Source organism: Lactuca sativa, chromosome 7 (assembly GCF_002870075.4).
Source record: "Lactuca sativa cultivar Salinas chromosome 7, Lsat_Salinas_v11, whole genome shotgun sequence".
NCBI lineage: Eukaryota > Viridiplantae > Streptophyta > Magnoliopsida > Asterales > Asteraceae > Lactuca > Lactuca sativa.
In genome coordinates, this window is record NC_056629.2 from 3,869,531 (window position 1) to 3,941,619 (window position 72,089).

General features: G+C 36.8%; 7 protein-coding genes across 9 annotated transcripts; 3 read left to right on the top strand and 4 right to left on the bottom strand.

Annotated features, from left to right (window-relative positions):
• The first annotated feature begins 25,354 nt into the window (after positions 1-25,354).
• LOC111894622 (delta(8)-fatty-acid desaturase) lies at positions 25,355-29,198 on the top strand. Its single transcript, XM_023890712.3, has 2 exons — positions 25,355-25,639; positions 27,673-29,198. Exons 1-2 carry the CDS (start codon positions 25,591-25,593, stop codon positions 29,025-29,027), a joined length of 1,404 nt encoding a protein of 467 aa, XP_023746480.1. The 5' UTR covers positions 25,355-25,590; the 3' UTR covers positions 29,028-29,198.
• Positions 29,199-31,359: 2,161 nt separating this feature from the next.
• On the top strand, positions 31,360-35,721 carry LOC111894597 (protein ABIL1). 2 transcript variants are annotated; one of them, XM_052765336.1, is made up of 9 exons: positions 31,360-31,760; positions 32,854-32,936; positions 33,029-33,179; positions 33,251-33,350; positions 34,285-34,377; positions 34,507-34,591; positions 34,693-34,751; positions 34,823-34,920; positions 35,315-35,721. In XM_052765336.1, the coding sequence occupies exons 1-9, from the start codon at positions 31,677-31,679 to the stop codon at positions 35,486-35,488; spliced, it is 927 nt and encodes a 308-aa protein (XP_052621296.1). In that variant the 5' UTR covers positions 31,360-31,676; the 3' UTR covers positions 35,489-35,721. The 2 variants fall into 2 exon arrangements, with proteins under 2 accessions (XP_052621296.1, XP_023746441.1); XM_023890673.3 differs by having other exon boundaries at positions 31,363-31,760; positions 34,510-34,591.
• Positions 35,722-36,367: 646 nt separating this feature from the next.
• On the top strand, positions 36,368-38,576 carry LOC111894555 (UDP-D-xylose:L-fucose alpha-1,3-D-xylosyltransferase MGP4). 2 transcript variants are annotated; one of them, XM_052765163.1, is made up of 4 exons: positions 36,368-37,154; positions 37,480-37,641; positions 37,742-37,957; positions 38,190-38,576. In XM_052765163.1, exons 1-4 carry the CDS (start codon positions 36,651-36,653, stop codon positions 38,403-38,405), a joined length of 1,098 nt encoding a protein of 365 aa, XP_052621123.1. In that variant the 5' UTR covers positions 36,368-36,650; the 3' UTR covers positions 38,406-38,576. The 2 variants fall into 2 exon arrangements, with proteins under 2 accessions (XP_052621123.1, XP_023746393.1); XM_023890625.3 differs by having other exon boundaries at positions 36,369-37,154; positions 38,193-38,533.
• Positions 38,577-39,437: 861 nt separating this feature from the next.
• Positions 39,438-41,402, bottom strand: LOC111894553 (probable methyltransferase At1g29790). Its single transcript, XM_023890624.3, has one exon. It carries the CDS (start codon positions 40,932-40,934, stop codon positions 39,564-39,566), a length of 1,371 nt encoding a protein of 456 aa, XP_023746392.1. The 5' UTR covers positions 40,935-41,402; the 3' UTR covers positions 39,438-39,563.
• Positions 41,403-41,677: 275 nt separating this feature from the next.
• On the bottom strand, positions 41,678-42,680 carry LOC111894556 (RING-H2 finger protein ATL67-like). The gene has a single exon (XM_023890626.3). It carries the CDS (start codon positions 42,391-42,393, stop codon positions 41,827-41,829), a length of 567 nt encoding a protein of 188 aa, XP_023746394.1. The 5' UTR covers positions 42,394-42,680; the 3' UTR covers positions 41,678-41,826.
• A 3,180-nt stretch (positions 42,681-45,860) lies between these two features.
• LOC111894583 (desiccation protectant protein Lea14 homolog) lies at positions 45,861-47,663 on the bottom strand. The gene is made up of 2 exons (XM_023890657.3): positions 47,029-47,663; positions 45,861-46,211 (listed from the first exon to the last, which is right to left on the bottom strand). Exons 1-2 carry the CDS (start codon positions 47,382-47,384, stop codon positions 45,959-45,961), a joined length of 609 nt encoding a protein of 202 aa, XP_023746425.3. The 5' UTR covers positions 47,385-47,663; the 3' UTR covers positions 45,861-45,958.
• Positions 47,664-48,498: 835 nt separating this feature from the next.
• Positions 48,499-49,510, bottom strand: LOC111894584 (desiccation-related protein PCC27-45). The gene is made up of 2 exons (XM_023890658.3): positions 49,228-49,510; positions 48,499-48,869 (listed from the first exon to the last, which is right to left on the bottom strand). Exons 1-2 carry the CDS (start codon positions 49,431-49,433, stop codon positions 48,614-48,616), a joined length of 462 nt encoding a protein of 153 aa, XP_023746426.1. The 5' UTR covers positions 49,434-49,510; the 3' UTR covers positions 48,499-48,613.
• Positions 49,511-72,089: the final 22,579 nt, after the last annotated feature.

Genomic DNA, 72,089 nt, shown 5'->3' on the forward strand with positions numbered 1-72,089 from the left:
ACAAAATTTATTGATTTATTATGATAAATAGTAATTATTATTTAAATTTAATTTAAGCATGTAATATTACTTGTTTTAAAATGAGGGGTTGAAATTGAAACACCCGACCCACGAAAAAATGAAAAAGAATCAATACTGCATACTTGGCTACAAAACTACTTGAGGGGCCACGACATTCACCCCTTCTTCTATAACCATTTGTTATTTCTTTTTCAATATAATAAATATAAATAAAATACCTATTAAACTGTTTTAAAATGACAAAAAAATATATGTTTTAAAATGACAAAAAAAATATAGATAAATAAGCAAAAAGTTGTTGCAGGTATGGTCATCAAACATGAAAAATCGTAAATGAAAAATCAACACGTGTTTATATTATTTGTATTTAATACGTTTGGTTTTCTTTCGTCGGATGCGGTGGAGCTTCTTAATAGAGTACAACGAATCATGCAAAACAATATTATATCCCGTAAATCTATGGATATAGTCTTCAAAAGAATTGACTTTATCATACAAAAAGGTTTCGCAGTACAGCTTTGTCATCTCACTTAATAATAAGTTTTATTTAATATTAATAAAAAGTTGTTGTCAAAAAAAAAAAATAATAAATAACAATCAAGGCTGATGGGTGCGAATTTGCTCTCATTTATTTGTTTTTGATTAACACCTAAGCGTTAGCGTTATATGTTATTTCTCTTCACTTTTCATTTTATCTACAAAATGGTCTAATCTTATCCTCGCCCATTAAGCAGTTGTAGTAGCCATTGTCCAGTGGAATAGTCTCAGACGCATACCCCTTAGTCTTATCGTGAACCTTTGTTATTCTCATGTAATAAAATTTAAACATAAAAAATGTGAAAACTAATGGGTCGGTATAACTTTATGTCATTCATTTTGATCCTTTGTATGCACGTAAGTTTATTCACTAACTTTAGTAATGAAATTTGTCACTATTATGAAAGGATATGGCTTCCACTTGGCACGACTCTATTCAAATATAATAACGAATAATGATCCGGCACATTTCTTATTTTAACTTCTATAAAGATTTAAATAGTATTTGTGCCAAAAAAAAAAAAAAAAAAAAAAAAAAAAAAAAAAAAGATTTACTGATGTTACAAAACGGTTACACAAACCGAACCCGTAGTTTGATATGATCTTTTTGTTTATAATTTTTTTGAACGATTATATGTACTGAAAAAAGCTAGCGATAAGCTAAAGGAAAAAAAAAAAAGACAATTAGTTTATAACGATAGACATGTTTCAAAAAAAAAAAAAAAAAAAAAACCTTGTTAGGACGTTAGATATCCGTCTTAATATTATTGCTTCTTTCCAAAAACTGTTGTATTACAAAATTTTAATTTACTAAACATACAATATAATATAAATGCTATAACATTATATATCCATCACATTACAGATATTTAATAATAATTAAATATATACATGACAAAAGTCATATTTTTTACTTTAAGATGTTTTACTAATACATATTATGATATTACCATGTTTCAATTACCAATAACTTATGAAACAATATTGCATGATTTTAAAAGATTGCTAACATGGTAGGGAAATGGGGTGGCATCAGGGTCCAGTGCTTTGGCTTTGAATATGTGGCCATGTGACTTAGCCATTAACAGTTTTAAGTGACACACTCACTTCATATTTATGTATTTTATTTTTCATCTTATTAGGGTAAATTGTAAAAATGGTCCTTATGGCTTGGGATAACTACAAGTTTGATCCATAAACCTTTTATTTAATTTAGCCCATCCTTGAAATTTATTTTTGTTTCAGATTTGGTCATTTGTCGACTTAAAATGACTAAATTAGCCTTACAAGATTTTTTCATTATTTTTAATAACATTTGTTTATATCTTTTATTAATATAAAATTAATAGGCAAAATGTACAACCCTTAAAGCACCAAACCCTTGTAGCAAACAAAAAAATGTTCACATGGTAGTTTTGGAGTTTATACAAATTAGACCATGACCTTCCTTCCTTCTTGTTCCTCTCCTCAACGTGAGTGAGGCATCCACCACCACTTCTGATTTGCTCCGCCAGTCACACCGACCATCATCAGCCAACATTCACCGTTTGTATTATGTAACATCCCGAAAATCATATGGTAAAATTTTCATTTTTAATATAATTAAACACTCAATAATCTTTTATTGAAACATTTAAAAGTATTTCAAAATAAAAACAATTATCATAGTTCATTCCCAAAATCACAAATTGTGGAAAACGTGGGTGTATGCGCTGCGATCAAGCCGGACCCTTCCCTTTTGAACCAGAGATACCTGAAACCATCAACCAAAAATTGTAAGCACAAAACTTAGTGAGTTCCCCAAATACCACATACCAAGCATAACATACGAGTCATACATATCAAGCATACAATAGAAGGTGCTATGTGCCAACCATAGTCTTGCCATTATGCCACGAGTCGTATCATGGTCATTCCTTGCCAAGTCGAGGACCAAAACTCTGGGTCTTACATATAAATGCCAGGAGCCACATCCTGGTCTTCCATGCAAGCATCACAAATACAACTAGCATATAATTTACATATACTTATCTACTTAACTGCCAGAGTCCAAACTCAAGTCTTGCATACATATCTTCTAGGAGCCACCTACTGGTCTTTCATGCAAATGTCAAGGGTACCCCCTTGTCTTCCTATAATACATATACCAAATGGGTCGGCATTGGTGCCTTCAACCCATAGTACAGTGAGGATACTCACCTCAACAGCTGAACCCACAAATAAATCTCTGACTACTGATCCGCTAGAATCCCCGCGCTATCAAACATATAACACCCAATTACCAATTAGGTTTCAAACCAAATCCAATAATCCATATATGGGGTAAAAAGACCATTTTACCCCTCACCTAGTTTGGCACAAAACTAAGGCCCAAACTCCCCATCATACAAGGTCCACAAACCATTAATGGTCCAAAGCCCACTTATGGCCCAATTTTCCAAGTTGGGCCCAAACCCTTACATGGACCTTACCCTAAAGTTCATCAACTTTTCCATAATCCAAACACTTGTTTACAAATGGCCCAACAAAGCCCCAAGCAATCCAAGCCCAAAAGATAGCCCAAACACACAAGGACCAATCAGACCGAGTACGCGGCGCGTACAAGCACGCACGCATAGCGTACTCGCTTGGAGGCTTGTACACTAAGCGTACATGCTTGTATGCCCAACGTACTCACCCTATTTAGCCTAAAACTTGAATTTTCACTGAACCCATTAAGACAAAGCTCTAAAACACAGATCTGACCTCCTTAAGCTGGATTATCACATAAAGTTGCTAACTTTATGTCCATACATGGCTAAATGAAGCTCTTAAGCTTAAAAGGGACTTAATGGTTGACTTAATGCATGCATGACACCATAATACACATAAAGCTTGCACTTTTATACTCAAGGGTACCAAAACAAACTCATATCTAAAAGAACAAACCCTTAAACGTCCTCACTCATCAAAAAACCCAAAAAGGAGACCAAAATCATAAAAACCAAGAAATGAAGAGATCTAATCATAAACAAGCCAACATGCAAACTTGATAAATCAAAAAGCTTCCTCAAAAGATGATGATTCTAGATCCAAAGCCTTTCCACCAAGCAAAACAACTTCAAGCTTCTCTTGTTTCCGTCCTAAGGGCAAAATATGCACCAAAAACCTTCTAAGACCTCAAGAACACCACTAAGAGGCTAAAAGGGTCGATCTATCGTTTTTAGGGTATGGAGGCTAGCTTAGAAATGAACCAAATGGACTAACATAAAGTTTAGATAGGGTACATGCCTAAAAATTAGGGTTTCATACTTTCCCTCGTACGCCCAGCATACGAGGTCTCGCACCCCATTCCCAGCTTTGCACTACACTAAGCGTACACTGCCTTACACACGACGTAGAACCCTTCACGTCAGTACACCATGCATACTCCCGTGGTACTCCCAGCGTACTAGTGTTTTCCCTCAAGCCCTAATTCATTCCGAAGGCCATAACTTCTTTGATACAACTTTGATCCCAGTGATAACATCTATTTTATGCATATATTTATGACGTTTTCTTATTATTTTATATTATGTTTTTATGCTATCTAGAACTAAAAGATACTTAATACACTTTGAAATGTTAAATTATAGTTAAAATGGGAGATGGAATGCAAAAGGATGAGTAAGGAGCTAAAAAGACGCAAAAAGGGTGTTGTTGGACAGCTTGACTCCTTGTTAGTGTTTTGGACATATCTCATGACTCATAACTTTGAATGACGAGATTCAAAATGTTCTAACAATTAGACACCATTTCGGACGACTTTCGCATTTTGAGAAAATGGTGATTCCCAACAAATTCGCCGAGTTAACACAAACTCGTTGTGTTGAGTAGAAGCTTCGTGATTCTTGACGCTGACTTGGGGAATACAGGATTTTAATGAAGAACTCACTGAGTTGGTGTCCAAACTCGTAGATTTGATGCTGAAAATTATAATTAAAGCAAAAAAATTAGCCATAATGAGAGATCGTACACCCTATATTGGTTCTTGCGATCATAAACCCCCAAGAAGCCGTTTTGAGGGTCTAGAAGGCGGCTAGAAGGCCGTTAAGTTGACAGGAGCGAAGATCTGAAGGATTGGAGAGCGGATTCATGCCAAAAATCATTTGGTTCGTTGTTCTGACCACGAGTAGTGTTCCAATGTGATTTTTTATGCATTTACTTTCTGATTTGAGTGTTAAAACCCTTTGCTTTGTGTTTATGATTAGAAGAACCCTTGATTTTGTGGATTAATTGTTATTTGGATTGTTTTATTCGTGTTTAATTAATATTGTTAACCTTGTTAAAATATCCTTATGTGTTAATGACAATTATTTTCTATTGATAACTAAGTATATTGAGTTATATGAACATCTGCTTGATTACTTGAATCTTATGGTTTTGTGAAAACAAGATTGTAAGCCTAGTGTTGTGAGCATAACCTAGGGTTAACTAGAAAATAAGTAAATTAACGTGTGGGCATGTCTGATGACCAAACACATATGAGTTAATTGAACCAACAAATTTGATTAACTATTATTACAAGTCTTTCCTGATTCGAACTGAACACTAGGAAACCTGTTAGTTTAATCAACTAATCACTGCTTGAATTGACTTGTTTGCTAAAGGATTAGTAATAGTGAACACGAACCTAATCATTTTAGAAATCGGTGAACATGAATAAACAAATCTGTTTGTGCAATTATCCATGATTTTAAGATGTAATTTGTCTAAACCAAAGTACCTAAAGAGATTTGTCTTCGGTCAGTTTATCGAGATTTATCATTTAATCAATTGTTTGAGATGTAAATCCATAAAACCTTTCGTTACTGCTTTCATGTGTTTTCTGTAACCTATAATCAAACATTCTAAATTAATTCACTATCGTTCCCCTTGAGTTCGACACCATTGCTTATCAAAACTATATTGTACTCGATCGGGTTCACTGCCTGTAAGGTGTGGCTTAGATGCGATAAACTAGGAATTATAAATAAAAAACTAGTGCATTAAATGTACACATCACTCGACCATCCTTATATCCGTGAAAAGGTATCGAGAAGCCCTATTTTATTATCAACTCATACTTGACATAAAGTTCCTAGAACACAAAATCTAATTTCCATAAAAGTCTGCTGCCAATTTACCAAAATATCCATTGGCACGAAAACCAAATCCGAATGCTTGGACCATCTACATTTTGTCACCCACACCCAAATGGGTAACGATTCGGAACATGGAATTACATATTACCCTCGTTTCTCTGCCTTATTGATCTTCACCTTCATCTCCTTCGTAGATCCTACCATTAATTTCTAGATGCGCTCACCGATTTCCAGATCCAGCTACCTAGTTCAACACCAATACACCACTGTCAAACTTTCCTCGTCAAAAACTTTCTTTTTCATGTCCTCTTTCCATGGATACCACCCAAGTGCTCTTCAGCTTTTGGTTTCTTATCTTACATGAAACCTCTTGACCGACTTCACCACCTGAAGCATGTTAGATTTGACCACCGAAGCTGTCATCGAACAATCACCCGAAACTATCATTGATGAATGCTATGATCTTGTTGATTTTCAGTTTACAAGTTTCTATTAAATGCTCTGATTTCGTTGTTTGTATTTAGGTTTGATTATGTAACATCCGGATCTCAAGGTATGAATTTTATTTATATATGAAAACTTGGTTGGCCATGATGTGGTGATGGCATGACCACGATGTGGCAATTTAGTTCGTGATGACGCATATTAAATGAGTGCCACATCGTGGCGCTAAGTGTCCATGTCGTGGTGACCATTTTGGGTCAAACCATAATTTACGGACTTTAAACCCTATTTAAAGGAAGTTAAGGCAACCTCCATCACCTTCAAACGATTCCTTGTCCAAAACCTAACCCATTTTGAAGCTTTGGTGATCATTTTGCAACGGGTTAACGGCCTATGAAGATTTGGTGAGTTTACGGTCGCAACGGGTTTACGGTCTATGAAGATTGACCGTAAACTCAAGAACAAGGGTGCTTGTTTTCGACGAAAAAGTGTTCCAGAGGCTCCCAAACGGCCCCAAATAACGATTTCCGACGTTTTTCGGGTGAAAAGAGGGTTTTATGGTGTTTACGGTCAAGAGGTTTAGAGAGAGAAGGTGGGTGTTTCCGGTCAAGAAGGTTCAAATGAGGATGTGGGTCCAGTATTTATAGGCTGGGGGTTTGGTTGGTGGTGGGGTCCACCTGGCACCGACCGTAAACGGGTTTACGGTCATACACGAGTTTACGACCGTAAACTCGTCCTGACTGTGAACTCGGTATTTCAAGTGAAGTTTCGAGTTTTTCGAGTGATTTTTGGTTTATTCCGACTCGTATAAAATACATATTATTTATTTAAAATGTAGAGTCTTTCCAAAACTAAGAAATTTGACGAAATTTAATAAAAACTCAAATTTTATTAACGGAAACTGAGTAAGGATAACGGAAAAAGTTTCGGGTTGTCACACTTATAATCTAATATTTTTATTTATTTATGTTGATTGAAAACAAGAAAAAATCTTCTAAGGATCAAGGAGATTATGATTAATGGTGGTTTATTTTATATGTTTTATTGTCGGTGATAAAAACATGTTTATGCTTTTTGATGAAGTTTGAACTTTGATGGATATTATGTTGTATGAAGTTTAAACCAAGACGTTGATGACTTAATGGTTATGAATTAAAATGAATTTATTAATTTCAAAATGTGGTTGGATCGTGTGTTTATATCTATTTTATTATCTTTTGGATGCAAGTTCAAGTTGGCAAGTTATAACTTCAAAAAAAATTAAAGGGAATATATTGATATATTATGAATTGATGCTTATATGTTGTATCTAGTGCTAGTTGTCATATAAGAAAGTCAAACTTAATAAAAGAAATAAAACCTGAAAGTTATGGGAAAGTCAAACTTAATAAAGGAAATAAAAGCTCAAAGTTGTGGTTGGACATAAAAATAACTGCACCATCGAAATAAAACCACACCATTTCTATATTGCGGGTAATAACCGCAACCGCAAATGAAACCGCAACAAAAACCGCACCTATCGGTTTCATGGATATAAAAACCACAATTTCAGTTTTCGGTTTTGGTTTGGTGTAAAAACTGCACCAAACCGCACCACGTTCACCCCTACCTCCAGGGTAAGGTTGAGGCTTCTGTGGTGAAGAGTAGAGCGTTCCAGTTGACAGCCGAGGAGGCGCAAGAAGAACTAGATGTGGTTACTGATATGTATTTTTGCGATATCTTTTACTGCTTTCCTTATTTATGCTTATGTTTTATTAATCATGTATAGGGACGCTCTCAGTCAATGGTATGACTGCGCATGTTCTGCTCGATTTGGGTGCTACCCGATCTTTTGTGTCTCTTGCATTTATCAAGAAGTTTAACGATGCCCTAGGGACTTTGGATTATTCTTTAGAGGTGGAGATTGTCGATGATCGTTTAGTTAGTGCTTTGAGGGTTCGTGGGGATTGTGTTATGAATATGTTTAGGGAAAGATATTTGATTGAGTTGGTTCCAATTCCTTTGTGAAGATTGAAGGTTATTGTGGGTATGGACTGGTTGTCCCCAATAAGGCTATGATTGATTGTGACCACCAATTGGTGAGAGTTTGAACCCGAAGTGGGGGAATTGGTTATCCGCAGTGAGGGTACTCAGCATGGACATACACTCTGTTCAGTTGCGAGAGCTAGGAGACATCTTCATTAGGGATGTTATGCATTTATGGCCTATATAGCAGATAATCGAGTTGAGGGCATGACTGCTATGAGGGATGTGCCCATTCTTTGAGATTTTTCTGATGTATTTTCGAAGGATTTACCTGGAGTGCCTCCCAAGAGGCAGGTTAAGTTCCAGGTTGATTTGGTTCCCGATGCAACTCCGATAGCCAAGACACAGTATCGATTAGCACCCCCCGGAGATGCAGGAGTTGTCTACGCAGTTGCAGGAGCTGCTAGACAAGGGATTTATCAGACCAAGTAGTTCACCATAGGGAGCATCGATCTTGTTCATAAAGAAGAATGAAGCTTCACTCCGGATGTATATTGATTATCGGGAGTTGAACAAGCTAATGGTGAAAAATCGATATCCACTCCCGAGGATCGACAATTTATTTGACCAACTTCAGGGTGGGTCTTGATTCTCCAAGATTGATTTGCAATCGGATTACCACCAGATGAGGGTCAGAGATGAGGATGTATAGAAGATGGCCTTCATGACTAGTTATGGTCATTACGAGTTTGTGCTGATGTCCTTCGGGCTCACCAACACACCGATATCATTCATAGATCTCATGTTGGATCAGTCTGTGATTGTCTTCGTTGATGATATTTTGGTATATTTTAAGACTAAAGAGCAACACGAGGAGCATCTACGGGAGAGCTTGGATACCTTAAGTACGAAGAAGCTTTATGTCAAGTTCTCCAAGTGTGAGTTTCGGTTGTGTGAGGTGCGGTTTTTGGGACACATCGTCAACCAGAAGGATATATTGGCCGACCCGGCGAAGATCGAGGCATTGATACAGTGGGAAGTTCCGAAGTCACCGTTTAAGATCAAAAGCTTCCTAGGTTTAGCAGGTTATTATCGGAGATTCACTCAGGACTTCTCCAAGATTGTTGTTCCATTGACCCGATTGATGTGACAACCGTCAAATTCTGGTCAAGTCAAAGTCAAACAAAGTCAACAAGTCAAACCGATCAACTCAACTAACCCTTGTATACTAGGGTTTACGTTATGAAACTTATGTACAACTCGCTATTCTAATGAGAAATCATCAATTGAAAAGTTCGTATACTAGATTTCTTTAACCTAAAACAGTGGTAAGTAATGAACCAAAGCGATAAAACACTATTGCATACTCATCGGAAGTGTGTAATATCCTTAAATATGGCTTAACAGGGTTTACGGACCTTCCATTGCGAAGTCGGACACCCAAAAAGGTCACAAAAGAAGCCTCTCTTAATCTATTTCACTCTATCTCTCTCTCTCTCTCTCTCTATTAAAAATCTCTCCCAAATCTCTCTCTGTATCAGAAATATCTCCAAGAATGTGAAATCGCTCCCAAATCTCTCTCTGTATGAGAAACCTCTCCAAGTGTGTGAAATCTCTCCAAGTACGTGAAATCTCTCCCAAATCTTTCTCTGTATGAGAAATCTCCTCAAGAATGTGAAATCTCTCCCAAATCTCTCTCTGTATGAGAAATCTCTCCAAGTGTGAGAAATCTCTCCCAAATCTCTCTAAGTATGTCAAATCTCTCCAAGTATATCAAATCTCTCCCAAATATCTCTCAAAACCTCTCTCAACTTCTTATAATCACTCGGGGCATCCTGACATGTAATTTAGACGAAAGCCGCTCGAAAACGGAAGTTTACGCGAAAAACAGTCCTAAGGAGCCGAACCTCCCTTAAAGAACCGAAACCACCTCCTGAACCGAACCTGCTAAGGAACCGAGCTTAACCTTCGGTCCGAGAGGCTACATTCGGTCCATTCTGATGAGTCGCCTGCGAGACATCTCGGTTTCCATATACAACCGAACCCTACTTTCGGTTCTATGCTCCTAAGAAGCCGAACCTTCGCACCTTCGGTCCTGAATTTCGGATTTTAGCAATTTCTACCCGATTTTCAATATTTTTAGCGTTTTGAGCCCGTTTTTCTTGATTTTAACGCGGGATTTTCACACAAACTTGTATTTTAACATAATAAACCCTAAATATTCATATTTTAATTATATTTGGGGGAAAATCCTTGCCTACGAATAAAATATAGTAGGTACGATTTATGGGTGGAGTGTTGACTTTGCTTTAGTGTATGACACAAGCAACCACCCCATGCCCACTCCATGAGCAACCCTTGCCCTTCCACCATAGCTAGTCATTCCATAGTACTTTTCCCACCATTTTCCATCCACACACTTGGTAAAGGGCTGGAAAACCCTCATCTCTCCTCACATTTCTCTCATTCCTCTCATTTTCCACCAAAGAACAAACTTCATTTTCTCTCACTTTCTCTCTCTAAAATTTCGAGATTCAAGGCTATTCTCCAAGCTTTTCTTCTACTTTTGGTAAGTATTAACATCCTCCATATGATTATTTCACTTTTTTCTACTCAAATCATGGATATCTTACACAAACATCATCACATTCATGTTAGATCTTCAAATCTTCAAAGCATCTTGTAAGTGTTCTTGAGTTGAACACCTATTTTCTTCAACATCCATCCACTAAGAACACACAAGGTGAGTTCTAACACCTATATTTTCATGCTTTTCTTAGGTTTTGAGGGGGTGGGGGGTGGGGGATACAAGTTAAAACACCAAGAACACAACTAAACGCATTCATCAGCTTTCATCAGAAAAGTTTAACTCCATTCACGGACTGTTTTGGTCAACTTAAACATCTTAGTTTTCAAAACTGTATTGGGTGAAAATGGTTCAGGTTTATACCTTTAAAATGACTACTTGTACATCTCCACACGATTTTTCTACAATTTATGGCGATTTTTGCAAAACAGTCTATCATTTCAAAAACCACTTCGGACCAGTCTGTGAAGTTGGACAATTTTACACAAGTTAAAGGTCGCTAAAAATCATGATAAAAATGATGAATAAAATAGACACATTTTGTAAGCTCTTAAAATTTACAAATTCTGATTTCGACTTCAAATGATTTTTCTATGATTTTTGTAAGAACAGGAACAACAAGGTTAAAACTAGAAAAAATGGTTAACAATTTCATTTGCACCTTGTAGCTTGTTGAGCAAGGTGTGTGTTATTATTATTATTATATATATATATATATATATATATATATATATATATATATATATATATATATATATATATATATATTATTTACCCTAGTCTAAAGGTACGAATCATATACAAAGGGTTACTACCTCTACAAATAATATTATACACCACAAACAAATATGCTAAACTATAATAGGTATAGTTAGGTTGTATATGCATTACAAACGTTATGATAGAATATAATTGGTATAGTTTATGTTACAATTACATTTCAAACTCATTACGAAAGGTTTTCATATAGAAGGGGTACAAATACAAAAGTACCGGGTCTATACAGAGAGGTCTATACAAGGGGGTACAGATACAAAGTACCGAGTTTTCATATAGAAGGGGTACAAATACAAAGTATCGGGTTTATACAACGGGGTGCAAATATAAAGTATCGGGTTTTCATAAACTAACGGGGTACATTACAAAGTACCGGGTTTACACAAAATGGTTTTATGATATTAGAACTACATTCCATCTAGAATTTGTTAGTTTCCGGTTAAAATTGCTAAGTGTATATGTCAGAGTTATATAAGAATTTAGTTGCGATCGACTTAGAATTGGTGGGCCCGTTTTACTTCCTGTTCCTTGTTTGGTTGTGGACCTAGGGCAGACCCATTATATTCGACGGTTTATTTAACTTAAATTTTTTATAACTCATATACATTGGGTGATTATAGAGGAAATCTATAGGTCCTTATAGGGCACATTATTGCATAACATAGGAGCTTTTCCTTACACATTTTATAAAGAAAATATTGGATTTTCTGGAATCATACACATTCACTTTTTCAAGGAAAATGACATCTTTATCAAATAAAACTCTTATGAACTCACCAACTTAATTGTTGACACTTTTTTCAAAACTACTTGTATTCTCGGGGAATCAGTAAAACAGGAAATCAGCGGCTATGAGGATGGAACGCTTAGACGTTAAACATTTCATTTTTGTCAACATAATGTAATTGATTTAGAAACATGTAAACTCATACTATGGTGTAACTTTTTCAATTATAGTTATGTTGGTTGTTTTTACTTTAAGCACTATTATACTCGTTGTTGTGATACTATACATGAAGTCCTCCACCCCCGGACGTTTCCGCCATCCTTGGTTTGGGGGTGTGACGGATTGGCATTAGAGCATTGTTTACAGTGAACTAAGTATATCAAATCACATAAGATATACAAACTATAAATGCATTGGGACTAAAAGTATCTGATTAAACGTTTTTTTTCAAATAACTATACTTTTAGAAATGAAATAGTTCCTTGATTAAATGAATGAGTACATGCATGCATACATACTAAGGTCAGTATCATACTAGAACAGAACAAAAGTGGTGATTGTCGAATGACACAAGTAGTCTTGGGGATGTATGGTCAGGTCTGGGAATGACGTAGCCTGATCAACTATGTCCCTCCTAGAAGTGATTAGCATATGCCCGAGAATGGTTGTGGGGTTGCAACAAGTCCAAAAACTTACCAACTCTATCTACAAGGAAACATTGAGGACAAAAGACAAACATTAAAATACTATAGGAGTATTTTGTGATACTATAACCAACTTATGTGAAAATTAAAGATCCATGTTAAGTAGGTCTATAATGATTGAATGCATACACTAAGGTTATATATAATTAAAGATATTATAGATTCAGAATCTATGACTGTTGCTCTACTTCTTGTTCCTTGTTTGGTTGTGGATTTAGAGTAAAGTCATTTATTCGAAGGTCTATTCTATCTCAGATTATGTATAACTGGTATGCACTATGTAATTATAGAAGTGACTAATAAGGATCACCCCTATAAGTAATTATAGGATTAGACGTCTATTAAATTATCTCTTCTACCCTATTCTCGCACGATCAACATGGCAGGAGCTAAACTACCAGGAGACCCTATTCTTTCTAACCAAGAAAATGGTGGTTGGATCAGAGAGAATTTCGAAGAGGATCCTGAAGAAATAATAAAGGAAGACCCCGACGAGACTTCCATGGTCCGACACCTCGATGAGTCATAGATTTACATAGACAGAGTTAGGAACAAGGTCAACACCCTCTGTATGGCATTGATGAGGCTTCTACAACCTCAATGGAGGAGGATTTGTATAAAGGGCTCTCCTTGTCATGGTACGCCGCATCACTCACTAGAGGGTGCAAACGCGAGCATCGGTCAGCCAAATCGTGGAGGTTGGAGCTACCACCAAGATCACTGCAATTCGCCTTCATCGATTGGATGGAGGCCATGAACAGATCAGTAACTGCATCAAAACCTTCAGAGGTAAGTGACCACAACTCGAGCCGAGATTAGGGAGTACCCGGAACATCAAACAACGTTAGAGAAAGAGCATGATCACATCAGAACATCAAATGACAGAAGCCAGGGCAGGAGTTAGGTCAATGCAGACTTGCATGCCTTCATTCTATGTCCCACGAAACATCATCCACCGTGAGTAGTGTGTACACTACTTACAAAGTCGATAAAGACTCAAACTACTAGAATACGTTTAAACACTACTCCTCACATGCATGAATTCAACCCTTCAAATTTAGAGACTACGCCGTTCAAGAGGGTCGTGCTAGTGTCGAAATTTTTCGTACCATAGTGTAATGTGGACCTTCTATAAGGTCAAACTTTCCAGAACTTTATGTACTAGATCATATCAATGAAATTAGCATACATTTTATATCATTGGGAATTTAACAAATATTTCATAACTTGGTATTACAAACGATTTGCTTATGGTAACTCTAAGAGTTCTTAATGTATACCTCAAGGTTAGGTGTAATTAAGAGACGATCGAATTAGAAAGGTGAGTCCACCTTGGGTCCTGTTCCTTGTTTGGTTGTAGGCCTAGGGCAGGCTCATTAAGTTCAACGGCCTATTAAGCCTTAATTACACGCAACTGGTATACATCGAGTGATCTTAGGAGTGGATCAGACATGGAACAAATCACAAGATTACATTCGAGTCACTACTGCTAAATTAATAAGTTATATATACGGACTTTCATTATGAATTGCTTTCAAAATACCCTTGAGTTGGGACATAATACAGAAAAATCTAGTTCAATAACATCCGACCTGTCACTGCTATTGGAGACTTACCATCTGTTTGTCTTTACAAACTTGTGACAGATTGAACTATGCCGCCAAAGAAAAAGTCCAAACCTTCCGGCAGAGCAGCAGTAGCACCACCTCCGCAGTTTGATCCCACAATGTTCCAAGCCGCCGTAACCGCAGCCATAGCGGCTTCAATGTCGCAAATTGGTACGAATGGTACCGGTGGTGCTGGATCTAGTGCCACAAACTCCAACCATGGGGACAGTACGGGACGTACGAAGGAATGTTCCTACAAGGATTTTACTAGTGTCAAACCCGATTCTTTCAATGGAAGCGGGGGAGTCATCACACTGATGCTATGGTTCGAGAAGACCGAATCGGTCTTCAAAATTTGTGCATGCCCCGAAGCAAGCAAGGTCAAATTTGTAGCTTGCACTTTCTCTGACCGAGCCCTTACTTGGTGGAACAATCACGTTAAGTCACTGACGCTTGCAGTGGCTAACTCGTTAAGCTGGGAAGACTTAAAGACGATGATGCTGAAAGAGTACTACCCAAGGGGCGAAGTGCAAAAACTAGAGCAAGAACTGTGGAATCTCAAGATGACAGGCTCTGACCTTGCAACTTACACCGACCGATTCTGTGATCTAGCACTCCTTTGTCTCGCGATGGTCACTCATGAGGAAAAGAAGGTGGAACAATACCTCTGGGGATTGTCTCCTCAAATTCAAGACAACGTGTTAGCTTCAAGACCAACTACCTTTGACATTGTCAAGGAGTTGACACAACAACTCATCGGCCATAGGGCCATCCATCAGACTGTAACAACCACCCCTGAGCAAGACGGGGGGGGGGGGGGGGGAAGCAACAAGGGGAAGTTTTGGGACAACAAGAAGGACCAACCAACCCAAGACTCCACCAAGAAGCAACAGACTGTCGTTGTTCACGCTGCCACAGCTCACGCCACTCCAGCACCCATAAATCGATATGTTGGAAACCTTCCGAAATGCAACAAGTGTAACTTCCATCATACTAGGGTTTGCTGGGAGATGCATTGTAAGAATTGCAATAGGGAGGGGCACACTGTCCGTTTCTGCAAGGCACTGACGCGACCCATCAACCAGGACCCTGACATTGGAGCAAGCCCAACTTTTTACAAGTGCGGTGAAGCAGGACACTTTAAAAGAGTCTATCTAAGGACAAGGGATGCTGGTAATGGTGGAAAGGTACTTATGATCATCGCTTGAGAGACTTCCCCGGAACCACCCGTAGCGGTACGTGCTTCTACCCGCCGCATATAGGTTTTAAATTTTCCTTTACTTAAACTACTGTCAATTTAGGATTTATTAACAATGGGTCTAGAGAATATGACAAAACACGAAGAAGTCGTATCGCTTATATAAAAACTTAGGATTTGTACTGGTGAGCTTTTGAAGGCTAGTGTAAACATAAGTTAACTTGGTCTTTACCATGTCAATGTCGTATATTACGAAAAATACCCCCCCCCCCCATATTTTTCCCAAATTCTTGATTTCCTGGTCAAAATGCAAATTTCGGGACGAAATTCCCTCTAACGGGGGGATGATGTGACAACCGTCAAATTCTGGTCAAGTCAAAGTCAAACAAAGTCAATAAGTCAAACCGGTCAACTCAACTAACCCTTGTATACTAGGGTTTACGTTATGAAATTAATGTACAACTCACTATTCTAATGAGAAATCATCAATTGAAAAGTTCGTATATCTAGATTTCTTTAACCTAGAACAGTGGTAAGTAATTAACTAAAGCGATAAAACACTATTACATACTCATCGGGAGTGTGTAAGATCCTTAAACATGGTTTAACGGGGTTTACGGACCTTGCGTTGTGAAGCCGGACACCCAAAAATGTCACAAAAGAAGCCTCTCCCAATCTCTTTCACTCTATCTCTCTCCATTAAAAATCTCTCCCAAATCTCTCTCTCTGTATGAGAAATCTCTCCAAGAATGTGAAATCCCTCCCAAATCTCTCTCTATATGAGAAACCTCTCTAAGTGTGTGAAATCTCTCCCAAATCTCTCCAAGTACGTAAATCTCTCCCAAATCTCTCTCTGTATGAGAAATCTCTCCCAAATCTCTCTCTGTATGAGAAATCTCTCCAAGTGTGTGAAATCTCTCCCAAATCTCTCTCAAAACCTCTCTCAACTTCTTATAATCACTCGGGGCATCCCGACCTATAATTTAGACGAAAACCGCTCGAAAACGGAAGTTAACGCGAAAAACAGTCCTAAGGAGTCGAACCCTCCTAAGGAGTCAAACCCTCCTAAGGAGCCGAACCTCCCTTAAAGAACCGAAACCACCTCCTGAACCGAACCTGCTAAGGAACCGAGCTTAACCTTCGGTCCCTTCTGAAGCCGAACCTTCGCACCTTCGGTCCTGAATTTCATATTTTAGCAATTTCTACTCGGTTTTCAATATTTTTAGCGTTTTGAGCCCGTTTTTCGTGATTTTAATATGGTATTTTCACCCAAACTCGTATTTTAACATAATAAACCATAAATATTCATATTTTAATTACATTTTGGGGAAAATCGTTGCCTAAGAATAAAATCTAGTAGGTAAGATTTATGAGTAGAGTGTTGACTTTGCTTTAGTGTGTGACACAAGCAACCACCCTATGCCCACTCCATGACCAATCCTTGTCCTTCCACCATACCTAGTCATTCCATAGTACTGTTCCCACCATTTTCCAGCCACACACTTGGTAAAGGGCTGGAAAACCCTCCTCTCTCCTCACATTTCTTTCATTCCTCTCATTTTCCACCAAAGAACAAACTTCATTTTTTCTCACTTTCTCTCTCAAAAATTTCGAGATTGAAGGCTATTCTCCAAGATTTTCTTCTACTTTTGGTAAGTATTAACATCCTCCATATGATTATTTCACTTCTTTCTACTCAAATCATGGATATCTTACACAAACATCATCACATTCATGTTAGATCTTCAAATCTTCAAAGCATCTTCTAAGTGTTCTTGAGTTGAACACCTCTTTTCTTCAACATCCATCCACTAAGAACACACAAGGTGAGTTCATACCCCTATCTTTTCATGTTTTTCTTAAGTTTTGATGGGGGTGGGGAGGGGGGAATACAATTTAAAACACCAAGAACACAACTAAACGCATTCATCAACTTTCATCAGAAAAATTTAACTCCATTCACAGACTGTTTTGGTCAACTTAAACATTTTAGTTTTCAAAACTGTATTGGGTGCAAATAGTTCAGGTTTATACCTTTAAAATGTCTACTTTTACATCTCCACACAATTTTTCTACAATTTATGGCGATTTTTGCAAAACAGCCTATCATTTCAAAAACCAATTCGGACTAGTCTGTGAAGTTGGACATTTTTACAAAAGTGAAAGGTCACTAAAAATCATGATAAAAATGATGAATAAAATAGACACATTTTCTAAGCTCTCAGAATTTACGGATTCTGATTTCAACTTCAAATGATTTTTCTATGATTTTTGTAAGAACAGGAACAACATGGTTAAAACTAGAAAAATGGTTAACAATTTCATTTGCACCTTGTAGCTTGTTGAGCAAGGTGTGTGTTATTATATATATATATATATATATATATATATATATATATATATATATACACACACACACATACATGTTGTTGATAGTGCATATTATTTACCCTAGTCTAAAGATACGAATCATATACAAGGGGTTACTATCAAATAATATTATACACCACAAACAAATATGCTAAACTATAATAGGTATAGTTAGGTTTCATATGCATTACAAACGTTATGATAGACTATAATAGATATAATTTATGTTAGAATTACATTTCAAACTCATTACGAAAGGTTTTCATATAGAAGGGGTATAAATACAAAGTACCGGGTCTATACAGAGGGGTACAAATACAAAGTAACGAGTCTATACAAGGGGGTACAAATACGAAGTACCGGGTTTTCATATAGAAGGGGTACAAATACAAAGTACCGGGTCTATACAAAGGGGTACAAATACAAAGTACTGGGTCTATACAAGTGGGTACAAATACAAAGTACCGAGTTTTCATATAGAAGGGGTACAAATACAAAGTACCGGGTTTATACAAAGGGGTGTAAATACAAAGTACCGGGTTTTCATAAACTAAAGGGGCACATTACAAAGTACCGGGTTTACACAAAATGGTTTTATGATATTATAACTACATTCCATCTAGAACTTGTTAGTTTCCGGTTATAAATGCTAAGTGTATATGTCAGAGTTATATAAGAATTTAGTTGCGATCAAATTAGAATTGGTGGGCCCGCCTTACTTCCTGTTCCTTGTTTGTTTGTAGACCTAGGGCAGACCCATTATATTCGACGGTTTATTTAACTTAAATTTTATATAACTCATATACATTGGGTGATTATAGAGGAAATCTATGAGTCTTTCTAGGGTACATTATTGCATAACATAGGAGCTTTTCCTTACACATTTTATAAAGAAAATATTGGATTTTCTGGAATCATACACATTCACTTTTTCAAGGAAAATGACATCTTTATCAAATAAAACTCTTATGAACTCACAAACTTAATTGTTGACACTTTTTTCAAAAGTACTTGTATTCTTAGGGAATCAGTAAAACAGGAAATCAGCGACTTTGAGGATGGAACGCTTAGGCGTTAAACATTTCATTTTTGTCAACATAATGTAATTGATTTAGAAACATGTAAACTCATACTATGGTGTAACTTTTTCAATTATATTTATGTTGGTTGTTTTTACTTTGAGCACTATTATACTCGTTGTTGTGATACTATACATGAAGTCCTCCACCCCCAGACGTTTCCGCCATCCTTGGTTTGGGGGTGTGACAATTGACAAAGAAGAACGTTACTTTTTTATGGGGGGCTGATCAACAGGCATCTTTTGAGACTCTGGGGAAGATATTTTGCGTGCCTCCGATTCCCACTCTTCCCGAGGGTATGGATAATTTTGTGGTTTATTATGATGTACTGATTCCGGGATTAGGGGCGGTACTTATGTAGATGGGTCACGTGATTGCTTACGCTTCGAGGCAGTTGAAGCCTTATGAGGAGAACTATCCTACGCACGATTCTGAGCTGGGGGTTGTGGTTTTTTCCCTTAATATTGGAGGAATTACTTGTATGGGTTCAAGTGCACTATTTATACGGATCACAAGAGCTTGGGAACCTGATGGATCAACCGAATTTGAATATGAGACAGTGGAGATGGTTGGATGAGATTAAGGATTATGATTGCAAGATCTTGTATTACCCTAGGAAGGTCAATGTTGTGGTCGACGCCTTGAGTCGCAAGGCCACGGGTACACCCATCACATATCTATGTTTGAGGATGGTTATTATTTCTCCGATGTTAGATATGATTAAGAAGGCTCAAGTGGAAGGTTTGAAAAAGGAAAATTGGAAGGAGGAAAGAATCATGGGTCAGATTCCGTTATTTTTCAAGGATAATTATGGGTTGTTGACTTGGTGAGGTAGTGTTTGGGTTTCGGTTGCTAGTGGGGTTAGGCATACATTACTGGGGGAGGCTCATAAATCGAAGTTTTCTATCCACCCGGGGGCCATAAAGATGTATTGGGATATGAGGTTGAGTTATTGGTGACATTGTATGAAGAAGGAGATAACTTGGTTCGTGGGGTGGTGTTTGACTTGTCGGAAAGCCAAGGTTGAGCATCAAAGAGCCCACAAAAAAATGCAGTCGTTACCCATTCCCATGTGAAAAGGGGAAGATATCACCATGGATTTTATAACGAATTTGCCTATGACAACGTGGTGGGTTGATTCTATCTAGGTGATCGTTGACAAATTGACCAAGAGTGTGAATTTCATATCCATTGCTGAGAGCGTCTCCGTTGAGAAATTAGCTGATATCTATATCAGAGAGGTGGTGGTTCAACACGCGGTGTCAGTTTTGGTGGTTTCTGATAGAGTCGTCCGTTTCACTTTCATATTTTGGAGGAAATTACATGAGGAGTTGGGCACACAGTTGCATTTCAACACATCATAACATCCGCAGACCGATTGACAGAGTGATTGAACTATTTAGATGCTCGAGGATATGCTCAGGGCGTGTGTGCTGGATTTTGGTGGGAGTTGGGATACTTATCTACCTTTGGTTGAGTTCTCTTACAACAACATATATTGATGTGTGTGAAACGAACTAGTTTTAATCCTACTAACTTAAACACAAAGAAAAACACACAAATCCTCAGCTCAAAAGTAAGAAGAATGAGCGACACGTCGAGTAAGTATGTAGACTCGCCGAGTCCATCGCTGTATGGAAAAAAATGTTTTTTTCTCCAGGTTCAATTCTGATGTTTGTGGGGAATTTTAAATTGATAATTTCCCCCATTTTTTCTTCAGTAAATGGGCTCTTAATAACCTCTTTCATCATCAGACTCGTAATTAGACTCTATAACCCTTCTATCAATTGGACTCATAGCTTGACTCAAAACTTCGTTTCCTCTCTTGCCTAGACTCGATTTCTCGCTTCGTCAGTCTTGACTCTAGACCCTCACATGCAATCCTAAGCTTCAAACTGAAAAGATCAAAACAACACACAAGTAATAGAAAAAGGAAAACAAACATCAAAATTAAATTCCTAAATTACCCTAGAAAACAAACATCAAAAAACTTGATGTGTGTGAAACGAACTAGTTTTAATCCTACTAACTTAAACATAAAGAAGAACACACAAAAGGCAGTGTACCTATCGATTAGTAATATAGTTCAAGCAAGTAGGGTATCGAACACAGGGAACGGTAAACAATTAAAATAAATGCTAATATTATCTAAATAAAACAAGTAATAGAAAATGGGGTTTCTCTAGTTTTGCAAGACTAGAAACTTAAACAATTAACTATAATTTAAACTAAGAAACTAAGAACTAGATAAACAAAGATTCAACTAAATTCAATAACGAATGGAAATTCTGTTTAGTTCAACTCAATTGATCCTATGGTTGATATTATGGTAATAGTGCAATGGATTAATTCTTTTATTGGCTACCGATTCAAGTGATTAGATTCACGTTCGCTGCACTAATCCTTAGAGAACAAACTAACTCAAACAATGGTCAGTTGTCTAATTTAATTCAATTCACTAGGTTATGTATTTGGGTTAATCTAGACTTGTAATGGTTAACTAATCTGGTCCTTTAGTTAACCTCTTGTTGATGGTCATCACACAAGCTCACACATGAATTTACCTGTTTTTCTTATTAATTCTAGTCTCATGTTCATTAATCCTAGACATATGATAAAGTGGTCACATAAACATATGAGGTTAACAACTAAGAGATGTTCATGCAGCTCAATTGTCTTCCTATTAATAGAAAAATAGTTATTATTCACACATAAGGTTCTTTAACAAGCTAGAATCAACAAAATCACCAATATTAAATCAATCCTACCATAAATTAAACCATAATCACAAAATCATCTATCCTAAACAGAAGTTATGAGTTTTTAGCTCATATCTACAACAAATAACAAACTAAAAACATAATCTAATGATTGAAACATGGTTTATGCAAAAGATTAAGATAAAAGTAGTGTGTTATTGCCTTTGATCTTCTTCCAAGTTGATATCTAGGTTGAAATCTCGAAAACCACAGCTTCTAAGAACCCTTATGGCCTCCAAAAATTGTCCAAAACTTCCCCCATTCATTAGGGTTCGAATGAGAAGCGTTTGTATATATATATATATATATATATATATATATATATATATATATATATATATATTATATATATATATATATATATATATATATATATATATATATATATATATATTCTGAAAACAGGGGCTACTCGGCGAGTCCAGTGACCTACTCGCCGAGTTCATCACTTAAAATCCCGTGTACGGCAGGGCAAAGTCAAGAATCGCGAAACTTCTGACCAACTATGGCCTACTCGCCGAGTACGTTTGGAATCAGCATTTTCTCAAAACACGAAAGTCGTCCGAAATTGTGTCTAGTTTTCAGAACATTTTGAATCTCGTCAATCGGAGTTACGGTTCATGAGATATGGCCAAAACACTGATGATGGGTCAAGCTATCCAGCAACATCCTTCTTTCTTCAAAATCCAAGATCCAAGCTTCCAATCGCTAGTTCCGCTTCCTTTTCCATTCGAGCATGTAATTGTTGCTGAAAAATGAAATTATAAACTAATTAAGCACCTTTTGTTCATTAAATGAGATAAAATCAACATAAAGTATTAAGATATTGCATGAATTTTATAACTAAATATGCTCATATCATATATCATACTAATATTGACCGACCACCTTTCGAGATGTTGTACGGGAGGAAGTGTCGAACCCCAGTTTGTTGGGGTGAGGTTGTACATCGGGTTATGGGGAGTATTGAGGTAGTATTCAAGACTACCGAGTTGATACAATAGGTGCGAGATAGGTTGCGGACCATGCAAAGTCGCCAGAAGAGCTATACTGACTGTCTGCGTTCAGATCTTCGGTTTCAGGTCAGATATCTTGTGCTACTAAAGGTATCAACTCGGAAAGGTGTCATCCAGTTTAGGAAGTGGAGCAAGCTAGACACTAGGTATATTGGTCCCTTCATGATTACTACACGGGTGGGCAAGGTGGCATATCAATTGGATGTGCTTGAAATGCTTAGTCAGATTCACAACACCTTTCATGTCTCTCAAGTGCAGAAATGTTTGGCGGATGAGTCTGCAGTGGTTCCTCTGAATGATATTTAGGTTGATGAACATTTGAATTTTATAGAGAGACCTATCATGATTCTCGACATAAAGACGAAGACCTTGTGCAACAAGGAAGTAGATCTAGTGAAGGTGCAATGGTAGCATCATAAGGGTTCCGAGTGGACTTTAGAATCCGAGGTCGAGATGAGGGAGCACTACCCTGAGTTGTTTGTGGTGGAGGACTTCGAGGACGAAGTTTGATTCAAGTGGGGGAGAGTTGTAACATCCGATTCTGTGATATGAATTTTATTTATGTATGAAAACTTGGTTGGCCACGACGTGGTGATTTAGCTCATGATCGCGCATTTTAAATGGGTTCCACACAGTGGTAACCATTTTGGGCCAAACCCTAATTTCCGGACTTTAAGCCTTATTTAAAGGAATTTAAGGCTAGGGTTTCCTGCACCCTCAACCTCCATCACCTTCAAATGATTCCTTGTCCAAACCCTAACCTTTTTTTTTTTTGGGAAAGAGGCCGAAACCTCGGCAAAGAACCCTAACCTTTTTTTAAAGCTTTGGTAATCGTTTTTCAAGTTATTGGTGGTTTTGAAGGAAGAAGAAGAAGAGTTTGTGCCTTGATTCAACAAACAACCCTCCCTTTCACTTATGTGTATCTTCTGGACCCTTTGTAAGTCCTTACGTTTCCATCTTTTCATATCTTTCTCCTTAGATCTAGATTTTATGTAATAGTATGACCCTTTTGAGGTGATTTGTGTCGGTTGAAGAGATAAAGTTTGCAACTTTATGGTTTCTCTATGTCCCAATATCATTAAATCTCATAGATCTAGGAAATGTTGGTGATTTGTAAACCTTACTTGAATCCTAAGTCATATTGCATCTTTTGACCTAAATTTGAGAAATGACATGCATGAGGTATGCATGTCCATAAACTTTGCATTTTTAGGGATAATTAGGGTCATTAAAGTCCTTTTGGAATTTTTAGATCAAAGATTTCACGGATTAAGTGCTTAATGGTCTATTCATTGGATTTTTCCCCTATTTAACTAGTAAAATAACATTTTAGTAGCCTATTGCGCAAAAAAAAAAAAAAAAACATTGGTGACCAATTCGTGACAAAACCAAAAATTTGTTATGCTACAATGTCATTTTTCCTTACTATAGACAACCAACTAAAAAAAAAGACTTTGAATGAAACATAAGGCTTTAGAACTAAATGCCATGAAGGTATGTCAAAATACAAATAACGTGAAGATCTTACTAACAACATGAAATACATGAGCTATATTTGGGGGAGTGGTTATAAGGTAAACCAAACTTCTTACAATAGTACTATATAAGCATGGATCTTATATAGGGATATTGTTAGTTGGAGAGTACCGTACTTTATGTTCAAGAGGAGTATCAACCGTCCTATTGTCAAAAAGTTGTGTATACTTAAATTGAATAAGAAATATACTTTATTTAAGATAACAACTAACCCTTTTGAGATTGAGCAACCTCAATCTCCAAAAAGTAGCACAATAACCCCATGTCTTTTATAGGAAAAAAAATGAGCTAGTTCATGCTTTAAAGTCTCACTATCATTATAGTCTTCATCACTAATAATCATAGTAAAGTTTAGTCTGTGGAGGTTTGAAGAAAGGTGAAGAATTATTTGAATGAATTGATTTTCGATGGATAATTAAGTTGCTTCTCTTCAAAGATAATGTATGGTATTGGTTTTTGATTGAAGAATGCGAGTATGGAGTTTTCGTTTCAATGATGTTTTGAAAATGGGCTCAAGGTGAAACGAAAAGATATTGATTTTCAAAGATGATGGAGATTTTCGATTTTGGTTGGAAGTGAAGAATGGTGGCTGCTGGAAGTGAACAATGATGGTGTTAGTGTTGAACTTTGTTGTTGAGAGACTAATCACAAAAAGATATTGAAACTATAGCAATCATCCGCATAATTTAAAATAACCAGTTAACGAAAAAGTTATTTAAAACTAACAAAAAAAATTCTTGATAGACAGACCAATTATAAATTTAATAACCGTAAACAAAATTACTTTAAATCAAGTAAATAAATAATTAATTTTTCTAGAATTTCATTTTTTTTTGAGATGACAATGGGCGGTCCATCAAATAAAATGCGTAATAGGATCGAATTGAGGACCTCGGAGGGATTATCTGGTACTTCACGCGTTGAGCTCATCGAAGATATTTTCAACGATCAATTCGATCTCAACCGTTGATCTTTTCTCCTACTGCAACCTTGTTCCTTACTAATATAATATTTCCAATTTTGCGCTGTTAGGGTTCAAAATACCGAAACATATTCGTATCAATTTCTCTCTCCGGGTTGCATCGCTGCACATTGTGTTTTATATTTGTTATTTTAACATAAATCATCGGTGGTGAAGCAGTTGGAGGTGGATTCGTATCGATGTGTGAAGATTCAACGATGGTTTCTCCTTCCGGTGCTGTCGTTGAAGGTTAGTTTTTGTTTCCGATTCACATTTTTAGATTTTCTTGATAATGATTTTGTGATGCTTGATCGGTGTTTACTCCGTTTGTTTGATTCGTTCTGTTGGTGTGGTTGAAGGCATGGTGTTTGTTTCCGATTCACATTTTCGAATTTTTATATGATTTGTTTTGATTTTTATTTCGTGATGCTTAATCGTTTGTTAATTGGTCGAGTCGATCTGTGGTTGTGGTTGAAGGTTTGGTATTTGTTGCGATTCGCATTTTCGAAGTATTAAAAGGTTTATTATGATTTCCTGTAGTTTGTCAGGTTTGTATGAGGATGACGTTGAATCGGTTTGTTGATTTGATTGTTTGAATCGTTCTGTTGACTATTGTTGGGGTCGAAAGCCGGTCGTAGTTTCCAATTCGCATTTTCTAAATTTCATATGTTTTCTCTTGATTTTGTGGCGTTTACTCCGTTTGTCAGTGGATGTAGTTGACTCGTTTACCGATTTGGTGTTTTTAATTGTGTGAATCGGTCTATGACTGTCTTTCAAGTCCGGTCTTTGCTTCTGTATCTGATCATGAATCCATCTTTTAGTTTTACTTTCCCTGTTCTATGCATAGTGAAATTAGATGAGCAGCTATGATTTCTTATTTGGTCATATTTTCCAAACGAATTCCAGTGTTTGTCCGGATTTGATCATGAATCAAATCTGACTTTTCTGTTTCTAAAAGATCAAGCTCATATTCTATCTGCATCCGATCTGGTTTCCCAGGAATAGCAACCCTGATGTACGCTAAAGATTTCATTTTTTTTTCTCTAGTATAAAACAGAGACTTTTACCATAATAATTTATTGGAGTATTACTGTTTCATTTTTCTCCCAAATCACCCCCTTTCTCCGATTAAAACAGAAACACACCTTTATTTATTCACTAATCCTGTTTATTCATTCTTTGATTGAATGGTACAATTATGTGGATAGCCTATTTGATTCTAAGCTTCCTTAATGTGCTCACATTCTAACTAGTTTGATTTTTATACTGTATTGAATGCAATACTAACTGTATCCCTATATAGCGGCTATAAGTTTTTAATACATGATGGAATATGTAACGGTGAAAAAGGGGAAGATATTCTATTACCTACGATGCGTATTTGTGGGATTGGTTGATTTTGGTTTTTACTAGATTAAGCACCAGTTTTAAGCATTAAGGTTACGATTTCTTGAAAAACTAGATAAGATGTGAACTGAATATGATCTTAAGATTTGTTAGAATATCTCTCTATTTTCTTGGGTTTTTTCCTTTTCATGTTTCTACTTTTGGAGAATTGACAACCCAAGAGATAAACTACTTTAGGCAAACGTCCATTAACAGTGCATAAAAAACTCTCTTTAACTCTTGTGGGTCCTTGTTGTTACACTACCTTCCAATATTTTATAATTCTGATTATCACCAGTGGGCCTGCCAAACTATCTAATTAAATGTAATTTAGCCCTATCATTAAATTTTCAAATTGCCCATACTATTACCTGTCTTTTTCAAGTATAATACCTATGTCCATTTTTCGGTGCAATAACTAATAATTTAGTTATGCCTTTAATTAAGTCAAAAGTGGGACCCCTGATTCTGGACTTTAAACATGTTTAAGGCCTCTTTAAGCTTTATTGTTAATAAATCATGTAAAATAATAAATGTGTGCTGTCATTCACATTTCCAGAACAAGATGTGTTTTACCGATATCAACAATATATTTTTAGTTTTTACCCATAATAGTAATCGTACTTACGATTTTTCTACCAAGGACCAAACATGCAACAAAAACATATAATAGGGACCGTCCGAGTTAAAAAAAAAAGTTAGGTACCGTTCATGTAATTTACTCCAAAAAAAAAAAGAAAGAAAAAACAAACCGGGTTCTTCATGGTAGAAAGTTGCTATAATGGGTAAAAGTTAAAAGTATATTGTATGAATATATGGTAAAAAAGGCAAAGTAGGTTGCATTTTAGTACGTATATATACTGTATCCGACACGTAAGCTTTTGTATGCTATGCAGTTTTGGATTCAACGACCGATGGAAAGAAATACATAACATCCGAAGAGTTACAAAAGCACAACAAACCTAGCGACCTATGGATCTCAATTCAGGGAAAGGTTTATAATGTGACTGAATGGTCCAAAATACATCCGGGCGGCGATATCCCCCTCTTGAATCTTGCGGGTCAGGACGTGACCGATGCGTTCATCGCTTTCCACCCGGGGTCCGCTTGGCAACACCTCCAAAAGCTCTTCACGGGTTACCACCTAAAAGACTACCAAGTTTCCGATATCTCAAAAGACTACCGAAAGCTCGCGTCCGAGTTTTCAAAAGCCGGAATGTTTGACAAAAAAGGACACGGTGTCATCTACTCACTCTGCTTCGTCTCGTTACTCCTTTCGGCTTGCGTATACGGTGTTCTATATTCCACTAGTGTCACAATCCATATGCTTTCGGGGGCGTTATTGGGATTAGCATGGATGCAAATCGCGTATCTAGGCCACGATGCCGGTCATTACCAAATGATGTCGACCCGCGGGTGGAATAAGTTTGCCGGAATCTTCATCGGGAATTGCATCACCGGAATCAGCATCGCGTGGTGGAAATGGACACACAACGCGCACCACATCGCGTGTAATTCCCTCGATTACGATCCCGACCTCCAACATCTCCCAATGCTCGCGGTCTCATCGAAACTGTTCCAATCCATCACTTCCGTTTTTTACGGCCGTAAGTTAACCTTCGATAGCCTCGCACGCTTTTTCATCTCCTACCAACATTACACGTATTACCCGATCATGTGTGTGGCACGTGTCAACCTTTACCTACAAACAATATTATTATTATGCTCAAAACGAAGAATCCCGGACCGAGCTTACAACATTATCGGGACTCTGGTTTTTTGGACTTGGTTTCCAGTTCTTGTTTCGTGTCTCCCGAATTGGCCGGAACGTGTTGCGTTTGTTTTGGTTAGCTTTTGTGTGACCGGAATCCAACATGTTCAGTTCACGTTGAACCATTTCGCGGCTGATGTGTACGTGGGCCCACCGAAAGGGAACGATTGGTTTGAGAAGCAAACGAGTGGGACGATTGATATCTCGTGTTCGTCTTACATGGATTGGTTTTTCGGTGGGTTGCAGTTTCAGTTAGAGCATCATTTGTTTCCGAGGTTGCCAAGGTGTCATTTGAGGTCGATATCTCCGATTGTTAGGGAACTTTGCAAGAAACATAATTTGCCGTATACGAGTTTGTCCTTCTATGATGCAAATGTGACGACTCTTAAGACGCTTAGGACTGCGGCTTTACAGGCGCGTGACCTGGCCAACGGGGCCCCACAGAATTTAGTTTGGGAAGCTTTTAACACTCATGGTTGAGATGAGATCGTCTCTCACTCGTATTGTCTGTCTGTCTGTCTATCGCAGTAGTATTTGTCTCAAGTACTTTTCGTTCTGTATGAGGTTTTGACCGTATTTCTGCGGTTTTTGTATTTTATGATACTGATTATGGATTCATGTTTATTAATAGATTTTGCGTTTTGATTATAATCTACATGCACATTTATAATTATTACATTTTGGTTCGTAGTGGTACTATGATACTATATTGGGTTGGGCTGGGCATTTGTTGCCGAAGACGTTGAATACTTGAATCATAAAAATTCTTGTAACCTTTCGGTGATCAGCCAGCGTTTGAATCCAAGATGCAATCTGATCCAAAATAGTAGCCTCCAATTATTTGAGGCGATAAAATAAATGGATAAAAGGAGTTTGGTTATCGGGGGCGAGTTATAACATCTAAAGTAAATATAGTTTTCATACCAAAGAAATTGTTTGCAACCAGTTTTTCTTATTTTAAAAAGCATTTTCAAGTGTATCGTTGTAAATACGTTCTAACAAAATTCTCATTCATAAATCAACCACTCATTTTATTGTACAAATCGTTATTTATCAACTTCATTCATGAAAATGCATACCCCATGGTGAATATCAGAGAAAATAAATGCTACATTTAGTAAAAGATATGCCATAGGATACACTTGTATCACGGTTCGTTTTTTTTTTTTTTTTTTTTTTTTTTTTTTTTTTTTTTTGCCAAAACCAAACCACAAATGTGGTTTTTCTAATTACAAAACTGTTCGTGTGGTTTATTTTTCGGAGCTGTTTGGTTTGAGGCCCAAAGAGTCTAGTTTTTAACCGCATGACTTTGGTGTATTTCGGATTCAAACCACTAAACCTTTGATGCAATTGAACATGACATAAGTTTAATCCTTTCTTCGACGTGGGACATGCAAGTCACTGGCAAAATGAAACAATAATGTCAAAGACAATATTTGAACTCTAGACATCATGTTCATAACTCCAACGCCTTAACCAACTTTGCCAATGATGAGTACATTGAAAATTTTAGCTGACGGTTACACATAAGGAAAAAGTTATTTTTACATATAGTTTATGAATTGAAGAGTCAATTTCCATATTTTCAGTGAAATGTGAGAGATAGGAATTTTTTTTTCTCCGATACAAAATATGCACACCCTCAATTCGTCAGTTACAATACAAAATGGGAGCAAACTCATGTGATGAGTATTTGAGAATGTCTGAGCGGACCACACAAGATAATGTTTACAAGTTTGCTAAAGTCATGATTATGGTTTACACAAAATAATACTATACACGAGACATGAAAACAAACATGAGTTCCTTGGAATGTTGGTAACATTGATTGTATGCATCGGACGTGTGGAATTTGTCCTAATGCATGCTGCGTTCAATACATGCAAGATGATCATAAAGAACCGACAATAATTCTAGAAACAATCGCGTTCTACGATCTTTGGATATGACATGCATTTTTTGGTGTTGCCAGTTCCAACAACGAGATTAATGTACTTGACCAGTCGTGAGTATTCAACAACATATATCTTGGAAAGGCACATAATGTGCCATTTTAAGCGAATGGAGTATCCTACAAGCGTGAGTACTATCTTATTGATGAGATATATCTTGAGATGTCTATATTTGTCAAACCGTTGACATGTACAAACCACGATAAACGATTAAAGTTTAAGGCGAACCAAAAAACAACTAAGAAGGACGTGGAACGAGCATTTAGTACTTTTGAGAGGCGTTTGTGGATACTCAAACTCCCAACACAGTCATATGATCCCAGGAGACTGCAAAACATAATGTATACATGCATCATATTACATAATATGATTTTATAAGATAAAGGCAAAACGATATGTCATTACGATGAATACAAAATTGTGTCTTATTGGTATGCGACAATAGATGACAAACATATGGGAAGTACATGATCACGATATGTATCACACAATTCACGTTGATTTGATGAAACATATTTACAGAGCTGCCATAAATCTTGTCGACAAGGATTTATACGTGGATGTAAATGAATATTCAGAAATGCATATTCGGGCGATGAGTGGAACGACGATTCGGTGTGATGAATATTTTAATTTATTTTTTTAATTATGTAATTTGTATTTTGAAAGTACGAATTTTTATTAGTTTTGTATTTATTAAGATAGTTTTTATTAATTTTATATATTTTTTAATTATAGTTTTATAACTTTATTAAAAAAAAGGGAATAATGGGAAAATGATTTGGCGAAAAGGTAAATATGATTTGGAGTCTCTGTCTGCTCCATATTTTTATTTTAGCGGGTTTTACAGTCCAATTGTCATTTTCACTTCCAACCGACTCTTCCAGTGGCTTTGCTTCTGCTCAACAAAACACCCTTTCTCTTTCTCACTCACCTCTTTCCCCTATAATATATTCTTTTCTATTACGTCCAAATCTAATCCCGACAACAAGCATTTGATGCTTCCCAACCCGGCTAACTGAAAAGTTATTCCAAAGTTTCACTAACTCATTTCTCAAATTTGCATTGTACGATCAAAGCTAGGGTTCTTTTGCTGAGATTCAAACGATCACTTCTTCTTGAAATTTTCCCCAAATTTGTTGTTTTAAGTTCTTGATTCAGCTAGAGACAGAGAGTTATGGAAGTGGAACAATCAAATCAATCAATGACCTTCCATGAGCCTTCCATGGAACAGAGCATTAGCTTCGTTACGGCCCTTCAGGTTTTACTTTTCAATTTAGTTTAAATTTTCCCTTTTTTTTTTTTTACTTCACGTCAGATCTGAGTTTTTGGTATACAATTATACTATGTTAATGATGAAACTTTGTGCGATATGTTTGACTTTTTCTGTGATACTTTCACTGTTTGATCTCTCTTTATGTGAATAAGTTGCATGTTGTAGGAGGTACACTTTGACTTTGGAAATCAAATTGGGTATGTCTATGTTAAACTTTTCTAGAAAATTGCCAACTGCATCTAACTTTATGACAAGAACTACAAATTGAATAAAGTTGGCATTAATTGCCTTGAAAACCTGTACCAATTCTGCATTTTAGAAATAGTAGGGTTGACTTATTAATATAAATGATGATATTACAATAGAAATGAGAGAGAATTGGATAGAATGGTTTTGGGTGTTTGGATGCGCTTGTTCAATGTGATTCTTCATTTATCATGATAATCAGTTTTTTACACACCTTGAAAACTCATTATTTTTCACCCTACAGAATCAGAAAATTAGAATCATTATACAGTAACTTTTTGCCAAACAATCACAACTCCCTTAAAATGCACATCTTTTAGACATGTGATCATTAAGTGTGAGTTGTCATAATCGAATTACTTAATTCTTAAAAGCTTAGGGTCCATCAAGTAACATGGGTTGTCATGTTAGAGAGAATTTGTATTATTATCTTAAGGATGGATCACATTCACATGTGTCTGGCCAAACTCAAACATTGCAATTTTCATGGGACAGAGGAAAAAGTGATACTATTTGGTAATTTTGGATTGATGAATTGTAATTAAAACCTAAATGCAAATAGCAATGTACTTTCATTGATGTGTTTGCTCTAGCATTCTACTTTCATTTCTTCCTATAAATGAAAGTACATTGCTGTTTCTTTCAGTTCGCCTTTCTGATTACATAATCAATGTAGATGCTTTGACATATCTTCATTATCACATGTTTACATTACAAAAATCACCAAGTGTTTCAGCCTTAGTGGCATAATGTGTGTTTTAGATATTAATTAAATAATAGCTAATTATTGTGTTGTTAATTGGTTTTAATTCTTGTTTAATGTTTGTTTTAGGAACTAAAAAATCTAAGGCCTCAACTTTATTCAGCAGCTGATTATTGTGAAAAGTCTTATCTTCATAGCGAACAAAAACAAGTGTGAGAATCATTTCAAACCTGAACATCTCGTAATAGTGAAACAAATCAATTTTTTTTAAAAAAATGTAATTTTTATATTCGTTTTGTTGTAGGGTTCTTGATAACATAAAAGATTATGCAGTACGGGCACTTGTCAATGCTGTTGACCATCTTGGCACTGTTGCTTACAAATTGACCGATCTTTTAGATCAACAAAGTTTAGAAATTTCAACAACTGGATTACATGTTTCATGTTTACATCAGGTAAGATGCGTTTTAAAAGATCTTTTATGCCAGAATTATTGACGATTGATTATTTATTTATTTATTTTAAGCAACTTCTTACATGCCAAACATATACGGATAAAGAAGCTCTCAGACAGCAACAGTTGCTAGCTGTTGTGCCACGTCATCACAAGCATTACAGTTTGCCTAGTAAGAATATTTGTGCTCTTTTGTTTTTCCGGTTTATTTTCAAGTTAATGGGACCCACAGAATGAAAATTGTTAAATGACTGAAAAAATAGAGCTTTAACTATTTGGAAGTTTTGGAAAAGGTTAACTACCAAGAGGGCAATAACAATTAATGGCAATGCACTTTCATTTGTCTGTGTATTATATATATATATATATATATATATATATATATATATATATATATATATATATATATATATATATATATATCATCCTACTTTGATTTCTTTCTATTACAGTGTTGTACTTTGAAAAATGTACCCAATTATAGCATTGTATTTTCATTTCTTTTCTTAGTAGAATATTATATTTTGAAAAATTTACCCAATTATAGCAATGAAAATTGCTTTGTATTTGGATGATATTGTTATAATCGGGTGGATTTGTCAAAGTACAATATTTTAATAGGAAGAAATGAAAGTAGGATGCTATGATAAGCAAATCAACGGAAGCACATTGCTATTTCTTGCACTTAACTGTTATTAAAAATCATTCAAATTTGTAATAAGAAGAAATGAAAGTAGGATGCTTTAATAGGTTTTTTTGGTCGAAATGACCCAGGATAATCAATTTTTAAGGTAGAATTAGTGATGTTTTAAAATTCAATGACATATAGAATTAAAGTGAAAGTATGTTGCTATATATTATTACCAAAAAGACAAAAACACAGTATCAGTCATTTGATAATTCAACAAGCAACAACATTTATCTCAAAATTTGACAAATAACAATATTTATGTCAAGATATGTGATAATCATGGTACAATTTGTCTAACAGTTATAGTACATTGTTAAATAAGTAAATGAGCTTTACTACATTTGCTTTTTGGTTATTATTGCTCAGTTGTTTTTCATAAAGGAACTTTAACATCTTACACATTGTTTCAACCTAGAATCTGTCAGCAAAAAAGTTCATTTTAGCCCTCAGACTAAAACTGATGGAAAACAGAGTCATTTTCATTCAAGGCCTCGACAATTTTCTTCAGGTAACAGTAACATATATATATATATATATATATATATATATATATATATATATATATATATATATATATATATCATTTCAAATCTTATGATGTTTGCATGTTTAATAAATCTGCATGCTGCATTTGAAGTAGGCACCCCACCTGCAAATACACTTTGTTGGCATTTAGCATCAGAAACCAAGTCTACTTTGAAAGCGAGTTCACGCTCAATGAGGTGCATAAATATCTTCATTTAATGTTTTCTTTTGATTTTATAAATATTTAATGTATTAAACATGATTGCAAAAGGTAAGTATTTTGGGTTATTATTTGCAGTTTTGATGAGCCGAAAACTTCTGGCCATGCTCCTGTGTCACATCATCATCATGCATCCCGTATGTATCTTTTTACTATTTTTGTTTTTTAATTGCATTAAAATTGTATTTATAATACTTATTACATGTAGATGGAGGTGATGGGGTACGGACAAAATCGTCTGAAGCGATGCGTAATGCGGGCCCAGCTTCAAGCGCTGCGATTCAGACACTTGGCATCTCTCGACTGGTAACATTAAATTCGATAATCATTAACATATAAGAAGATTAAGGGGTTAGTGTCTTAATACATTAAGCCAAGGTTTTTTAGCTTAACATAACATATTAAGTCATTTTGTCCAGATTAAGGGGTTGTTTCTTTTTGACTTAATGAGCTTAACAGATTAAGCACTTAATCTGGACAACTATACATGGCTGTTTCTTTTTTACTTACTCCTGACAGAATCGATTAAGCCAAAAAAACTGGCTTAATGTATTAAGACACCGACACTTTTACCTATTTCCCCTTTATATTTTTTTCACACAACTCCTCTGGCATTAAAATTGATGAATATTGTGAAATGTTTTTTTGTTAGAAATAGAATGCAAGGGTAAATTTGGGTAAAATGTTTTTGGTTTGACAGGATGAGTTGGAGGGTCCAAATCCAAACCCAATGATGTCGTTCCGGTCATTTGATAATCCTAAACGTGAGGTTACGACCCAAGTTCCTCCTCATCCTATACGCAGCAAGAGTGTTTTGTCCTCTTTTTTTGTCAAACAAAAGACACCCAAACTAAGGACAAGTGCCGTTTCTTGAATCATTTGCAATTGCAACAAGGAAACCCTAAACCCCTTATATTTCAATTTCACGACGTCACTAATGTGCTCATGAAACTGCGAATAACAACAACAAGTGTATATTTATATTTCCTTTGCTTGTACCTGTATTTTGTTTCTTTGTGTATTCCTGTATGTAATTTGGTGTTTTATTTCTTTAATAAAAGTGTGTGACTATTGATTAAGATTAAATCTATAAAACATTATGACTAATCCCTATTCTTTTGGCTATATTGTTTAGAATTTGGATGGAGTTTGTCTATTTTCAAGATTTAAATCCAATTTTTATTCTATCTCATAATGATTATTTTATTTATTTGAAATCCTAAAAAAAAATTCATATTTACTAAAAAAAATATCCTGACATCTGTTTATTGATGTGTCATTGTAAATTAGGAGAAACACGGGAATGTAAGAGTTGGTGAATGGTAGGTAATTACTGGAGTAATTAGCAATGAAAAAAGGTTAAAACGAATTCGGTAAACATGTGTTTGAATATTTTCAAGAAAACTCTTAAATTTGCAACTTTTTTTTTAAAGGTTTAATCTTTTCTCTAATTCTAGTTTTGTCTCATATTTTTTATTCAACTTTTTAGTTTATTTTTTTACCTTGTATCATTGGTTTCTAAGTTTCTTAAAGTAAAACTAGTAAGAAAAACTTAAGTTCATATATATATATATATATATATATATATATATATATATATATATATATATATATATAAAGTAAAGATTGCCCATAAACCTGCTAAAATTGTGGAATAAAAAAATCTTAGAGGTTTTAAAAAGAAAATAAAATTAAGACTTAATCAAGAAAAAACTTAATATATAGGAGTTAGCCCTTTAAAAAAATTCTAAATCTTATTTCCGGTGCCTGTAACCAAGAACTCTGTATGACAGTCGTTAACTCGTTATTGTTACTACCGACGCGGTAACTGCGTAAGTTAGCATAACCCACCACATATAATTCTTCTGGTTTTAGATCCAATCGGAAAATCTTCCACTGAACCTCCATAGCTTCACACTCTCAAGCTCTTCCACACTCACTTCACCAGCTACACTCACAAACACCAAGAACAAACACTAAATCTATCCATACATCATTCAATTGAATCAATCCTCAGGTTTTTATATACAAATTCAATGTCATCAACATCATCACTTCATCAAAGATCACTTCACAAACCCTACAATTTGTTATTCCAAAAATCATCAACGGATGGTCACTCAAAACCCTACTCCTTGTCAATGCTCTTTAATCGGACCACGCTTTTGCTCCTCCTCACCCTCCTCATAATCCTTGGCGTGTTCTCCCCATGGATCGGTGACCGTTCGACGTTTTTTTCGTATTCAGGCAATTCTAGGGTTTCTTTGGAAGCGAAATGGCGAGGATATACGCTACCGGAAGCGGTGGCGTATGTGGCGAAGAATGGGAGTACGGTGATTGTTTGTGCGGTGAGTCAGCCGTACTTGCCGTTTTTGAATAATTGGTTGATTAGTATTGTGAGGCAAAAGCATCATGAGAAAGTGCTTGTTATTGCGGAGGATTATGCGACGTTGTATACTGTTAATGGGAGGTGGCCTGGTCATGCTGTGTTGATACCTCCTGCACCTGATGCTCAAGTTGCTCATAAGTTTGGCTCTCAGGTATGATTTGATATTTGTTCTGAACTAAAATGAATGCTTGCAAGATGCAAGATGATGATCTGTGTTTAGCGTAATGAATAGTGTTTTGGCTTTAGTTATGGCCTATAATTGGGGTCTGGAGATGTCAAAATCATCTGATTCACCATTGCTTAGTCAATTCAATTACAAGCCAAAGATGCCTAGCTAATTGCAGTCCTGTATGATTTGTGATTCTGTTGGCAGTTCACTTTGCATGCTGGTTGAATCATATTCGTTTGGCGTTACCTCCATGTATCAATCCAGAACGTACATTCTTATGATTAATGGGTTTTGGTTCCATTTGCAGGGATTCTTCAACTTCACTTCCAGAAGGCCACGGCATTTGCTGCAAATCCTAGAGCTTGGATATAGCGTGATGTACAATGATGTTGATATGGTCTGGTTAGCAGATCCATTTCTTTACCTCAAAGGAAAACATGATGTGTACTTTATGGATGACATGGCTGCTGTAAGTTTATCGTCTAGATATTTAAGTTGTTTCATTGAGATATTACTTTATTTTTATTTCTGAAAACCTTGGTCTCATTTTGTTTTGTAATCTTGACCAGGTCAAACCGCTGGATCACCCTAATGTCCTCCCACCTCCTGGGAAAAAAGGGCGTACTTATATTTGCAGTTGTATGATTTATATGCACCCAACACCAGGGGCAAAACTGGTCTTGAAAAAGTGGATTGAAGAGCTTCAAAGTCAACCATGGTCAAAAGCAAAGAAAGCTAATGACCAGCCTGCTTTCAACTGGGCATTGAACAAAACAGCAGGCCAGGTGTCTTTCTCATACCTTTAACCTTATTACTAGTATTATTTATGGCTGCGTACTTTGAAACATCAACCCATTATATTATGGTTTAAAAATTAAAAGAAGGTAGCATTGTTATAACTAGGTAGATTTTTTTTCAAAGTACAATGCCCTGATAACAAAGAATTTCAAAGTATTATTATTATTATTATTTTTTTTTTTGGAAAGTAGAATATGCTAAAATAAGAAAAATTGAAAGCAGGTGGACCTATACCTGCTCCCTCAGGCAGCATTTCCGACAGGTGGACTATATTTTAAGAATCAGACATGGGTGGAAGAGACCAAGGGAAAACATGTTATAATTCATAACAATTACATTCTTGGTTTTGAAAAGAAAATAAAGCGCTTTCATGACTATGGTCTTTGGTTGGTTGATGATCATGCCTCCGAATCGCCACTTGGCAGATTACAATAGGCTGCAACCATCTATGACTCACTATATCTCTCCTCAAATCTCACATGGAAACCAACTCTTTATGTACTATTATTCTTTTGTAGAAATCTTGTAAGTTTTTAACTGCATAACCTAATTTTTTTTTTTTTTTTTTTTTAACGTTCATGGTAAAACTACAAAAATGTTCTTATCGTTACAAAGTTTTACAAAATTCTCCCTCCCTATCCTTCTCATTAGTTAGTTATGGGTGGACGAGATCTCTCACCAGACTCATGGAGTGATACCATGGTGTATGCATCACACAAATAAACATTTTATTAATGTGATTTTATCTACAATTTGCTTCAATAATCATAATTTGAAAAACACACAGGATGACTATCTTATTTTTACAACTTCCAACAGAAAAAGATTTGAAGATTACAGCCAAATCACAATCACTTATTAAACACCCCCAAGAACAACACCAAAATTAAACCAACCAAGTCGAGTATTATTTTCATATCCACAGAAAAAAGAGACTTGTAATCTATCAATATCATTCAACAACTTTCGTATATGTACAGCCCACCAGACCATCTAAATTCTTAAAACAACATAACCGCGTTTATTGTATTTGATGTACTTTATATATATTCTACCTTGCTGCTTTCATTTATTAGCTATTAAACATCAGTTTCTACACCCTATAAAATTGTGTTTGGTCTAGCAAAAAACAGTAAGTTTAGCACTTTCGTGGGAATAATGTTTGCAACGTTGTGGGCATCACCAACAATAACCTCATATTTTGACTTTAGTTTCTGTCCATAAGTTTTTCTATCACGTCCCTATTAAAACGGCTTCAGAACATTGATAAGTAGTCAGATATTTGTATTTTAATAAGTTATATGAAAAATCCAACATTGTGTATTGTTTGAGCAAAGGGAGTAATAGCTATTAACAGCCAACAAGCTATACTAAGCACAATTGGAGAAAAATATTGCTATTAAAAGTTGCAAATTATTAATTATGCATCAAGACTTGTACTTCACTGGACATGTTAAAAATTCAATCTGAACCGGCAAACTGCACCCAATAACTTAGATATATAAATCATATTTGCAGAAGGATATTGCTAATACAACTTCTACGTCAATGCATTAAAACTTGTACATCATCCATTAAAGACTTGTACTTCGACTAGAAAGGCCTAGGAGGCTTCTCCAAAACAGCAGAAAAGAAAACCTCTCTATCATCGTCTTTATCAACCTTTGGTACAACCACCCACTTGTGCCTTTTGTACCTCAACATCTTAAAACCCTCCAAATAATCCTCTAAATCCTCCTTTAAGCAAAAAAAACTATCAATCCATAACAACCCTCCGGGCCTAAGTACTCTATCCCAGTCATATAGTACAAAATCTAATAGCACGAAATCGATCCACCCGTCCAAAAACCTGGTCGTGTGGATCAGATCCAATGTGTTATCAAAAAACGGGAGCCGTTGATTTATCGTCATGTAGATCGGTACAAGTCCACGAAGCGCAATCATTTCACTAAAAGGTGCCCCAAGGTTTATCGTAGCAGAGACAATCGTCACATTGTGGTCCCGCATTCTAGCGGCAAAAGTACCCGTTCCAACGCTAAAGTCGAGACCGATACGTATCTCGCCGGGCTTCAGGTCTAGAATTTCTGTGAGCAGGAAGTCTGGAGTTGAGTTGGTCGGACCCAGATAAACGGGTCCGACCCATCTCGGCCTTTCATGATGTGTCAGATTGAAACAATCTGCACATTTGAAGAAACCTTTGCCTGTCTTGCTGGCAGCAAGACATGCAAAACCTTTGCATCGGTAATGACTCCATCGTACGTTTTTATCATCCGGGAGTCTCCAAATGGACTCGGGGATTGGGTATGGTTCGGTGTAGAACCGTGGGGCTCGCGAGAAGCACCGTCTTCTAGGCAATGGGTCGCACCCGTGCACCATTAACCGTTGAGCCAACTTCCAATCATCGTTGCATATGTCACCCACATCATAATTCATATACTCTTCGAGCTCTTGTTTCATTGAGAAACATGCATGTCCTATGCTCGTGAATGTCCCGTTTGCACCCATGAAGTTTTGTTTTCCTAATCTGTTCGGTTTCATTCGAACATATTTCCGGATTTCTTCTGTCAGAAAGAAATCTTGCGAGACGTGAACCGGTTGAACCGAGTTCGACTGGTTCACGTCACGTTCAGGTAATCCAACAACCTCGTTTTCCACAAACTTTACAGACTCGATTAAACCCAAAATGTCTGCAAGAAATGAACCGTATCTTAACGCGTGCGAAGAATTCTTGTGTGAAACTTTAATATCGATAATCTCTTGCTCGATTTTCTTGATAACTGTCTCTAATATCTTGATTTCGGGATTATAGGTAACATGAGGATTAGAATCATACATGCATTTAGTATCCAAAAAAATAAAAGGGCTGAAAGAGTAAAATTTTGAAAATAAAACCACACAAATAAGTGAAAAAACACAAGATAAGAAAACAAACTTGGGAATTCCTCTCGATATGCTTAACTTCATTTTTGCTATGAAAAGTTGAGAGTTGCATCCTATAGAAAACTTGATAAAAATCTAAGCGTTGCTTGGATTTTGAGATACGAATCTTTTGAATTTTTTAAATGATCTCAAATCTTGAACTTTTGGTTTGACTATTTAAAGTAATAGTTTATGAGCAAATTGGTTTCAGATTCAAGGTTCTAGTTTGACAGATGGATTAAGAAGAATTAACAATTGTTTATCACAGTGTAAGCAACCTTAAAGTCTTGTATAAACAAATGCATCCATGATTTCTGAGCCTATAATGTAGCTTCAAGTAATGCCAAATTCAAGATAATATAATGTAAAAAAAATTGCATATTATGATGCGTAAATAAAGGAACCCAATTAATTTCTCACAATCAAGATCCGAAAACTAGAAAAGATGAAGGAGATGAAATTTGATCACATGATTTCGATGGTGTTTGGAAAAAATCACAGATTTTTTAAAGAAATGATCTTCGTGTGACCATGGAAAAAGTTGGTCAACCATCACGATTCATGAACAGGGAAAGGATCAAACATTTCAAAAATCATGGAATCGCAACAAAAATCACATGAAAGATGAAGAACTACATGAACAATTTCACTTTTTCAATCTGTTCAATTAAGCCAGAATAAAAAAGTTTGAATCTTATAATTCGAATATGTTATTGATCAAATAGAAGCTAGAAAATGAAGTAAGAAGAGAAATTCTGAAATCACAAAATCTGAAACAAACTAAAATCTGAACCTCTTAAAATCATCTAAATTCACTAATCAAAACCCTAATTTCTAGAGAAAATGACAGGAGAATCATCAGTTCATCGTAATATTACTAAACAATCAGCGAACACTCGGAATAGAATGCGAGAGATCTGGTAACGCTTCCGTTAAATTACCTCCGGCGACGTCCGTCGGAATACTGTGAGAGAGGAACAACCTCTGCCAACGGAGTTGACAACGGCGTAGGAAGAGGAGAACTCCGGCAAACAGGGCAAGTAGCGTTAAGCTTCAACCAAGCATCAACACAAGTCAAATGAAAACAATGCTTACAATCAGGTAACATCCTCAACATCTCCCCCTCCCTATATTCACACAAACAGATTGCGCATAAAGAATCAATTCCCTTCGAGAACGGAAACTTAGGGTATGAGTTGATCACTGCTTGATCAAGTCCTACGACGGCGTTCTGCTCTTCATCGTCGTTGTCGTTGTTGTTTTCATCTACGAAGATTATACTCGGTAGAATTACGCCGTTATCGCTAGGGTTTTGGTTTTGGTGGCGATGCTGGTACTGGTACCTGTAACGGTGGCGGAAGCAGATGTATGAAGCGAGGAGGAGGGTGGCGAAGAGGACGAGAAACCCAAGTGCGATGGCGATGGCGTAACCGAGGCCGATGTTAGTTAGGTAGTAATGGGTAGGGCTAGTGATGGGGGGTGGAGGAGGAGATATGGTGGACATTGAAGTAATAGTGGTGGGTGGTGGTGGTGGTGGTGATGTCCATTTGGAGGGAGGAGACAGGGTGGACGTGGTGGTGGTGATGGATATTATCGGAAGTGGGTGGGTAGGTCGCTGAATTGCAGCATTAAATGCGAGTTATAGAGAGAAAGGTCATTAATGTCGACACAGAGGAATCAAAGCATGAAAATGGCGGATTGCCATTGAAGAACCTACCATAAACCACAACGCTCCCCCATCCAATTTTCTTTGTTTGTTTGTTTATGGGTTTATTAGGAAGGACACTTGGAGCCACAAAGTTATTTTTTCCTTTACGGATTTTTAGGATAAAACCAATTTTATTAATGTTTTTTTTAATATATATATATATATATATATATATATATATATATATATATATATATATATATATATATATATATATATATATATATATATATATATATATATATATATATATATATATATATATACACACACACACACACAAACGGGAGAGTTCAATTGAGAAAAAAAAAGGTTGAGAATGAGGGAATCATTCTCAGCCACTCATTTATTTTTGTTGCAAAAGCCCCCGTCGTACCAGCACCAGCGGAAATGAGAAATGAATAGACATGTGTTTTCCAATAAAACATATTTTCTTAAACTATGCTAATCATTACCTTAATATATACAAAAACATAGTTTTTTTCGTTTTTTTTTTTAATTTTTAGAAGCTATTTTTATCAAAAATGATTTTAAATATATATATATATATATATATATATATATATATATATATATATATATTATTTTCAGCTATCGTTATTCATAAGTGAATAAAAATGCATCATATTTTATTACAGTACATTCGTTATTCACTTATGAATAAAAAATATGATTTTTTTTAAGTATCATTCATATATAAATATAGCATATAATAAACATAGTATATTCATATTTAAATATTAGACGATGTATTCACTTGTGAATATTAGATGATATATTCACTTATGAATATTAAATGATATTTCATATGTGAATATTACATAGTATTACACAGTATATCACATGTGAATATTATATAGTATATTCACTTGTGAATATTAGATGATATATTCACTTATGAATATTACACAATATATTCACATATGAATATTACAAGGTATATTCACTTATGAATATTAGAAGGTATTTTGACAAATATATATAATTTTCATATGTTATTCACATATGAATAGCATACAGACTTGCATATTTGTTTTGTGTTTTTAATAATCATATACTGATTCAGGTGAGAAAACATATTCATATGTGAATATAACATGGTAATTTAGTTTATGCATTTCATCAAACAGTTGGAGTGCATAAAAATTAACTATTTTATAAATGTTAAAAACGTCAAGTTATCAATTCCAAATCATCATATACTTCCGATTTCAACTTCAGATGCGACATCCTATGTCTGATCGATTTCTCATTTTGATTTTGATTTCCGAAAATCCGATTGGGAACCAGTGAGTACCGATTCTGAGTCCTTCAATGTCGACTGTGATTGCGAGTCCAGAACTCTGATTCCAATTTCATGAATAGCGAAGAAATTCCGATTTCAACTGATTTCGTTTGCGAATATGGGAAATTCCAATTCCAAATCCGTTATGAAGTTTAACAAATGCTTGCAAGCTACGAACATTTGGAGTATTCAACAAAGAAATCGATGAAATTGATGAATTTGAGTTGCAAATCTGTCTTGAACGGCGAACCTCTTAGCCACGAATATCGATGATTGATTAACACTAGATGACATTGATGATGGTTTAGTTGAAGAAATTTGGATGATTGTTGAAGGTTGGATGAGAAATTTTGATGATGAACAAACTGTTATCAAATTCTTATAGTTACGTATTTGAGATTGAAGATTATTAACATATTTACAAGTTTGCCACCGTGTCTTTTTATGCTTAGATTAAATGAGTGACAGAAAATGATTCCCCCATTCTCAACCTTTTTTATTTTCTCAATTGAACCCATCTCTCTCTCTCTCTCTCTCTCTCTCTATATATATATATATATATATATATATATATATATATATATATATATATATATATATATATATATATATATATAACTTGTTTTTGTATAAACTTTTTTTTAAAAGATAATATATGATTTGGCAAAAGCAGATGATAATTTAAAGATGAAAACAAAAAACTAAAAATTTTATCTATATAAAATTATAACATTTAAGAAAAATATATAAAATGACTTTAAAAAGATAATGACTTGATAATGTAATTCATTATGTCAGACTTTCAAGAGTTGGAGGGCTCTACTTCCATCCATCGAGTCAAGTAATTCTCTATCGGAATTTCATCTGCTGCTTGTCTCATGCTTCTTCTTTCTTTGAATCGGTTCCTAGTGTGAGTCAATCAAAATTGGCCATATGGGGGAATCCACTTTAGGCTAAGAGAAGAATGGATCCAATACCAAGACAACTTCTTTCCCAAGAAGTGCAGCAAGTACTTTAGGAATTTGGGGTCTCATCCCTCACGTGTGAGTTGCCAAGTGGCCCTTAAGATAGCCGGTCTACCACAAGATCAAGTTGGAGCTCTAGTTTTCTTGTCACATTCCTTCTCCCAACACATTAACACACATAAAGAAATCAATTTGCTTAGATTCGTGTTTTTTTGTCCATATGTGGATTTTCATTGTGGTTGTTTTCAGATTTTTTTTCATTGTAACACACACATGACACATGCTGCGAGTTTTTATTCCAATACACGAACACACACATTCTTGAGTTTTTCTTGAAACAAATGAACACACACATGTTCTTGAGCATTTGGTTTGGAATTAATCAGGCCGACTCTTGACGTTTCGGAAACCTTATGTGAAAAACAATTTGAGGCCCAACAACGTTCCCCTGTAATGTGGCATATGAAGTTCCCCTATGAAATCTAATTTTAGAGCTTTTATATGTATACTTTGTTTGAAGAACTTATTTCTAACTTATACATGTAATTTTCGATCTTTTGTATGTGTATTTTGTTTTTGTAACTTACACATGTATATGTGACTGTGGATAACATTAAATCGTTAAGTTATGATTAGAAGTCATGTTATTAATTATCACTAATAACTTCACGCCAAAGATGGCAATATGATTTTTCCCATTAGACATTCCACATTTTTGGTGGTTCCTTCGTTGTTGCACTTCTCCAACATTTTTCACATGGTCGAGTAAGTTTGATGTTATTTTTACATTTTTACTCTTGTGATATACAAAATATACCCAAGTAGTGAAATGGTTGAGTTTGCGTTTGTAGAAGTGGGTAAAAGTTGGCGATTACTTAAACATGGAGGTTGGAAGTGTAAGTTGATAACCTACAAGATATATATGAATTATGAAATCACGTCATTCTTTGACATTTAAAAAAAACGAGGGGTGCAATTTGGTGACAAATACATGTATATAGCTATCCTCGGAATTAATAAAACTTATACATAAGATAATTGAAAAGTAAGTGATCACAAGTACAAGATTGATCTTATTTAATGGTTTTTTAAAGGTAAGACATTCTAATTTCTAAGTAAAGAAGTCGGAGAGGGTAGGGAGCTTGACCTCACCGGTACTAGTGATTGGTATGCTGATGTTACCGATGAGAGGGAGATCAACAACGAGTGTGACTTTAAGGTCATAGTCAATATCCCAATCTCTACCAATGTCCTTCACCAAGGTAACCAAAACACTGTGTGGTACTTTTATATCCACGTTCAACATCGTCTCGCCATCCCCTTTCAGTGAACCTGGGTCCGGAACTGTTCCGCTTGCAATCTCACTAGTTCAATCCAAACACAGTCGCTCATCAATATTAATTATATAATACTTAACTTGATATATTATTAAATAGAATTAATCCAAATCTTTTCTTTTTAAAAAAAAAAAAAAAAAAAAACTAGTAATCTATTAATTAAAATATAGTAACAAATACTTGATAAAAACAAAACCGAAACAGCCTAATTTAAAAAGTCTTTTGCTATATATTTAGAGGGAATATTCTTATTATTCCATAAGCGATCTTAAAATAATGTTTGGTTTCTCACTATTGCAATAAGTACATCCAACTTTACCAAAACCAAAAATGATGTGATTATTTAATTAATAATTAACAACTTCCATACCTACATTTACCGTGTGGGATTTTGTGTACAAACAGATCTGCCCAACCTTTTGACAATGTGTAACAGATCCTTATCCGAATTATTAAATGTTTAAGAAAAGTTTTCTACCAGAATTCCATGGCTACATCTACTGTGTAGAAGTTTTGTGAAAGTAACAGATAAACGTCAAAGGAGATCGAAACAAGCTGCCGAAACTCTCTCTCGATAACAGATCCTCACCACGTCTGATTATTTATTCACATTTTGGGTAAAATTTAGAATTTCAAAATTACAGAATTAAAGCGAAATGAGATCTCCACAAAATGATAGCAAAAGAACCTGCCAAAACAAGTCCTTAGCGTATACGATAGATTGTTCTTATTTTCAGTAAAATTTTGATTTGATAATCGAGTACTTGCATAGCTACAACCTACATTAAGTATACTCTGTTGAAAGGTATACGAAACTAAATGAAGAAAATGATAGCAAACGAACCTGCCGGAACTTTTAAGAACGTAACGGATCTCGCCGATTGGAATAGATACGCTGTAAGGATTTAACACCTTGACCTTAGCCAGATAAGTCACAGAACCGAGACTAACTTCTTTCAGATCGACATCCGTCACACTTGCCTCCGGCTTCTCCATGCTCGCCACCGCATCCGAAACGAATTGCTTCGCCTTGTCCAGCAAACTGGCCATATCTCCGGCAACGATCGTCAACCACAGTTTCAAAAAGGAAAAAGTTGGATTGTTTTCCAAGAGAATTTGCTTTTGCTCTAACTTGATCGAGATAACATATATGACATTTATACATAGGTAGGTGAGCGGGGGAGGGGGGCAAGGATCCATGGGTCGGGCCTTAAAGAGTGGGTCACACGTGATACTTATTTCAAAGACTGTCCCTGTGGTTTATAAATAAAATTACCACAAATGATCCTAAAGTAATTTGTTGCATAGATGACTTTTAAGTTTAAAAAAATTAAAATATTTATCCCACCCCAATTCCAGACTCTTCTCTATAAAAATAACCTGCAATTAAAAATTTTGCTTATACACACATTGCATTGCAAATCAATAAAAACACAAATGTGATAACCTTTGCTTCTTTTCTTTTTTGTCCACGAAAATACACACACATCCCACTTATGTTAACTAAAATTCAAATTTGTAACTGTAAGATTCAACTCCAATTTGTAAATAAAAAGCTTCAAATTGATACCATAACCTTTTGTGTCCCCGTTATGGTAACATGCATTGGACTTCTCTTGGATGATGTCATCTATAGACCATTTGGTTGTCGCTTCATCTGAACTTGGTTGTTATTAACATTGCCATAGAGAAAGCAAAAGGGATAAAGAAGGTTAAGTGAAGAGGGGTTAGACGAGAGTGAGAGAAAGAAATTTTGGTTTTGAGAAACACAGAAAAGATAGACAAAAATGTCTATTCATATAAGATTTAATAGAAGAACAAATACAAGGGTTTACAAACTTAAGGACCATTTAATTATATCTCGTGTTATAAATAGTACGGACCATTTTTGACATTTTGTCTTTTTATAATTATATCTCGTGTTATAATATAAAATGTTTTACAATTTTGTTTTGTTTATGTTTAAACTTATTTAAAAAAAATTCCTTGCATTTTTTTTTCTCATTCCGATCATTTTGTAGGTTAACGTTAATCTTTTAGTAATTTATTTATTTTTTTCAAACAAAAACCTACCTTTATTTTTTTATTTTTAAACTCATATTTGACAAAAAAAATTGAAGACAATTCTGTCTTCTTATTCATGGCATATACGAAGACAGTTTTGCTTCTTTTCCATAAGATAAAAGTTCCATACGATATAAGTTGAAGCAATTGAATACTAATTAACAAATGAAAGTTGAAAAAAATCTTTGAATGATGTGTAAAGTTGCCGATTACTTAGACCTAAAGGGTGAAAGCGTATAAGTTGGTAGTATGAATTATGAAATGATCCTTGGAATTAAAATAAAATCTCATACATAAGATAGTTGAAAAGTATGTGAACACGTACAAGATTGATCTTATTTATCATATTGTAGAGCTACAGCTATTCACGTAGTAAAGAAGTCGGTGAGGGAAGGGAGCTTGATCTCACCGGCACTAGTGACTGGTATGCTGATGTTACCGATGAGAGGGAGATCAACAACGAGTGTGACTTTTAGGTCATAGTCGATATCCCAATCTCTTCCAATGTCCTTCACCAAGCTAACCAACACACTGTGTGCCACTTTTATATCCACGTTTAACATCGTCTCGCTATCCCCTTTCAGTGAACCTGGGTCAGGGACTGTTCCACTCGCAATCTCACTGATCAAAATTCAAAAACAAAACCGAAATCACTAATCATTCATAAATATTAATTATATATATTTGTTTTTCGAGTGTCTTCCTTATCCGAACTAATGTTTTAAGTTTTCTACCAAAAATCATGATATCCATGGTTACATGTACTCTGTAAAAAATTTATGTGAGAAAGGAGATCGAAACTGATAACGACTAGCAAATGAAGCTGCCGAAACTCTCGAGAGTCTAACAAGTACATGGCGGATACGATTAATTGTTGTTATTTTCAGTAAAATTTCGATTTGATAATCGAGGACTTGCATAGCTATAATCTACATTTACTCTGTGGAAAGGTAAATAGACAAAATGATAGCAAACGAACCTGCCGGAACTTTTAAGAACGTAACGGATCTCGCCGATTGGAATAGATACGCTGTAAGGATTTGAAACGTTGATCTTAGCCAGATAGGTCACACAACTGACACCAACATCTTTCAAATCGACATCCGTCACACTCGCCTTCGGCTTCTCGATGCTCGCCGCCGCATCCGAAACGAATTGCTTCGCCTTGTCCATCAAACTGGCCATATCGATCGTCAATCACAATTTCAAAAAGTAGAAAGTCGGATGGTTTTGCAAGAGGAATTTGATTTTGCTCTAACTTAGAAGGAGATACCATAAGATATTTATACAGAAGGGGAGGGGGGAAGGATCCATGTGTCGGGCGTCAAAGAGTGGGTAACACGTGGCACTTATTGCTGTCGACAAAATTTCAAAGATTGTCACAAATAGTCCTTGAGTAATTTCTTGCATAGATGATTTTTAAGTTTCAAAAAAGTTCCAATACAAGTCTTTATGACTACACCTTCGAATGTCAAAATAAAAGTTAACTTATCTACCAAAGGGCTTCTAGCCCGTATCCGGTGTTGCCCTCCCTCCTTAAGATAGAAAGTTCAAGTCCCGTCGTGGACATATAGGTGAATTTAAGATGTAGTTTAGGATAGATTTGCCGTTTCAAAAAAAAAGGTAATTTATCTGAAACGATCAATATATATATATATATATATATATATATATATATATATATATATATATATATATATATTGCATCTCTTTTTCTTAAATGGTTAATCATTGAAAAACAGATTATAACTTCTCCAAGATCCTCCATCAAAACCACCTTGAATCGCTGTAAACATCATCCACCACTGAACCTTCTTCTAGGTCTACATATTCTTTACCTAAATCTCTTATCTCCACAGTTTCCACATCCATTGTAGATGTGGTTATGTCTTCCATAGAATCCACATTTTCAAAAATTTGGGACTCGAGATAGTCTTCTCCACTGCATCAAGTAAATCGTTAGTGAGCTCTATTATGCTAATTCAAAATTTTGGCTCCAAATTGGTACATCTTTACTGTGTCTTTGTTATGCTCACATACATCGGACTACGTGATTTTACTAATGATAATTGATTTCTATTATACATGATCAGACTTCTCTTGGATGATGTCATTATAGACTGCTTGGTTACCACTGTCAGTGTGTGGGGTTGCCAGCTATGATGTATGATGTAGTTCCTATTTCAGATGCTCGATGAGTGGCTCAAGGCCAGGAGATTTTGGTTGGATCAGGCATGCAAGTCTTGGTTAGCTTAGGTGACAATTGGGGTGGCTCTATCTACCTGAACGTTGGATGTGATTTCGAAGTCAGCAGGTCATGGACTAAGAAGCGGATTCTTCTCTTGCGAATTAAGGATGTTATGAGGAGTAGTGTTTTCTTCAGGTCGCTTGATTCTTGTTTACGTCTGCAAAGGTATTGAGAGGTGGTCGGCTGATCAAGGGATGATGTGATAGTTGTGATTCAGACTATTTGAGTCTCTACTCAAATTGGCTTATGAGCCTGGTTTTGGAACCTTGGTTGTTAATGGTTGTAGGGGTGAGCATTAAAGTGATCTCAAACCTCTTGGAAGGAGTTGAGTTTGAAAGACCAATAAGGGGTTACTTCGAGAGTGGAAGCGAGAACCAATTTCGAGGAAGGAATATAATTTAAGTGGAGGAAAATTGTAACGCCTAGTTTCCAGAATGGATCGGTTTAGGGATTCAAGGAGTTAAAGGCATGGTTTTTAGGTAAAATCAGGTGTCACGAAGTTACCATAAATAGGTCATGACATGACAAGGGATTAATTGAAAAATGCTAATTTAACCGAGCTCACAACATGAGACACAGTGCTTACGACATGAGATGCGTTGCAGCCTAATCCCAAGATCTTTTAGGGTTTCCTTCGTATTTAAACCCCATAAACTTTAGTTTAGGGTTCATTTACAGCCTCCTTCGTCCTTAAACACAGAGAGACCCTAACCCTAGCTTATCATTGTGATTTTTGAGCTTTTGGTGGTATTTTGGTGGCTTTAAGAAGAAGGGATCACCTTTGGTGCATAGATCTAGCTTGGAAGCTTCATTTTCATCTTCTAGCAACATCTCTTGACCATTGTGAGTAACCAAGATTCAAGCTTTATGATTCCTTGTTGCTAGATCTAAGGTTTTATGCATGATTATCCATGGTTAGATGAGTTAGAGTGTTGGGACTCCATAAAGTTAGCAACTTTATGGGTCCTTAGAGTCCTTTGGTGTTTATATGTGGTGGATCTGAGGTATGGGTAATGTTTGAACTCATGCTTGAGTTTTGACCTCCTTTTTCTTCATGAATGCCTTAATTTGAGCTCAAGTCTTGTATTGGAATTTCAAGACCTTAAAGCATCGATTTGTATGGTCTTTGGGGTGTTAAGAAGCCTTCTAGAGAATATGGATTAGTGGCTTAATTGATTAAGGATTTTACTCATCAGAATGTCATTCAGACAGATCTCACGACGTGAGACAGATCTCAATCAACACCGCAGATTGCCTTATGCATGCAAGTTATACATAAATAGAATCACATAGACTTTCAAATAAAGTTTCTTCCCTAAGACCACAACCAAACAAGGAACAAGAAATGAGGCAGAATCCATCATTCTAGGGCTATGCAATCCTAAACATATACAACTTTGAAAGCATACACTTAACAAATAATAGAGTCAACATTAATTCCAAGCATTGTATTCATAGCATTGAATTCTCCTAGGCTACAAGGCATCACACAAATTAGGCAATTCTCATAACTCATGAAGGTATCCTTAGCTCTATTCTAGCATGCATTTCATATATTAACATACTAGTTGCAATTCATAAGCATGGTTAAATTTTGGGAAACACTTACTTGAGCTCGGCCGATTGCGCGTATTGCACTCTCCTTTTTTACTTAAAAAACCTGTTTCAGAAAAACTTGACTTTTGTTTCTTTTTAGAAAGGGTTACTATTTCCTCAGTTTGAGTTCTGACACACTCGAGAGTGTGCATGAATCCCTCAAACCAAGGCTCTGATACCAACTTGTAACAGCCCAAAAATTCAGATAAATTTTTTTATTTTTAATTTTAAATAGAAATTACAATCATAATTTGTTTCTCAAAATCCATTCCATCATATCATATCAAAATATCAGAGTATCAATATTGATAAATGCGGAAATTGATGGGATTGAATGTTGCACCATCAAGTCGGACCCTTCCCCTTAGTACCTGAAGTACCAGGAAACACCCAAATAAATTGTAAGAAAAATCTTAGTGTGGCACCTGGTTCTTGGTATGTATTTTCATTTAAGAGTTTTGCATTTTTGGCCTGGGACTCAGCGAGTTGAAGGACCAACTCGCCGAGTAGAAGCGGGATGGGACACGATATTTAAGTGATGAACTCGTCGAGTCGGGTCCAGGACTCAACGAGTAGGCTTTGACTGGACGAAACCCTAATCTGAGGGTTTGCACCCTATTTAATCATCTCTTTCAACCACCATTCGTCCCTATTGCTCCCAAAAACCCTCCATAGAAAACCCTAAGTGTTTTGGTTCAAGATCTAAGGCTTTTGAGTGATTTTTGTGGGTTTTGACCTCAAGGAAGAAGGAAGAGCATAGAAGGATCAAGAGGAGACTGAAGGATTTGAGTTTGGTTCATCATTTGCAGTTTTTGAAAGGTATAAATTTTGTACCTTGCTTGCTTGGTTGTTAGATCCCTTTTTGGGGAAGATTTAGGGCTTTTTAAGCCATATGAGGTAGCCAACCATGATTGCAAACATGGTTGGGGGTCAAGACTTCGGATCTAAGTCTTGGGAGGAGTCACAAGGCAGATTTGGGTTGCTTTTGCACCCAAGGAAGGTCCCATGCAACATAAGAGCCATTTTAGAGCCTTTTGGCTCAAAAGTCCCATGCATGCACATAAAGTTCGAAGCTTTACGTGCTAGATCGAGCTTAGGGGTTTGGATCTATCTTTTGGTCAAAGGTTGTACATCAGAAATCAAGGACTTAGGGTGTGGACGTTATCGACTCAGCGAGTCCGTTCTTGGGACTCGACGAGTCCAAGGCATAAAGTCCCATGTTTGTTGAGGGTTAAAAGAACTCAGTTGGGTGTTAGAAGGGTTGTAGAAGGTCCGAAGGAGTGACCCAATGTATTGGACTTAGCCTTAGACCTAGAGTTCATGGGACTCGACGAGTGCTAGAACAGACTCGGCGAGTCCAAGGCAATCTCCTTATGGTTGAAGATGAGCTCGACGAGTTGTTCATACAACTCGGCGAGTCAAGGTCAAAACTTGTTCATCAGATGAAGGTGAACTCGACGAGTTGTTCATACAACTCAGCGAGTCGGATGAAGGTTCATTCGATGTTCATATAGAGGAGGAACTCGTCGAGTCATTGCCAAACTCGACGAGTCGAGTCGTGGATAATGACGGGTAAAGGGTTAGGGACTCGATGAGTTGACGGCCCAACTCGGTGAGTCGGGTCAACTGGAAGTTGACTTTGACTTGGACTTGGTTGGGGGTAAAATAGTCATTTTACCCCAAGAGTAGATATCAGTTTCTGACTGAGTGTTTTGTGGGGATTATAGCCGGAGGATTTCCGGAGCAGCAGCAGATAGAGGTTTCCCGCACAGATTATCAGTAGCTACTCGTTTGAGGTGAGTTACCTTCCAGTAGCGGTGGGTCTACGACCATAATGTCGGCCCACCAGTAGGAGTTGTATGAGTAGATGATTGTCTTTGTGATATCATCTAGGTTTGCTACCACCTGATATGTTATATGCTGGCATGATATGTTATATGTGATAGTAGTAGAGTTCGGTTGTTAGGACCGAAGGGTAGGTCAGACACCCCAAATATGTCTGACAGTATGTGATGATATGTTTATATGCTGGCATGATATGTTATATGTGATAGTGGTAGTAGGAGGGGAATAGTCCCCAAGTTCGGTTGTTAGGACTGAAGGGTAGTTCGGACACCCCAGATATGTATGATAGTACGTTTATGTTATGATATATGTGATAGTAGCAGTAGGAGGTGGAATAGTCCCCGAGGGTCGGTTGTTAGGACCGACGGGTAGGTCAGCACCCCAGAATGGCTTGACATGGGTAGGTCAGCATCCCAGAATGACTTGACACGGGTAGGACGGCACCCCAGAATGGCCGCATGGGTAGGTCGGCACCCCAGAATGGCCATACAGGTAGGTCGGCACCCCAGAATGGTTGTACCGGGTAGGTCGGGCACCCCAGAATTGCCCGACAGTATGTATGCTATGTGATTGTATGGTATGTGGTACGATGGGGGAACTCACTAAGCTTCGTGCTTACAGTTTATAGTTTTGGTTTCAGGTACCTCTTCAGCGAAGGGGAAGGAGTTGGCGCGGTAGCGACACATCATACACACACTCTGTGTTTTCCGCACTATGGATATTCTGGGATTGTACTCTGACATGTTACTACTTTTATGACTTGAGTTTTCAGACATGATACATTGTTTTATGAGATGATGTGATTTCACAGTATTTTCTTATGAATGTTTTTATGAGTCAACTAATTAAAAATGAAATTTTTGGACTTGAAAATTGGGTCGTTACACTTAGTGAGTTCCCAAAATACAATATAACATACAACCACAGAATACCATGCCACATACATAAGATTGCCATAGGCTACCTGTTGGATAAGGTGTCTAAGTCCATCACTATATTTAGTATGTACTTGACCCGGCTTGGAATGGTCCATTTGGGTTGCATGACATCTCAACAATTGGATAGACAAAATGAGAATAAGGACACTTATGATTTGTTAATATATTCTAATATGTTAATATGAAATCATATTATTTAATTAGTATTGATCAATAATTAATTTGGAATTAATTTTGTGATCAAAAGAGACTAATTAAATATATGGGGATTAATTATGTAAATCTTTCATTCTTATATAGTGGACTTATGATCCATGATTCACTAGATTGGGCTAGGACCCATTGGATGCTCCATGGAGGTTAAAACCCATGGATCATGGGGGAAATGAAAAGCCATGCACATTAGGGTTTACATGGTGTAACCCTACATGTAACACACTATATAAAGAAACTCATGATAAGCAAAATCGGTGACTAAGACAAGAATAAGGAGGGCTAGCCGATTTTGAGTGAAACTGTTCTTCTCTCAAGTTATTCCAAGAGTTGCGCTGTTGTGTGAAACATTTGAGGCATCACATTTGGGGTGCTAGGCTTACAAGGTCCTAAGGAATCCAAGCTACAAGAAAGGTATGTCATCATACTAGTTTTTATATTACAGGTTTCTAGGGTTGCATGTACACCATATGAGTGTTAGAATGCTCAAAACTCATCAGTGGTATCAGAGCCTAGGCTTGTTTTCTTGATAATTGATGCAAACTACTTGAAAAAGTCAAAAATTATGTTCATTGTTCAGTGGACTCACCTAGTTCATGGGGGGGCTCGACGAGTCCAAGTGAAAATTCATCCTACTCGACGAGTAGGAGGCCATGTGTGCAAATTTTTGAGTTTTGCTGCTGGAAATGGACTAGAATCATTACCCTAAACTGTTTTGGACCTATAAAACCTGTTTTTGATGTGATAATGATTATGCTAATCCATTTTCAAAGGTTATTATCAAATTTTCAAGTTTTATATATGTTTATATGATTCTTGAAATTGTTGATTTGAATGTTCATGCTTATGAGTTTTAGTAGATCATAAGAATTATTTGCAAATTTTTTGATGAAGTAATTTTTGATCTAAATGTTATTGACGGAGTCCATAATTTGTCCTCAAGTTATGGATTACCAAAAGTCATTTCTTTAAAGAGTCATTAAAGAACCATAGGTTACATAAAATGAAGAGTCTTCATTTTAATAGGCCATTAAACTGATAAGTTATTGAATATGAAAGGTTTTGAATAGTTTCAAAACTTGCCCTCAAGTTTTGGAATTTGTAAAGTAACTTTAGAAAACTTTAATTCCAAACCCTAGAGTTTTAAAAGTTAAAATTCAACCCTTATACTTTATAGTATTATAAGTAAATTATATATATATATATATATATATATATATATATATATATATATATATATATATATATATATATATATATATGGGATGGTTCATGCGAAAATGCAAATAATTTGTGAAAACAAGAAAAACCTATGATATTGTGTCACCTCAACATTATATTTTGGAAAATAATTCATCCAAACTTTGACATACATGATGATAACCGATGATAGATGAGAAATTGTTTCATATTAGCAAAGTATGATTTTTAATATTTTTATTATGAAAACATGAATTTAAAAATGATTAAGGACGTGAAAAAAAATTATTAAAACCGTCTTTAACTGTATATTCTCATAACATCATCCAATGTAAACTTACTATCTTTAATTTATTGCTAATAAATTTATTTTTTTATAGTACATGTGTTCGAGTTTTATAAGATAAAATCTGCTTTCGCATTTTCGCAAGATATTTATGTTTTCGCATGAACCTACTTATATATATATATATATATATATATATATATATATATATATATATATATATATATATATATATATATATATATATATAAGAGAAAGTAGGTTTTACCGTTAGTTGGCCTCATTCACGAAGCCGGTCTATAAGGGGGTATAAGGTTGTTGCCTATAAAATGACAGCTTAATGGATGTCCACTCTCACCCACTGCTTCCTTGACTAGTGGAGGGTCGTTAGCCGAACGGGTAGGAAAAGGACTATAATTCTCTTTAAAAGTATAATGATAAATATAAAGTAACTAAACCTTTTAAAAATTCCTAATCTTAGTTACTTTAGGAAAATGTGAATATGGTGTTATCCATGAAATTACACTTTGTACATTACCAAGTCGTTGGTGGAGCGTGTGTGGGTAACCGGCACACTAACATGGACTAGTAAGAGTGACAAAGGGTGACTTAATGTTTATCATAGATCGGTGGAGAGCATGTGGGTAACCGACACATTGATTAGGTGATAAAGATTAAGGGTACCAAGTTAATTTTCATGGTTATTCACACATTGTTTGTGATCCTCGACATCACAGTCACAAACTTGAGAGGGCAAAATCGAGATTTAAACATGCCATTGAAAAGTTCAATGAATCTCAAAAGATCTAGGAGTTTCAATCCAATTAAAACCTAATACCTATTTCGTTTTTCATAGTGGAAATTGGTGAATCGTCATTCGCCTACGTTCAAATATTTTATAACTTGGATTACGACATCCTTCTTCCAAGTTATAAAGTATTGTGTTGGGTCCTAGCCTTAATATTACATTTGGGTGTCTTATTAAGGATTCTATATCTAATCTAAACTTGTCTTTCTTCTTTTTAGATGTCTTCCAACAATGCTGCTTCTGGCTCAAACCCTACCAGCTCCTTCTCTCTCATGAACTTTTGTGTGAGAGTCATCTTTGATGGCTCAAACTTTAATGATTGGATCAGGAAAATCTGGATGGTCACGCGTTACAAGGACAAGGAATATATCCTCGACAAGGAGCTGAAAGAAATTGATGAGTCTACTACTACTCCATAGGAGATCGCTAACTTTAGGGCACATGAGAGAGATGCTACCAAGTGGCATGTATCATGTTGGCCACAATGACAACTAAACTCTAGAGGTCCTATGAGGACTTTCACCCTTTTGAGATGCACATGGACTTGATGGACCGCTACCATCAGAGTGCTCATCAAGAGAGGTATGCAATTATCTCTTCCATGATAACAACCTGAATTAAGTATGGTGAATCCATCATGGTCCACATGCAGAAAATGAAAAGATTTGTGGACCGTTTGCTGAAGTTGAATGTGAACTTCCCCGAGGAGTTGGCTATCGACATCATACTACACTCCTTACCTACTTGTTATGATCAGTTCTGAACGACCTATCACATGAACAAGGAGGAGGTCACACTCAGCAAACTTCAAGGACTTTTGAAGACCTCCGAAACTGGTCTCAAAGGTAAATCGGTTGCAACTACTCCTACTCCTAACACCGCCTCTGTTCTGTTAATCGGGAAAAGTAGAGGGAGGAAGAGGAAGACCCCTTCGAAGGGTACCAAGGGAAAGTCTCTTGATGGCTCCTCTTCAAGTGGAACCAAATGTGGTTCTGTCACTCCTTCTTCCAACCCAAATGAAGCTCAATGCTTCTATTTTCAGGAAAAGGGGCACTGGAAACGAAACTGCCCCAAGTACCTGCAAGATGTTAAGGATGGGAAGGTCAAACCTACCCATGCAGGTATTTACACTATATTGTCTAATATCTCACCGCATACTAATTCTTGGGTCCTTGATACATGCTGTGGTATTCATATATGTTCTGATTTGTAAGGCCTAAGAAGAAGTGAGGATGTGGAACACGGAAAGATAAACTTGATCATTGGGAATAGGAAAGCTTCACCTGTCACCAAGATTGGAGTTTATTCTTTGTTTCTAAGTAGTGGGCTAGTGTTAGATTTGAATAAGTGTTGTTACTTGTCCGAAATGGCGAGAAATATTATTTCTTTTCACGGTTTGTACAAACAAGGATTTACTTTTTCATTTGATAGTGAATGTGGTGGTATTAATGCTTTTTATAATAATGCTCTTTATTTTAAAGCATTACCTTGTGATGGTGTATATAAAATTGTGTCGGTTGTAAATAACTTAGGAAATAACGTATTGCATATCGATTCTTACACTATTTTGGATAAAGCATCCTTGTGGCATTGCCGTCTTGGACATGTTAACAAGAAGCACATAGGCCAACTCCAGAAGGCTGGAGTCTTGGAGTCATTTGACTTAAGGTCAGATGATAGTTACGAATCTTGTTTACTTGGAAAAATGACTAAGTCATCCTTCACTGGTACTTGTGCTACGGGTGAAGGTTTGTTGGACCTCATACACACAGATGTGTGTGGACCCTTCAAAACCGCCACATGGGATGCTAACCGCTTCTATGTGACTTTTACTGATGATTACAGTAGACATGGTTATGCCTACTTAATCAAGCATAAGTCAGAAACCTTCGAAAAGTTCAAGGAGTTTAAACAGGAAGTGGAGAATCAGCTGGGCAAGAACATTAAGATGCTTCGATCCGATCGAGGAGGAGAGTATATTAGTACAAAGTTCCTTGACTATCTTAAGGAATGTGGAATTGTTTCACAGTTGACACCTCCCAGAACACCACAACTCAATGGTGTGGCTGAAAGGCACAATCGAACCTTGTTGGACATGGTTCGTTCCGTGATGAGTCAAGCTTCGTTGCCAATCTCATTTGGGGTTATGACTTAGAGACTACCGCCCATATCCTAAATCTATCCCTACCAAGAAGGCTACCAAAACACCTCCCGAGATGTGGACTAGGAAAGTTCCCAATTTAGACCACATCAAGATTTGGGGTTGCGAGGCTTTCGTGAGACGTGAGACTTAGGAGAAGCTCGAACCTTGTAGTGAGCGGTGTATTTTCATCGGCTACCCACATAAATCCTTTGGTTACCTCTTCTACAGACCCAGTGAGAATGTGGTCTTTGTGGCAAGAAGAGGGGTCTTGAGAGAGAGAGAGAGAGAGAGAGTTTATAAGCCAAGGAAATAGTGGGAGGCAAATTGACCTTGAAGAACTTCGATGGTCAAGCGGTGAAGGAACCTCAAACCCTAGCAATCAAACTGAGGAGGAAACTCCTATTGATGAGTCCGTAACTCTGAGGCGTTCCACAAGAGTTAGGAATCCACCTGAGCATTACTATGGTTTTCATATTACTATGGAAGGTGATGCATTGATTAGTGATAGTACACTGGTAAATTTGGATGAGCCTAACAACTTTAAGGAAGCCATGGCAGGCCCTGAGCCTGCCAAATGGAAAGAGGCCACAGACAGCGAGATTCATGTCCATGTATGATAATCAAGTTTGGAACTTGGTTGACAATGTACCGGGTCATAAGACGGTCGGGTGCAAGTGGGTCTTAAAGAAGAAGACCGACATGGATGAGAATGTACACACTTATAAAGCGCGACTGGTTGTGAATGGCTTTACTCAAACTCTGGGAGTTGACTATGATGAGACCTTCTCATTAGTAGCGAAGATTAAGTCTATTAGGGTTATGCTAGCAATAGATGCATTTCATGATTATGAAATATGACAAATGGATGTCAAAACCGATTTCCTTAATGGAAAGTTAGTTGAGGATGTTTACATGAGTCAGCCAGAGGGTTTTGTTGATGCAAAGCACCCTAATAGAGTGTGTAAGCTTGAGAAATCCATCTATAGATTGAAACAAGCATCTCGCAGATGGAATCTTTGTTTCAATGAGAAAGTCAAAGAGTTTGCCTTTTCGAGGAGCGAAGATGAGTCTTGTGTATATGTTAAGGCTAGTGGGAGTATAGTTAGCTTTTTGGTATTGTATGTGGATGACATACTACTCATAGGAAATGAAATCCCAACCTTGCAGGAGGTTTAATCCTATCTTGGGAAGTGTTTCATTATGAGAGACAGGATTAAGAGGCTAATTGGACTTAGTCAAAGTACCTACTTAGATAAGGTGCTGAAAAGGGTCAGCATGCAGGATTCCAAGAAAGGTGACTTACCAATCCAGTGTAACGCCAAACTGAGTAAGACTCAGAGCCCGAGTACTGAGGCTGAGATGTATGAGATGAGTCGAGTACCATATGTTTCCGCTGTAGGCTCGATCATGTATGCTATGACTTGTACTTGCCCTGATGTGGCCTTTTCTTTGAGCATGGTCAGTAGACATTAAGGGAATCTGGGCAAGGCTCACTGGATTGCGGTGAAGAATATTTTCAAGTACCTACGGAGGACTAAGGACTGGGTCCTTACCCTTGGTGGGAGTGATGACTTGAGAGTAGTGGGGTATAGTGATGCTAGCTTCGAGACTGATAGGGATAATTTTCGCTCTCAGTCGGGCTGGGTCTCTACCCTAAATGGAGGAGAAATTACTTGGAAAAGTTCAAAGTAGGAAACAGTAGTTGATTCAACTTGTGAATCAGAGTACATAGCAGCAAGCGAGGCGGCAAAGGAGGCAATATGGCTAAAGAACTTCATCGGAGACCTTGGATTTGTACTAGCTATTAAGGATCCTATGGAGATTTTATGTGATAATGAGAGTGCAATTGCCTTAGCTAAGGAACCAAGGGATCACGACAGATCCAGACACATCGACAGAAAATACCACTTCATTAGACATCAGATAGAAGGACTACTCGTGGCAAAGAGGGTATCATCGGATGAGAACCCATCAGATCCCCTCATGAAGGGAATGTGTAGGGTTAAGCATTTACAGCATGAGAACCCAGCAGATCCCCTCATGAAGGGACTGTGTAGGGTTAAACCAGGATATCGACCCTAACCAGGTCTCTAACATATACCATCCTAACTACTAGGATGCAAACATAATAAAGCAATAACATAACAGACAACTACCCGGATTTCCATCCGATAAAGGGCCAGCATTGGTGCCATAGACCCTGTCGATATAGTGAGGATAACTCACCTTGCAACTGCTGAAACTCTAAACTGAAGAAATAGATGCCCGAACCACCGTCTATCCAAAAATCCCGAATTAGCCAAAGTAGCAGAAATAACCATTAGATCAATCACAATATCCTTCCAAGGGTAAATTGACCAATTTACCCTTAACTTAGTCTGGTACATGATTAAGGCCCACAATCAAAATATGAAAGGCCCAACACTAGGTAAGATCTCAAGCCCACTAATGGCCCAATTTGCTATATTGGGCCCATTCTCCTTATTGGGCCTTACCCTAAGCATAACACCCATACTTGGACCATCTTCCCTGACTCCTGATGGCCCACTAAGGCCTAAAGACCCAAAGTCCAAAGCGCAGCCCACACCGAGGCCCAAATACTCAAGGCCCAACTGGCAGCGTTACGTAGGGCATAACTCAACGTACGTTTAGCGTACCAGCTCCATGACGAGTACGCTAGGCGTACCTACACGTACGCTCAGCGTAGTACTCTGTTAAGTCATTTCCTTATTAAGTGTTTACTACTCCATTCCAAGGCTACAAACTTAGATCCAGGTCTTATTTCACGACTTAAACCATAAAGTCACTGACTTGGTGACTTAATATGGCTCAAACCAACTCAAACTTCCAAAATGATCTTCTACACCCAATAAGAGAACTAGATCTCATGCATGGGCTTAATAGAACCCCAAAGGTTGGAACTTTACTGCTTATGGGACTCATATGACTCTAAGGGAGGCAACCCTGGTCTTAGAAACGAGCTTAACTCATAAAGACCCAATCTTGGGACCAAAAGGTCCATAAACTTGTACTAGAGGAGATCTAAGAGATTAGACATCAAGATCCAAACTTTTTACCTCAAAAGGGCTCCAGAAGATGATACCTTTCCAGATCTACGAGCTCTAGCCACCCCACTCCTTCTTTGAAAACTTCCTCTTTCTTCTTCTTGGCTCTCCTTTGCCAAAACAAGCTTTCCAAGGTCAAACACACCCAACAATGGAGGTGGGACGGCTTTCTAGGGTTTTCAGAGGGTAAGAGAGTGTTTATGGAGGCTAGGGTTGGAACCATAATGTTCCTTTTATAGTGGATGTCCCTAAACTTAGGGCTTAATGACTCTGGGCGTAACTCTAGTACGCTGGGCGTATGCGTCCTGGTACCCGCGACCACTCACCCTACTACGCTGGATGTACCCACGCATGTCCCTAAACGCATGCATGGTCTTTTTCATCACTTTTTCCATTATGGGTCATAAATGTCAATATCTTTAAAGTATCATAACTCCTTCATTCTAGATCCGTTTCCGACGAACTTTATATGCACGGAAAGGTGGTGAGAAGATCTACGCTTCTAGAAACACACCCTGATCCAAAACCTTCCTGAATAATAACCCATTGCTCAAGAAAGACTGAAACGCCCTTACTCTTGATCTTGGGAACCCATAAATAGATATTTTATGAATGGGGTGTTACAATTCTCCCTTACTTAAATTAGGCTTCGTCCTCGAAGCCTACTGCAACATACACTTCAGAACAACCCCTGCACTGCAGAATCCGATTACTCAATCAACTCAGGTTCTTGCAACCTTACTACTGCATCTTCTCTATCATGGTCTCTAGGTCCTTGGCCTCCGACCGAAATCTTTTATACCGTCCTCAACACCGGTCCAAACTACTCCCGAGTTTGTTAACCTGCTGTCTCACCTTCCTCTGTTCCAAATCTCCACTTTGGAGCCACTAACCTCCTCCTTTTCCAAGGAGACGAAAATTATACCTGCATCACTCAAAATTGCCACTACCTCAACGAGCAGCCAACCAGAAGGTGCTTCCGTACATCTGGTACAATCCAGTACCTCCTACTAATGACTGAGGCACGTCGGCCATCCATTTACTCCACTTTCTCCCCTAACGGGGAACCCACGCTCCTCCCGGAGCTACATACCTTTTCCTTTCCAGGAAATCCACTCAACAACTCTTATGCGCCTGCGCGTGACACTGAGCTAAACTCCACTCTACACTATCCCTTGTAGAGTAATCTCTACTCCATGCATCACACATGCTCTGAATCTACACGCAAGGACTCTCGAGTCCATGCACTGCTTTCCACTAACTTGATCAGCACTTGGGGCCAGACCATATCAATCAGCATTCCCTGGCGACGCATTTCCTCAATCTCCTCATACCGATCCACTAACACGTACATAGTCTTCAGCATGGCTGGACTGCCCCTCCAGGCCTTCGGCCTATCTGGACCATTCTTGGAACCTTCAGCATGTCTGGACCGCCCTCCTGGGCCTTCAGCCTGTCTGGACCATTCTCAGAACCTTCAGCATGTCTGGACCGCCTCTGTGCGCCTTCAACCTATCTGGACCGTTTTCCCGAGCCTTCGACCTGACTGGTACGCCTTCCAGACTGCAGTCTTCCCGGTCTGCTCAACTATCATACATCATTCCAACTACCCTTCCAGGGAATCCTTCCCGATCATACTGTTCTAGCCCCTAAGGGGTTCCGAACTCTCGTTCCGATCCTGAAATCCTTCCCATGGCCTAAACCCAGGCCTAACATCACATACTATCTACCCTAAATCCATGGTCTGCTCCCTGCCCCCACTAGACTGCCACTTACTCACACCAGCCCACACTCTTGGCTGACTGAAACACCGCTGGCTTCCAACAGCTAATCAACCTCAAATACTTGGAGATCCTCCTGAGAATTTTTCCAATTCTCCCCACTTAGAGCACTGACTACCAACCACTGGTGACCCGACTGGCATCACTTAAACATTCTTACTCAAAAAATTGTCTTTTACTTGGACTGATTCTATACGAACAACCTCCAAAAAACCACATTCCGGCATTGCGCATCTCGAACTCTAAGGGAGTTCGACTCCCCGCTGAACACTTCTCAAATCGCAATTTCTATACCCGAAAACAAGACCATACAACCAAATTCTGACCATCAATCCCTTGGATACTAACCGATTTCAACCCCTAAGTACCGATTCCTCAATAATACAATAAACCCGAAAGATCGAACAAATGCAATACCATGAATTATGCGAACAAGACTAGCAGATAGAATACTTCATAACAACCATAAGATAACAAGATATCAAGAAAGAAACATACCCGCAGCTGAATCCGGCTCTTCCCTGACCTCCTCTGCTATAAGCTGAAAAGCATGTCCCTGAGCCCTCGGGGGCTCTGCTCCACCCTGACCTCCACCCGTAATCCTCAAAGTGGCCGGTGCTGGAGCCTGCACCGGTCCTGTAGCAAGTTGCGGACAATTGTCCCTCATGTGACCAACCTGATGACACTAATAACAAATCCTCATATCCTGATTCGGGGCTGACTGACGACAATCCCTCGCATAATGCCCCTCTCTCCCGCACTTACGGCACGCACCACCGGACCTACAAACTCCGGTGTGACCCTTCCCGCACTTCCTAATAGTGCGGTTGCCCTGATCTCCCAACCTATAATCAATGGTCTTGGACCGTTTCGGCACTGGCTGCGATTGCCCCGAGGCCTGTCTCTGCTCTCTCAACTGCAACTCAATCTCCAACTCACGTCGCCTGACGGCCTCTTGCAACTCCAACAAGGTCTCGCACCTCTGCGTAGACACAAACTACCTGATATCCTTCTTGAGCATACTCAGATATCGGGACATTTGAGCCTGCTCCGAAGCAAACTCCAGGCAAAACATCGCCCTCTTAGTGAACATCCTGGTGATCTCCGTCACCGACTCTAAATCCTGCTTCAGTTCCAAGAACTCTTGAGCCAACCTCTCCCTCTCAACCCGTGGAACATAACGGGTACTGAACATCTCCCGGAACTGATCCCACGAAACCGCAACCCTCTGCGCATCCGAATATGACCCCGTAGTCAACCTCCACCAATCCTTCGCCCTGAGCCTCAACAGGTTCGGAGCACATCTCACCCTCTGATCAGCAGGGCATGAACATGTGAAGAAACATCCCTCCACATCTGACAACCATCGCGTAGCAACAATCGGATCCTGAACCCCATCAAAGGTAGGAGGCTTCGTATTATCGAAGTCCCGATACTGAAAACCTCTACCGGCTCCTCCCCCTACCGCTGCTACATCCACTGTAGCCGCCGCGGTAGCCGTCTCTGTAAGAGCTACATAGTGCTCATCAAAATACTCGACGATGGCGGTCTTGATTGACCCAAACAGTTCCGGCAACTCGGCCCGAAACATAGCACCAACCTCAACATGAAGGATCTCACGAATCCTAGCATCCAACTCCTCTGTGCTCATCTGACCGATAACCTCGGGTGGTGCTGACCCACCCTGACTGCTTCCTCCTGCTCCCGATCTTGACCCAGATCCGCTCCCAGCATGCCTCGTAACCACCATACTGAAAATACCGCAAAACATCAGACGTTTCTCATTAACACGAGAATCGACTCTTAACCCAGCCCTAGAGATTGTGACTTCCTTGATACGCGTATGGGTCCTGTGCTTTCAGTAGTATGGGCCCATACTACCTTCCACACCTACCCATATTTATATAAAGTATCACCACAACACCCTAGTGAAGAACAGACTTAACAAGCACTCAACCCTCACTCCTAGAGGTGTTGGATTAATGTCTAAGTCCATAACTATATTTGGTATGTACTTGACTCGACCAGACCCGACATGGTCCATTTGGGTTGCACTTCACCGACACAATTTATATGGATAGTCTTTTGAGAATAGTATATTTATGATTTATATTAATATATTATAAGTTCTAATATATTAATATGGAATCATATTATTTAATTAGTATTGATCAAGACTTAATTTAGAATTAATTAAGTGATCAAAATGAACTAATTAAATATGGACTCTTATATAGATATATATATATATATATATATATATATATATATATATATATATATATTGAATGGGCCAAGTTCATTTAGGTTGGGCTAAGCTTTCATGGATAGTCCATGGAGTGTTTAACCCATGGATCATATGAAATGAAAGGTCATGGGTTTAACCCTAGTCTCTATACTATATAAAGATGTCCTTGGTTGGTGAAATTGGCACTAGTGTGGGTACACCAAGAGGGCTAGCCGATTTCACTAGAGAGAACCAAGTATCCATATTCTCTAAAGTCTTCCAAGGTGTTTTGGTGATTTGTGATTCTACTTGAGGCTTCCACATTATTGGGGCTAAGCTCTTAAAGCTTGAAGACAGCAAGCTACATCAAAAGGTATGTCATCTAACTAGTACTTTGTAGTATAAGAGCTTCATAATATGCTAGTTAGGATTAAAGCCTTGTAAAGTTCTTATTTGCATGTATAATATAGAAAACATAGATCCAAGGTTTATAGGGTTGCATGTACACCATAGGAGTGTTAGAATGCTCAAAACACAACAGTGGTATCAGAGACTAGGCTTGTTTTCTTGTTATGCTTGCTTAAACTGCTTAAAAATTGAATTTTGGTGTTGTCTGCATAACAGACTCGCCGAGTCCAAGGCAAAAAGCATCCAACTCGCCGAGTTTGTTCGTGCACTCGACGAGTTGGACCCCCATACAGCATAAATTCGATTATTTTGGCTGGAATTGGACTAGGAACATTACCCTAAGATGTTTTTGGACTTATAAACTTGTTTTTGATGTGGTAATGTTCATGCTAATCCAATTTCAAAGATAATTGTCAATAGATTCATGTATTGTATTAGTTGAAAAGTTATGCTAATTACATGAAAAAGTTTGATGTGTATTATCTTTGTTCATATGAGTTGCTTAAGATTAATAGAAAAGTTAATTGAATAGTTGTTTTCAATCCATTTTAATCTAAAAGTTGATTCTAAAATGTGTTTGTGTAACTTGTCCTCAAGTTACATGAAAAGTCACATTTAAGTTTCTTAAAACTCATAAAAATTGTCATGGGTTACAAAATGAAAAGTCTTTTTCTTATTAAATAGTTTTATGACTCCATAACTTGTCCTCAAGTTGTAGAGGTTCAAGAGTCTCTTCATTAAATAAAATATGTGTAACCTTAGTTAACTCATAAAGCTTCCATAAGTTATGAATTATGAAGAGTCACTTTCTTAATTAGTTTAAAGTCTTCCATAACTTGTCCTCAAGTTATGGAACTTGAAGAGTTTTAATTAAAACTAATTTAAACATATAAGTTATGGAATAGAAAAGTTTTGAAAGTTACAAAACTTGCCCTCAAGTTTTGGAATTTGAAAAGTTTTCTCTTATGAATACTTTAATTCCAAGTTTAGCCCTTAGAATTTTAAAAGTTAAAATTCAACCCTTATACTTTATAATATTATAAGTTAATAATATATATATATATATATATATATATATATATATATATATATATGTATGTATAAGAGCAAGTTAGTCTTACCGTTAGTCGGCCTCATTCACAAAGCCGGTCTCTAAGGGGGGTATAAGGTTACTGCCTATAAAATGGCAGTTTAATGGGTGTCCACTCTCACCCACTGCTTCCTTGACCGATGGAGGGTCGTTAGCCGAACGGGTAAGACAAGGACTATAGTTCTCCCTTCATTAAAAGTATTAATGATAAATACTAAGTAACTAAACCTTTTATAAATACCCAATCTTAGTTACTTAGGAAAATGTGAATAAGGTGCTAATCCATGAAATTACACTTTTCACTTTGTTTAAGTCTATTAGTGGAGCGTGTGTGGTTAACCGGCACACTAACTCGTATTTAACAAGGTAGGCAAAGGGTAACCTAATGTTTATCATAGTATCGATAGAGCGTGTGTGGTTAACCGGCACATCGATTGAGGGGTAAACACTTAAGGGTACCAAGTAATTTGCATGGTTACTTCACACCTTGTTTTGTGATCCTCGGCATCCCACTCACAAAACCTGAAGGGCACACTCGAGATTGAAACATGCCATTGAAAGTTTAATGAATCTCACAGATCTAGGAGTTTCAAATCCAATTAAAAACCTAATAAATTATTTCGTTTTTCATGGTGGAAATTGGTGAATCGTCATTCACCAACCTTCAAATATTCTATAACTTGGGTTACGGCATCCCTCTTCCAAGTTATGAAATAGTTTGTTGGGTCCTATCCTTAATATTTCATATTGGGTGTTATATTAAGTACTTTAAATCAACTATCTTGAATATCTCCCAAAAGATTTCTAGTTCAAACATCTATGATCTTCCCAAATATCTTGGAACTTCACTTCCTCCACCTCCTCCAATTATTCTCCCTAACCCACAAGTTCAAGGTCACTCAAGCCCTATTGGCAAGGCAAGGTCTAGGTGTGATCACGTCTTGGAGATGAAGTCACATACTGACAAGCCGGGAGAATTGGGTGTCAAAGTCTTGAGAAAGTTAGTGGTTCAATCACTTTCTAAGTCACATAGTGAGTTCCTTTGGGACTCCTATGAAATAGACTATGACAAGACCCTTAATGATCTTATCTATTTGCTTGGTGCTGCTAAATCAGAAATGGTTTAGTGTACTAGTAAAGCAAATTTGATTAGGAGATCAACTTCCCAAAACTTTATGGACAGGAACAATAGTGACACATGAAATCCAAAAAAACATTCTCTTCCCAATGGAAAGGGATTGGCCATAGTCAACTTGGTTGACCAAATGTTAAAGAGAAAGGCTAAGTGTGAGATAGTCCCATGTACTATTACCTAAGGGTCCATATGTTTCTATTGCCAAAGGAAGGGGCTTTGGTTATGAAGCTGCCAAACTTACCTAAGGATGGTAAAGTCAATAAGTTTGACTTTATTTCAGGTAAAGTCCATTGTCTAACTCTATTAAGATCCTACTTGGAGATTCTTATTACATGATGTGGCTGGGTCACATGTTGATGTTTTAAGAATCAAATAAAAGTAAAGAAACTTAAAGGAAGTATATGCTGATTCTGATAGTGAAGATGGATTTCAATCGCATGGTTCAGTGATCAGAATTTTGAGCAGGTGCTTAAGAGTTATGATAGATTGCTTAGGAATAAATGACAACAAGTTTTCATATACATTTGCATTGTAAGGATTAGTTTTTCCGCAAAGTTTTAAAATAAAAGAAAAGTTTTTAATTTAATTTATTTTAAAATATCCTTACAAGGGCATTTGTGGAAAAAAAGGGATGTTGCTTATATGATTCCATTGATAGCAATATTGGAAATATGGATTTGATTCTTTCATTTGTGGTAGTGTCTAAATTTACCAAATAAGGAAAGATTCTCATCACCCAAGTTTCAGTTGGACAGAAACTTGGAATCATGCAAGTTGTATAGTATGATGAATGAGAACTTTCGAGCATTGGAAAATTAAGACTAACCACTTGTTCACATGGATGTGTGAGTCCAGAGAAGGACTAAGGGATCAAGTACACTTTCTTGTGCACTTGTCAAAGTCCACCAAAAAATATGGATAAGACTATTCGTCATGATTTACTAAGGTTTAGTAAATATGATTACACTTACAAGCTTAAGTATAATTCCGAGACATTGGAAAAGTTTCAATGTATGACAGAAATAATAAGAAGAATCAAATTAGGCAGAAGGATAAAAGTTTCTCAAATCTGAAAAGATGGGAAAGTACTTTATTATCATGTTTTAAGATCATCTTAATGATTTGGAGACCTTATCACAATTCATCCTCTAAGTGCATTCTGATAGTTATGAATTGTTGAAGTGGTTAAATCAAGAAGATGATTCATACTTCGTTACAAAACAATTCTTAGAGTTATACTTTAAGATTGTAACTTGAGTGACATGTCTTAAAGAAAGGTTTAAAACACTTGTAAAATGTAAGAGTAAAAGTGTCCTACTCTTGTACATTTGAAATTGGTAAGTTGTGATGTTTTGGATAAAACAAAGACCAACTAAGGCTAATTGCGTTAAGTGTTTGTCTTTATTAGAATCCACACTATCTCTTGAATATTTGGCAAGAAAGTCTTATAGGTCAAGGAGACAGTGGGAGTCTAAAAGATCATGAAAGGGTTTCAAGAAGTAATCAAGAATAAAAACCTGTATTTCATCACTAGCGCACAACTAGAGGTTTATAACCTATCGTGTTGACATTTCTGTGTCCATTCAAGTTAAGTTGGCTATACATTGGAGTTCTACATGTTCTCAATTGTTTGCATAACTACTTGGAAGCAATGACAGACCCTTGAGCTGCCAGGTGGCAAGAAGTAAAGATTGCACAAGTTCAATCCCTATGAGTTAGGATTTGTCACTAACCTAGTCTTGTGAGTATGGTTTTGACAAATTCACATGGATAGGAACACTTACACCGTAAAATCTAAGTGTCATAAGGTTTCTCTTAGATTCATGAAAATGATGGTAAGGAAACTCTTTCACTAAGTAGATTTTGAGTAGATAACAATTGTGGAAATGGCAAAAAGTCTAAACAATTGAGACTATGATTATGACATCCCTTTTCATAGTTCTGAAATTGTTTAGACACACTTGTGAGCTATATAAGAGAGGTGTATGATTTTGATAAAGTCTTATCAAGGCAATCTAGTATCAGAAATCTGAACTTTGGTAAGAAAGTCAATAAAGTATTGATTTCTAGAAGTCCAGTTGATTTCTGGGTACATGTCAAAGCTAGTGGGAGCATAAGCGTTATGCTAATAATCATCATGTTAGTGGGAGCATGATAATTATGATAAAGGTTTCCAGTTAGCAATGTTAATTATAGAAAACAAAAGGTCTCAATTGGGAAAAAGTTGTTTTGCTATAATTAAGGGAGAGGAAATCATACTTCATCTCAAATCTAAAAGCCTAGATTGAGGTTTTAATTGTATTTAGTCAAGAATATATATGAATTTCATGTTGGAATGGCTCAACATAAGGAAATTCTATATATGGGTTCATTATTTGCGTTCTAAAATTCAATTATGATTACGACATCCTTTTTCATAATCTGAATTATGAGAACTTGGCAAATAGAAATGGAAATATTATAGCAAAAGACTGGTTTAGTCTTTATGTGAGACATCATGAATCGTGTCCCATATGCTTCGGATATAGGATCGATTACATGTGCTATATTCATCCTTTCTAAAATTTTCCAAATGCCTGGGGCATTAAGAAGGGAAAAGGTCTAGAATTGGATATGACTAAAATGATTAAGCAATTGTTGAGGACAATCTAAGGTTTACCAAAGATTGGTTGCTCAAGGACAGTTGGAAGTATAGTGTTAATTCTGGAAGGATCATATTGACATAATCTGTAAGGAGGCAACTCCTGTTCAGAAGTGATAGTCAAAATGGAATATGGAAATGTTTCAAAGTTAGAAAGTATTCAATCTGTAAGATTAGGAAACTTAATGCAATAAGGATGTTTCCAAGGAGTTGATCT

Excerpts from the sequence above, each read along its gene's own strand:
- LOC111894555 (XM_052765163.1), top strand. The coding sequence starts at position 36,651 with ATGTCATCAACATCATCACTTCATCAAAGATCACTTCACAAACCCTAC. Across the intron at positions 37,155-37,479 it reads CTCATAAGTTTGGCTCTCAG|GGATTCTTCAACTTCACTTC; the intron begins GTATGATTTGAT and ends TTCCATTTGCAG. Across the intron at positions 37,958-38,189 it reads TGAACAAAACAGCAGGCCAG|CAGGTGGACCTATACCTGCT; the intron begins GTGTCTTTCTCA and ends AAAAATTGAAAG.
- LOC111894622 (XM_023890712.3), top strand. The coding sequence starts at position 25,591 with ATGTGTGAAGATTCAACGATGGTTTCTCCTTCCGGTGCTGTCGTTGAA. Across the intron at positions 25,640-27,672 it reads TTCCGGTGCTGTCGTTGAAG|TTTTGGATTCAACGACCGAT; the intron begins GTTAGTTTTTGT and ends TATGCTATGCAG.
- LOC111894556 (XM_023890626.3), bottom strand. The coding sequence starts at position 42,393 with ATGTCCACCATATCTCCTCCTCCACCCCCCATCACTAGCCCTACCCAT.
- LOC111894553 (XM_023890624.3), bottom strand. The coding sequence starts at position 40,934 with ATGAAGTTAAGCATATCGAGAGGAATTCCCAAGTTTGTTTTCTTATCT.
- LOC111894583 (XM_023890657.3), bottom strand. The coding sequence starts at position 47,384 with ATGGATCCTTGCCCCCCTCCCCCGCTCACCTACCTATGTATAAATGTC. Across the intron at positions 46,212-47,028 it reads GTTCTTAAAAGTTCCGGCAG|TGAGATTGCAAGCGGAACAG; the intron begins GTTCGTTTGCTA and ends GGATTGAACTAG.
- LOC111894584 (XM_023890658.3), bottom strand. The coding sequence starts at position 49,433 with ATGGCCAGTTTGATGGACAAGGCGAAGCAATTCGTTTCGGATGCGGCG. Across the intron at positions 48,870-49,227 it reads GTTCTTAAAAGTTCCGGCAG|TGAGATTGCGAGTGGAACAG; the intron begins GTTCGTTTGCTA and ends AATTTTGATCAG.
- LOC111894597 (XM_052765336.1), top strand. The coding sequence starts at position 31,677 with ATGGAAGTGGAACAATCAAATCAATCAATGACCTTCCATGAGCCTTCC. Across the intron at positions 33,351-34,284 it reads CAAGCATTACAGTTTGCCTA|AATCTGTCAGCAAAAAAGTT; the intron begins GTAAGAATATTT and ends GTTTCAACCTAG. Across the intron at positions 34,592-34,692 it reads GCGAGTTCACGCTCAATGAG|TTTTGATGAGCCGAAAACTT; the intron begins GTGCATAAATAT and ends TATTATTTGCAG.